Source organism: Ipomoea nil, unplaced genomic scaffold (assembly GCF_001879475.1).
Source record: "Ipomoea nil cultivar Tokyo-kokei standard unplaced genomic scaffold, Asagao_1.1 scaffold1576, whole genome shotgun sequence".
Taxonomy (NCBI): domain Eukaryota; kingdom Viridiplantae; phylum Streptophyta; class Magnoliopsida; order Solanales; family Convolvulaceae; genus Ipomoea; species Ipomoea nil.
Genome location: NW_017618004.1, coordinates 5,643,496 through 5,695,846, shown reverse-complemented (window position 1 = coordinate 5,695,846; position 52,351 = coordinate 5,643,496). Strand labels below are relative to the sequence as shown.

General features: G+C 39.4%; 5 protein-coding genes and 1 long non-coding RNA gene across 12 annotated transcripts; 2 read left to right on the top strand and 4 right to left on the bottom strand.

Moving 5' to 3' along the window:
- Positions 1 to 6,762: 6,762 nt before the first annotated feature.
- On the bottom strand, positions 6,763 to 9,829 carry LOC109190471 (leukotriene A-4 hydrolase homolog). 2 transcript variants are annotated; one of them, XM_019340951.1, is made up of 5 exons: positions 8,615 to 9,829; positions 7,703 to 7,936; positions 7,308 to 7,634; positions 6,890 to 7,224; positions 6,763 to 6,859 (listed from the first exon to the last, which is right to left on the bottom strand). In XM_019340951.1, the coding sequence occupies exons 1-4, from the start codon at positions 9,596 to 9,598 to the stop codon at positions 6,928 to 6,930; spliced, it is 1,842 nt and encodes a 613-aa protein (XP_019196496.1). In that variant the 5' UTR covers positions 9,599 to 9,829; the 3' UTR covers positions 6,763 to 6,859; positions 6,890 to 6,927. The 2 variants fall into 2 exon arrangements, with proteins under 2 accessions (XP_019196496.1, XP_019196495.1); XM_019340950.1 differs by having other exon boundaries at positions 6,763 to 7,224.
- Positions 9,830 to 10,633: 804 nt separating this feature from the next.
- Positions 10,634 to 14,417, top strand: LOC109190690 (protein TONNEAU 1a-like). 3 transcript variants are annotated; one of them, XM_019341256.1, is made up of 9 exons: positions 10,636 to 10,839; positions 11,693 to 11,825; positions 12,214 to 12,302; positions 12,423 to 12,545; positions 13,363 to 13,389; positions 13,441 to 13,496; positions 13,583 to 13,611; positions 13,691 to 13,847; positions 14,208 to 14,417. In XM_019341256.1, exons 1-9 carry the CDS (start codon positions 10,753 to 10,755, stop codon positions 14,251 to 14,253), a joined length of 747 nt encoding a protein of 248 aa, XP_019196801.1. In that variant the 5' UTR covers positions 10,636 to 10,752; the 3' UTR covers positions 14,254 to 14,417. The 3 variants fall into 3 exon arrangements, 2 of the variants coding, with proteins under 2 accessions (XP_019196801.1, XP_019196800.1); XR_002055759.1 differs by having other exon boundaries at positions 10,634 to 10,839; positions 13,363 to 13,496; positions 13,695 to 13,847; XM_019341255.1 differs by having other exon boundaries at positions 13,363 to 13,496.
- Positions 14,418 to 14,889: 472 nt separating this feature from the next.
- LOC109190691 (elongator complex protein 6) lies at positions 14,890 to 17,425 on the bottom strand. The gene is made up of 5 exons (XM_019341257.1): positions 17,071 to 17,425; positions 16,863 to 16,935; positions 16,257 to 16,459; positions 16,017 to 16,163; positions 14,890 to 15,237 (listed from the first exon to the last, which is right to left on the bottom strand). Exons 1-5 carry the CDS (start codon positions 17,302 to 17,304, stop codon positions 15,115 to 15,117), a joined length of 780 nt encoding a protein of 259 aa, XP_019196802.1. The 5' UTR covers positions 17,305 to 17,425; the 3' UTR covers positions 14,890 to 15,114.
- A 963-nt stretch (positions 17,426 to 18,388) lies between these two features.
- Positions 18,389 to 19,305, bottom strand: LOC109190692. The gene is made up of 2 exons (XR_002055760.1): positions 19,182 to 19,305; positions 18,389 to 19,024 (listed from the first exon to the last, which is right to left on the bottom strand). It is a non-coding gene; the product is annotated as an uncharacterized LOC109190692 (long non-coding RNA).
- A 14,646-nt stretch (positions 19,306 to 33,951) lies between these two features.
- On the top strand, positions 33,952 to 37,804 carry LOC109190617 (serine/threonine-protein kinase CDL1-like). Of its 2 annotated transcripts, none has more exons than XM_019341146.1 (5): positions 33,952 to 34,273; positions 35,389 to 35,582; positions 36,203 to 36,392; positions 36,603 to 37,030; positions 37,206 to 37,232. In XM_019341146.1, exons 1-5 carry the CDS (start codon positions 34,192 to 34,194, stop codon positions 37,215 to 37,217), a joined length of 906 nt encoding a protein of 301 aa, XP_019196691.1. In that variant the 5' UTR covers positions 33,952 to 34,191; the 3' UTR covers positions 37,218 to 37,232. The 2 variants fall into 2 exon arrangements, with proteins under 2 accessions (XP_019196691.1, XP_019196690.1); XM_019341145.1 differs by lacking the exon at positions 37,206 to 37,232 and adding an exon at positions 37,252 to 37,804 and having other exon boundaries at positions 33,964 to 34,273; positions 36,603 to 36,994.
- A 450-nt stretch (positions 37,805 to 38,254) lies between these two features.
- On the bottom strand, positions 38,255 to 46,082 carry LOC109190616 (rab GTPase-activating protein 1). Of its 3 annotated transcripts, none has more exons than XM_019341143.1 (18): positions 45,806 to 46,082; positions 45,213 to 45,282; positions 44,495 to 45,070; positions 44,209 to 44,397; positions 43,997 to 44,110; positions 43,553 to 43,611; positions 43,015 to 43,081; positions 42,823 to 42,874; positions 42,626 to 42,718; positions 42,339 to 42,422; positions 41,806 to 42,218; positions 41,298 to 41,359; positions 40,464 to 40,533; positions 39,574 to 39,654; positions 39,399 to 39,500; positions 39,125 to 39,249; positions 38,785 to 38,890; positions 38,255 to 38,691 (listed from the first exon to the last, which is right to left on the bottom strand). In XM_019341143.1, exons 1-18 carry the CDS (start codon positions 45,886 to 45,888, stop codon positions 38,581 to 38,583), a joined length of 2,457 nt encoding a protein of 818 aa, XP_019196688.1. In that variant the 5' UTR covers positions 45,889 to 46,082; the 3' UTR covers positions 38,255 to 38,580. The 3 variants fall into 3 exon arrangements, with proteins under 3 accessions (XP_019196688.1, XP_019196689.1, XP_019196687.1); XM_019341144.1 differs by having other exon boundaries at positions 38,300 to 38,673; positions 45,806 to 46,062; XM_019341142.1 differs by having other exon boundaries at positions 38,300 to 38,694; positions 45,806 to 45,953.
- Between the last annotated feature and the right edge of the window lie 6,269 nt (positions 46,083 to 52,351).

The window sequence follows — 52,351 nt, the reverse complement described above, 5'->3', positions numbered from 1 at the left end:
CCAGAGTACACAATGTATATGGTGGATCATGATCCACGATATAACGAGGGTAATTAGATTAGAGATTCTAAACATACATAATATGCGTCTTGATACCTAAAATGCAGCTGAATTGCTCTAGTGACATTAATATATTTTTTTTAAGTTATGAAATAACCACCAATATACATACTTAAATTTTTTTTAAAAAAAAAGAAAATTTGGATATGAGGTTATCCAATATTTGCATATTTGAATCATAAAAAAAAGAAAGTATTTTATTATCTAATAGCATTAAAATAATAGGTATTTATATATGAGACAATATTGAAAAAAAAAAATGGGTGAGAGATGTAGATAATGATGGAATGATATATACAGAAATGTGTCGCCTTGTCGGCAGGGGTACGAGGTTTACAATTTAAATTGCTGTGGAGAGACGTGGCCCTTTCTTCTCCAATCGTTTACAGTTTAAATTCCCATCCTACCCTTTTGTATATTACATTTCCAATTTTTAATTCCTAATAAATTTTCTGATCTGAATCAAGCACAAATAGATTATAGATATTACACATGAGAAATAATACTTGCATACACTTTCATCTAACTAATATTTTTTTAGTACTGATTTACGAGTTATTGTAATAAAATAGAGTTTATGTAATGCACATTCTTAAATAATAGTGACGGATTTCTTTTTTAACATAAATAGACAAAATAATGTTGATGTAACATTATAACGATTCAAGATTAATTACATTAATTGATTATATTTGTAGGGTTTAGTGTTAATGTGCAAAATAATCAATTATTATGGTTCACACAACCGTGTAAACTGTATCATAAATAAAAAGTATATATATATATTTTTACATAAAATATATTATTTGAGTATTAAAAATATATTATTTTGTATATTATCAAATAATGTACATTTAATATATTAAAATATATCTTATATTCAAAAAAAATATATTATTTTATATAATGTACATTTAATACAAAAATAATATATATTTTTCTTTCAATAATAGAGTTTATGGGCTTCTTGATAGGCCCAAGACAGATAAAGTCCAGTCCAGTGGAGGTCCTAGCCCATCATGAAAGTCCTGTTTTTGAGTACTATTAACTCTGTTACAATGTACTCCCTCTGTCCCATTTTATGTGTCTTACTTTCCTTTTTAGTTTGTCCCAAAATGTTGTCCACTTTCCAAAATTGAACATCACCATCATTCTACTTTTTTCAAATTACCCTTCTAGCTTTTGCTTTCTTTATTGTTTTTATTTCCAAAAGTGAAAAAGTGAGGGGTATAATTGGAAAGTGCATAACATTTACTTTAATTCATTAAAAAGCGTGCAAAAAGTAAATGAGACATCCAATTCGGGACGGAGGGAGTAGTATTTATTGACAACTAATTTCTCAACCTACTGAAACACAAAAGAGTCAATGCTGCCTCCACTGAAACTCAATCTATAAGGACCACAAGTCCACAACCTTCCATATGAAAGTCCTATTTTTAAGAAGGGCAATTGTTATACCATGGATCAGAGTTCATATTACATTATGAATCTTGATCTAAAAATTATATGTATATAATTAAGTACTTGTAAATAAATTGAATGAACATAACACAATAACAACATATACATATAAATTTGTTAACTGCAAATATAAAAGAAAACTATCGTAATAATAGTTATATCATGACAGATGGTGGGACAAGTCCATTATTAATCATCAAATTTAATTGATGTAATTTTAAGCACCATTATTTACCACCAAATTGTCAACGCCATATTCTAGAAACATGCATGCATAAGATTAGTCTACCTTCTACTTTTACAAAAATAATTAAGAAAACGAGAAAAAGGCATTTATAATAGTGGGACAATAATATAAATAAATAAATAATGACATTGTTTGATAAAATAGTTAGTATATAAGTCAATTTGATTACTATTAGCTGTTTGACTTGATTAAACAAAAGATAGTATGAATATGAAGATTGACTTGTAAGTGCGTTGACATTTTCATTAAAAAGATTGTGTTGACATTTGCGTTCCATTGAAAAAATAATAGGAAATATTATAACATCATAAGTAAAATGATGACATACTAAACTTAATAATTTTGAACCGTTAATAAGGAAATTACTAATGCAATTACGGACACATCCTAAAATAAATTACATCTTATAATGATATAGAAATATCGTCAAAGAAAAAAAAAATCTATTAAATATAGAAAGCAATAACACGCCCCACTTCTTTAATCAAACCTCTCAAATTATATGTTGTGACAGTCACTTTATAGTTTTAGTATACAACATTATTTTTACATGCTATTTTATAAAATTTTAAAATAATGATATAATATAATATTATTTGAAATCCACGTGGTGTTTTGACTTAATATATAAATCTTATATATTCACTAATTCTAAAATATAATAATTAATTAATAGTGAATTTCCTGGCTTGCATCTGAATTCCAATACCACACGTCTTTCCAATCTTGGTGATGCATGTGAATTATAAGTGTATTATTTCTTCTTCGCTTCTTCTTCATCTTCTTTTTTTAATAGAAAATGCATTGCCTTCATAAGAATGTGCATTTGAGCTGGAACTCCCCTTATAATTTAATGAGCAAATGAGCATAAGAAGTAAATCAACTTAGTTTATATATAGTTGACCAACTCAAACTGAAAAAATCAATAAATAACTTTCTCTCAGAGTTAAATTTAAAATATTATAATTATAAAGCAACTCAACTAAGTTGTTTTATTATCTAATTCAGGGGGATAGGAGAACTTCTTTTTTGTGCTAAAAAAAAGTACATCTTTACTTATATGTTTCAGGAGTTAATAATGTTGAAAATTGTGAGAGCTATTGGCAGCTGGTCCAGCCAATTTGGTTGGACATTATTAATTAATTAACATCAATCTTAGTTCAAAGTTTAGTTTATAGTCAAACATGTAACCTCCCATTTGAAAGAATTACAATTATATGTTGCTCGACCACAAAGTCTTTGACACTCTATAGTTTTCTTTGTTTGAATTGTCTAGCTATAAACGATTTAAATTGATAAAGCATATTTTATTTAGTTCACGTTTTCATATAACAGTTGCTTGATTTCTTGTAAATTTATAATAATAATAAAAAAAAAGAGTTATACTACATTGATTATTGGACTCTTAAATTTTACTTGCTAAATTTTACTCACTCGTGTGCCCGACACTAATAAGCTATTTTTTTCATGTGAGTCTCAAATACAATTGTGTACATCAAATTTTGTGTTTGGCAGTACACATAGTATTTTCCTTAAAAATAAAATAAAATTGTGAGAGTAGCAAGAGTCAATGTTGGGACTTAGAAGGGCGTTTACTTTGGAACTTAGCTAGTTAGCTTCTAGCTGTATGCCTATATGGCTGTATATATATATATATATATATATATATATATATATATATATATATATATATATATATATATATATATATATATATGAATCCCTTTGACTTTCTTCGCTCTTTTTATTTTCTTCATTTGGTCAGCATTTTTATGTGGAATTTTAGATACACATATAGCAGCCACCCAACTATATATATATATAGCAACGCAACATCCTGGGCAGATCATATCGCTAAGCAAAGCTCATCACTTTGCTCTGCAATTCTCTTCTCAGCTCATTTCACTACTTTTCAACATTATTTATTTGACTTTTTGTTGCCTCACATTTTAGTTATGTGCCGCTTTAATATGGAAAATGTTGCAGAGGCGCCGGCGAAGAATCCAACGAAACACCACTTCGCCGCCGCCGCCTCCTGCCAGCTTCCGCCGCAGAGAGGTCGGATCACAGCCATGATATTCGCCCAGTTGTTTAAGAAAGTAATGGGCGCCGCCGGGTCGCCGGAACCCGGCCTGAAAACCCGCCGGGGTTAATCCTTCAATTCGTGTTCAGATATGCATGCAGATATGTACGGAGTATTTATATCTTTTATTTGCTGTAAATGTTACTAATAAATGTTTTACGGAGTATTATTATTTAATTTTTCACAATATTTGTGTGTGTTTTTTCTTTAATTTTAAGATATTGTTTATTATAGTATTAAATATTAATGTGACTTTATAATTAAAAAAAGTAATATTACATGCATTTTTTTTTTACTTCGCTTTTACTCTAACAAGCTGATTGATCCAACAAAAAAGGCCTACTACAATTTGTGTAATATTCTTCTTTTTCTCCCTCTAATAGGCGGAGTTTAATTTCTTTGGACGAAAGTATACATATAATTATATAAATGCAAAAGAAAGCAAATTATATTTATATTACTCCCTGTTGATGGGATGGGCGAATTTGGTCTAGAAAGAAAGTGGACTACAATTTTTAGCATTATTCTTCTTTAATTTTGTCCCTCCAATATATGTAGTCGGGTGCTTTCTTTCATCGAAAGTATATTATATAAAATTATAAATGCAGAAGAAAAGCAAGTTCTATATATAAATTTTAGGGTTTAATTTATTCAAGCCACGAATGATTAAATTTTATTGTAAATATAGTTGGGAGATGGGCATTACACATGTTTCATGCTCAACAAAATTAATTAATTAATTAAAGATATATGCATGTAAAAAGTAGTGGAATAAAGAATAAAGTTTTGTGGTGAATTTAATAACCATTTTCAGGATAAATATCTTGCAACTTAATTAATTGCTAAGCACTTTAGATTTAGATGACATATTTACAGCTCTCATTGAGAGAAGGTCATATAATTAACTCTGATAATGAGGTATTGACCTTTTGAACTGCAACAGCTACCACCAATTATATTATGTAGTAGGATGTCATGGTGGTGGCTAGAGTGTTTCTCTCTCTAGAGAGAAGTCTCTCTGACTTCTCTCTAGAGTGCCACCGCCAACATGAGTGCTCTTCGGTGATTCCAGTTCGTGAACAAAGGATTTCCCAATTACTTTGGATTATCTCTTTCGTTTATTCACTGGTTTCTTTAATGATTTGTTGATTTTTATTTACAATCCAAGATTTTATTACTTGTCCCAGTTTTGTCCTTTTATGATTTGCACTTTGCAAGCTACAGTACTGTTCATGGATTTGGCTTTTTCGATAAAGGCAGAAGGTTTCCGGCGGTATGTTTTGTCCATTCGTACAAGACAACGTTCTCCGGTGGGATTTTACGAATTCGTCAGCAATGATAATTTCCGGTGGTCTCCTTCTTGGTCAACCATCGGTGATTTCCGATTTCCGTCTAGCGGTGCGTTCTGGTTAATGACCGTGGGTCTAGCTTTCTTCTCTGATAGTCCATGACCGGTGTTAAGAGCCTTTTCCGGCGACTGTATCACGCCCGGTGAGTTCGCTTCTTCTTGCTTGACCCTTTTATGTGGATTTTGATACTCTGACTTGGTGACTGGAGGTAGACTGTATTGGAGATGGTTTGGATGAATCCAGCCTCGGTCCAATGGTCTTAGATTTTTCCGGCCATGTTGAGGTGTTGCCGTCCGTGGTTGGGTGAGGGAAGGGGTGGTGGAATCGAAATGGGTGGGATTTGTCGTCGGAGAGGGCTCTGTGGTTCTTGCCGGCGCTGTATGAAGGTTTTCCGGTGGCTCCGGAAGAATGGGGGTCCCTGGTTTTCCGGCGAGTACATGTGGTTCGATGGAGGGGTTTGTGCTCTAAGTTTTGGTTCGGTTTGTTTTCCGGCAAATACAGAGCTGCTGGAGGTCTTTCGCTGCTGGCATTTGTTTGTTGTTGGCGTGGGAGCTCTGTGGTGGTGTCCGGTGGGTTTTCCGGCGATGGACTCAGAGAGAAATCTTTGCAGTGGTTTGGTCGCTTTTCCGGCGGAAACTCTGTCACCGACGTCTCTCTTCGATGGATGGCAACGGAGCTCCGGGGACTTGTCCGGCGTTGACCGTGGGTGGTCTCCGGATGGTAACGCGTCATTGCCATATTGGGAGGTGCCTAGATATGGTGTTTGTCGGATTTTGTGGTGATTGGAAGCAAGACCGCGTTCCTGATTGTCGTTGATGAAGGAAGGTGCACGTGCATGGATTTTGGACGCATAGACCGGATCGACCCGCTTAATGGTGGGAAGACCCGTTGCTTGGCGATATGGTTTAAGGTTGTTCCTGGTGCATGATTTGAACAAGGTAGACTTCGCGGCTAGACGGGATGAGAGTTCGGATATGAGCCGATTGGTGCGGGTTTGAGCCTCTCATTGTCGGAGGATTTTTAACAAGTCTCTCTCCTGTTTGTAGACATGTTGCTACTAAGCATCATATTCAATTTTTTGAGCTAAAGTTCTAAAAGACTGGTGTGGTTCAGTGGTAGGGTGGGCGTGCATTGGGACGTTTAGCCAGGGTTTGAGTCTACTTGTAGCATTGCTTTTGATTTCAGTGCATTTCTTTGGAGATTGCTGTGCATGGAGCGTACTAGTTAGGCTTGGCTTATTTTAATTAATTTTGCTTAGTCTAATTTGTATTAGCCGATGTTATTCCAGATTTCATTTCTTGTGTCTAATTAATTTTTATGTTTTTGGTGTAATCAGGGGTATGCCCCGTGTCATATGTATTTGGACTTTTGATTTATATTTACATCTCCCGATTTAATGTAATAGGATGTCACATCTGTTACCATTTGAAGGATTGAGAAAATTTCATAATTACCATATTAATTGTGTGATCAACTTTTTCTTTAAAAAAAATTATTTATTTATACAATACACACACATACAATCAATCAATCAAACACCAGATAAGGTTTCTCCGACCATGAATATTATTTTATCATGATTGATGAAGCTAAGGATCAGAAAAAGACTTCCTTCTGGGAACATTAATGTACTGAGAGAGTGACAGGTGAAGCTAGTTAGAAGAAATCCACATTCTGAAAAGGCAATTAAGGTTAGACACTAACTAACAACTGCCTTTGATGAAATATCATCCAAATTTGGCAAAAATGGCCTCAACAACTCCCTTAGCTATGGGGTGGTAACAATCACAGGCTTCCGAAAACACCCTTCTCGCAAAAACCTTGTCTTCTTCCTTCCCGTCGCCTTGCACGAGGGCAGTGTAAAGCGGGCGAAGGTACAGCATCCTCCCCACCTCCTTCAGAGTCTTTTCCACCTCGTTGTAGTACTCTCTGCACCCCGCTGAGATCCCGAGCTTCAGAAACCCGACCCTCACCTCATAGTTTTTCGACTCCGAAAGCCTGTACCGAGCATCTAATGCCCTCACCTGAGGACAACACGTTAAGATGACACAAACCGTTATGGCTAGGAGTTCAAAAAAGCACAAAATTATTTGAAAAACGGTGCAACCTGTGAAGCTTCAACAGATTTCGGTAGGTTCTCTAGGTAAAGCTCCCATTCTTGTCCATGCCAGTCCGCGACTTCATCCTCTCGTGGCATCCTACCTAGCTTGAATTCTTCGGCCAGAGAAACGATCTTTGAGTAGAGGTCGGAAACTGGCTCCATGGCATCTGGAGGTATGCCAGTACCCTCGGTCCATAGCTTCAAATCAACTTCATCCCCTATTCCCGGGATGTTTGCTTTGAGGAAATCAAGAAACGTATCAGTATCAATCGACTGAAACTTGAAGGTCTCAATGTACTTCTTCAGAAATTCATCAAAGGCGGGTCTTCCAACCTGAGCATCAAAATAGACCGCAAGTTATTCATTTCCAAAACGTCTCAAGAAAATACAAACTTTCTTACTTGTCTCTCAATCCGCCACAAAAACTGGAACCCTTTTTCATACGGGACCGAAGAATATACATCATCCGGGTCAACCCCTGCCTGGTTGGTTTTAAGCTTCGTGAACTCCAACTTATCCTTGAATCTTTCCGTATCCTCAACCAGTCCCCTCCAGCCAATACCGATATTCATCGCAGCTCTTTCCTCTCCTTGCACCACCTCAACAATCCTCCGCTCTGCATATGTCGTGAAACCCTAGGAACCCAACACAACAAATCATTCTAAGCTATGCGAACTCATCTTCTAAGCAAAACGAAAGAATTCAAATTAGCATTCTTGTAGCTGTATAATGATTATATGCTCAATATGGATCACTCAAAATGCATCATTGAAACACAAGATCAGCTATTGCACCAGAAGGAGGAATCTCGAACATAGGAACTAATGAATTGAGGTATATGAATCATGAAAATACCAAAACAAACATAGTTGAATGCTAAAGACTGCCCTATCACATTCTAACTCCGCTATATATGCCTAGATTGAGACAACTCCAGCCAAGTTGATCAGACTATTTTCTTGATAACTACAAGATCACAAGTTCTACTCTCAACGGGAACAGCCTATTGACCTTCTTGGTTTGAGCTGGTCAACTATGAGCAATCTAAACTGATTTACCTCTGGGGTCTAGTGGTTAGGGGTTACTGCAGATTTCTCTCGTCACCAATGCAAAATGCGAGGAGTATGGAAACAATACATTTGTAAATAGATATCTATAATATATTACCCCAACCAAGTTGGTCGGACTGTTGCTTTGGTAACCACAAGGTTAACTCTCAGAGGGACTGGCCTATTGGCCTTCGTGATTTGAGCACGTCAACCTAGACTCGTCTAGTCGACCAGTCCACTCTCGGATAGTATCTGCGGGTTTACCTCGTTTAGCCAAAAGTGATCATTGTTCTTGTTAGTGATCAAATTTCCAGTCCAGCTATGAGCAAGTTCATGAGCCACCACCTGAGCTCCGGTGGCATCTCCCTTGATTACGGTGGGTGTCAAGAACACCATTCTCGGATTCTCCATTCCTCCATACGGAAAGCTTGGAGGCAGCACCAATAAATCAAACCTCTCCCATTCGTAAGCCCCGAAAAGCTTCTCTCCAACCCTGATAATCTCCTCAGTACCGGCAAACTCCTGGGCGGCGGCGTCCAACACGGCGGGGGTCGCCTCGGAATAAACCCTAGTCCGTGGCCCGACCTCCCGGAACCCTAATTCCCCAACCGCAAACGCGAATAGATACGGCGGAATCGGCTGCTCCATCACGAATTCCTCCACAATCCGATCATCCGCACACCAAATTGAATCCTCGCATGCTCCTCCGGCCTCCGCCGGCGCCGGCGGCCGCCTCTCCACGTGCTTGGCGGACATCACCGCCGAGAGCTGCCGCGGGACGTTGAGCTTCGCGGAGTATTTGGTCCTCGCGGCGGGCGTGTCCTGGCAAGGGAAGATGGACCTGGCGTGAATGGACTGGCACTGAGTGTACACGAAAGGATGCGTCTTGTTAAACGTCTGCGGCGGAGAAAGCCACTGCAGGGCGGAGCTGGCGGGGCTGGTTTTCGAGAGAATCAAGACTTGCGCTTTGTCGGAGACCGATACGGTGAGCGATTGGCCGAGGACGGGGTCCGGCGGGGAAGGGGAGAGCGAATAGGGGAGCGGAGAAAGCGAGAGCGGGTCGAGAACGGCGGAGATGGAGAGCGAACGGGTGTCGAGAGTGAGTTCGCCGGAATAAGGCGCGGCGAGCGTGAGGAGCGTGGCGGCGGAAATGGTGGACGAGGGGAAGTCGAAGTAGAGAATGAGGGAGACGTGGGTGGTTAAAGGGTGGTCGGAATCGGTGAAGGAGTGTGGGTCAACGGGCGCCATGGCTGAGAAAGAGAGAAGCTTTTGTTGCAGGTGGAGACTGTAATGGATTGATTAATGGATGATTATCAGAATAATTTGATTCCAAACAAAAGCAGTGGGAAAGATAAATGCAAGATTTAATATTTATTATTTTGTATTGTAAACCTAAAGGTAAAGACTGGAATTCTGGGTGATATTTTAAAGATAAAAGAGCTCTGCAACTTTGGGTTTCTGATGGTCAATTTTTTCACGGGAAGAAGATGATGAACATTTATTGATTTCCTAAAAAAAAAACATTTATTGATGAAAACATGTTTTTTTTTATTTATATTTTAATTTTAATTAAAAGGTATTTAGTTTTATGTGTAATTTGTTTTGTAAGTTATTGCACATGAGTCATATACTATTATATAATATAATAACTTTGAGTTCATCAATCCTTAATTAAAAGTTAAGAGTTTGATTATTGGTGCTGGCTATGGAGCTAAACCCTTAATTTTAGGTATATAGTAATTTTAAATCTTCAGGTCAATTGTCATACTAAAATATATGTATAATTCAGTTTAAGTGATTAGTCACAGTATTAAAACTCATGGGTACATCAACAAAAAGAAAAGGATAATAACTATGAGTATGTGCTAATAATATATATCACATTTTAACAAATATATTATGATCTCACTTAAAACTTACTCTAACAAAAAGTAGTTGAATAGATGGTAATTCTAACTAAGTTAGTCAGACAGTTGAATTAATAATCACAATGTTGAGAGAAGAAGAATAAGAAAAGTAATTACAATGTTACAAATTTGACTCTTAATAGGAGCATCTTATTGATATTATTGGTTACTTAAACTAGTATATCTTATTTATAATTTTTCAATTATCACAAAGTAAAATTTATCTAGTGCACCCCATTAAATAGTTAGTGTGATTTAAAAAAAAAAAAAATTAGTTGAACAAATAAGTAAATAAAATATTAAGAGATATTTTTAAATTAATAATTATTAAAGGACCCACCAACCACTAACAAAAAAGATAAAAACTCAAATCAAACAGTCGGCAAAAAAAATAGAAAAAGAAAAAAAGTAGTAATCTTTGCAGAATAGCGATAGCCTCTGTTTCAGAAGGGACTCATCTGCTCTGGAGCTAAGAAGAAGAAGAGCTGATAGAAAATGGACGATTATACCAGGGAGATGATGGACCTCAAAACCCTCGTCACTCGAACCCTCGAGAAGAAAGGCGTTCTCGCCAAGATCCGAGTAATCTCCCCTCTTTTTTCTCCGCATTTCTGTCGTCTTACATGCGCAGATACCTATATTCTCTCTCGCTGTATTTCGCTTCATTCTGTATGTGTACATATTTTAAAATGTGATATGAATGATTGGTGGATCGGATCGGGTCATTGCATAGGTTTGTACAGTGTATTTGAGAGCATAAGTCCCTCCGAAAGCTGTAATTTTTGTTGTTTTTGATGGACTATAGGAGAGATCAACGAAAGTGAGAATTTTTATGAAATTAGGGTTCTTTTCCTCTCGGGTGGGGTGGGATGCGGTGGTAATTCACTAATTCCTTTTGCTAGAATTCCCAGAAAGCCTTAGAAGCTGAAATTATAGTTTTTTTCTATAATGGTTTTTAGGATGTTTTATGCCGTGATGTCTTTTAATTATGTTATGATACTTGAAGGATGAAGCATTGTAGCATCATCATGCATTATGTTGATAACTAAGTGTTTTTCTTTTTTGAGCTTTTTGTCTTTTACTATATTTGATTTTGTGAATTTAAGATTCTTCTCACCAAATAGAACATCTTGGCTGCTTGTTTTACACTTTTACTATTACGCCCTGTATTTGTTCTTAATTTATCTCATGACATCGGTGAATGTTAGTTCAATGTTACAACAAACGTTGCGATGTTGAGAGTGATACGTTAGATTGGAAGAATATAAAAAGAAATGTTGGCAAGTTTCACCATTGATGGATGGACTTTTATGTTTTCTATGGTGCTTGTAAATCACCTAAAAGCAATGGTCTCTCCTTTTGTCTCTCACAACTAATTTGGCTGGTGAACCTGGTTGAACAAAATGTGTTGCACTTACATGGGCATATTTTTCAGGCTGAACTTAGGGCAAATGTCTTTGAGGCAATTGAGGAGGAGGATAGAGCAATTGAAAAGGATGAAGGCTTGCCTCCAGCTCTATTAGGCAGCTGCAATGATCGTGCTAAACATCTTCATAATTCTCCATCAGGTTTAGTTAAATATGTTATGTTTTGGACTTATCAACTTTTTCAACAACTACTTCTATAAAGAATATGATTTGCAAGCGTTTTCTCTGGATTGAGTTTGCTCAATATATTCACCATTTCTAACCATTGTGTACCAGTCATAAGTATTACTCGTAGTTCATTGTTTGTCCCCATCAAGAAGTTTCTATGTAGATGCACAAATTTTTCTATCATGATATCGTCCTCCTACATAAATATTGAGCAATAAACTCATTAGGATGTGTTAGTACCCCAAACCTTCCATCCTTGTTTTCCTGGACTGCTATGTGTATAGTAAGATCCTGTGGTCAAGAATCTTACTTTACTACCTTCTAATCTGCTCTTGCTTGTTTTTCTCTGTGCCAAATGCAGGAAGGCTACTAACTGCACTTGTATGTGAATATTTGGATTGGGCTCAATTAAACCATACATTGAAAGTTTATTTGCCAGAGTGTAATTTGGTAATCATGTATAGTTCCCTCTGGAATTAATTCTACTTTATCAATGTCTGCAGCTCTTTGATCTATTTCTAATAGCTAATTTCTTTTGGTGCAAATATTTTAAACAATGGTGCATTGCAGCAAAAGGATTTCTGGAAATCTGAGTTAAAAGAATTTAGTAGCAAGAATGGATATGATCTTAACATGAATGGAGACAGTGGACCGTTACTTTTGGATGTTCTTGAAGGATTCTTGAAGTATGAGGTGCGGTATAATACTCTGTAGAATATTTTAACCACGTAATAATCATTTCAATGGACTTAAAAAAAAAAAAAAAAAAAAAAACTTTTGTTAGCAGTATATCATTGTTTCAATTCACATTTGGCATGGTTCAGCAATCAACATAATCTATTTGGCAGTGTGTCACCACAAATTGCTTTTCTGGCACTTCTTTATAACTATCTTATAAGACAAAAACCTTTTCTTTTGTCCAACGACACTGAATATAGATTTGAGCACCAGTTACTAACTTTGCATGAAATCTGGTATCGGTCTGATTTTGATAATAGAAAGTGAAAATGTCTGACTGGTAAAGCTTTAGCTGTCTGAGCTTGACCCTGAAATCCCTGTTGATTATGATTCTTTTCCCAAAGGAAGAAAGTATACTCCAGTATTAAGCAAACCATATTAGGGTCAACTCTAGATTTTTATTTTTATTTTTATTTTTATTTTTTTTCCACACAAGAACTACTGGAAACTTGATGTATAAGCAATTGACTCATCAGCTATCAAACACGTAGTGAGTGCTCTGTAATATACTTGTATGTATCTGTTGGTTCATTTTTGTTCTACTAAGCATAGTGGGATATCTCAGTCTCTAAGACGTTACATCTCACATTGTTTCTTTTTCTAGGGATTTGGAGGCTTGAAAATGTGATTGGTTCTACTGATTAGAGAAAATAGATATCAGTTACATCCTACAATTATACTGCTATAAGTGCTATGTGTACTGTCATTCTGTGAATGAGTGTATATGCTTAAGATTCATCACTCATTTGTTTTCTAATGTCAAATATTGTAGAATTTATCTCAAGCAAGGGGTGCTGGAAGGAGATTGACCACGCCAGAGGCTGAATCATTGCCCAACTTAGAAATGCGGGACAGTAGGAGACCTCCATCTTCATCAGTTGCCGGGGGCTTACCTCCATTGGGAAGGTATATACAACACTACTACTTCTTTCTCTTAGAATTCTGTTTTCTGCTTTTGAAGCTTTTGACTCGGGATTATTTGACTTGTGCAGGCCAGTTCCTGTTTCTCAGGCATCTAGTAGTAAGTAGCCTGGCTTCTTTACGTTCGTTTGCTATTCTATGATATCTGCATATTTTGGCTGATAAAATTTAGTTGTTAGATAGACGAGCAGGGTCATCTGTGTCTGGATACAGGAAAGATGAATACAACTGGAGATATGAGAGCGATGAGGTTGAAGAAGATGTAGTCCGTGCTTCAACTGCCTTGGAAAACCTTCAGTTGGATAGAAAAGCTCGGAACCTTTCCACCTCTTGGCGGTATGTTTTTTTTTTTTTTTTTGAGATTTTCGTCAGATAGTAACTCACAAGCATAACAAATGCTTCTAAGTTGTATATTTTTACCAGAAGCATCTCATATCACTATATCAGATGGCTACACATGAACTTGTGAGCTCAAAACGGAAAAAATTTGGGCACGAACCTTACCTCTGTTTCCAGAGTAGTTCCCAACTCCCGAGAAAATGAACAAATAACCAACTCTGAACAATTGGCCACCTTACCAAGCCTAACCTCGATAATATGATTGTCTGTAGAGGGGAGATAATTGATGCTACATTTTACGTTGGTAATTAACTCATCCTAACCGTTTATTTGTTACTGGAATTGATTTGATTGCAGATATGCAGGGAATGGCGTTTCTGAGCATAATGACAGGGTAGAGTAGAGGTAGGTAGAAGGGGTATTATTTCTAAATGATAAAATGGTGGATCTGTTCCCTTATCATGTGTTATATAATATGCTTTGTAATGAGCATTGATGATATGTATCTTGTATGATTAAAACATTTCTGTATTTTACTAATTTTAAATGGGCTTCCTTGACGTTAAAGTTCCTCCCGTTCAATCCCATTTCCCCCTTGGTTCTTGACATTATAATGTATTATAGCAATGCCTTTGAGATAGCGACTTCTGAATAGAGTCCAATCTCGAGACTGGATTGAATTAATCTCTATTATCTCATAAAGTATATGTATCAATGTAATATGAAAAAATCAAAAAGAACTTTTTAATGTACCGAGTATCTGACTAGGGAATTCCTCAAGGCAAGTAAGAGATGAGGCAAATTTCGTTCCATTTAATCACAACATGAAATGACATTTTTTTTTTCCAACAAATTCTTAAAAGTAACTGATTATGAAGACATATAGTGGCCAAAGTAAGCCTAGTTAACTTTTTTTTCTTTACCAATAGAAACTTACTGTTACTATTTAAGAATATATACTGAGTAAATTCTGTTTTAATAGCTCATATATCATGCAAGAAAGGTAAATTGCACTAAGGAAATCATGTACAACAGGCTCTGAAAAAGTATTAACAATAATCAAATTCATAACATTCTTTATATTGTAATATGATACCACTCAATCACTCCTATCGGTCCTAGTTAGCGCACTAATAATTGTAATGGAGAAATACTGTTTTGACATTGAACATCTCCAATAAGAAAAAGATGTTTTCACTGCAGTCTGCAGTGTACAAAACAACACATTACTTTCTCAAACTCAATTGCCAAAATTTGCATCTCTTCAATTCCGACTCCCTGGATAGAAGTACTCCACGTTACTTTCCTTGATTTGGTAATGGAAATTACGGGCCTTGGTCCCAGAGCTTCCTGAGCCGTAACCAACTCCCCTATTGATAACAGTCAACTGCAGAAAATAACAAAGAAAGAGAAACCGTCGTGTCTGAAGTCATGAAAACAGTATCAAGATCTCATATGTGAAACAGTGAAAGTAAAGGACTTGAGTTGCTGTTGTGCATATTGATGATAATAATATACATCACGGTATAAAGAATCATAGGGTACAACATTTTTCTGTCATGTGTGATTCCAAGCAGATTTCTCAAAATGACACTACAGACTTCTATTGAAAACATGGAATTATGCTTCATCTTCCAATTTTTATCACAGTTGAATCTATAGCAACTAAGAGTGGTGCCGGAAGTGTGTCATGAGAATGTTCGTAGAAACATATCAAATACCGGGTTTTACAAATAGTGCACATTTCTTTTCTTGAAAACCCAGGTTTCCCAGATTCGCCAGACTACATCCTGGATCTCATGAACCCACCCTCTAGGCCCATGAGGAGGTAAATCGAGTCAATCTTGCTTCGAGACTCAACACAAAAATGTACACTTATGAACCAAACTGTATAGCTTTGCCAGACTAATAGTGCACATTTCTGGTTTGAGGATAAAGGGAAGGATACACAGATCCAAGTTGCAAGATACTAGAGCGTCTGGAGTCTGACTTGTTTTGCACAATTTTCAAATTGCCTTCAGGAAAATCTTTTTGAGCTTCAAGTATATAAAAATTGAAGAATGGTTGGACTAGGAGACCAACAGATAAATTACCAACCTTGACAAACTAATACAATCACCTCATTAATATTCAGCAGTTGCGGGGCAGTATTGAATTAAAGTGTACCTGTCCATGCACATCAGTTGCTAACCCAGTGCTCAAAGGTTCCGTCTTTATCACCACATCTGCAAGGTATTCCATTTGCAAAATCATTCCTGGCTTATCCATGCTCAAATAGATGTCCTCGTGATTAAGGGTCACAAGTGAACAACCCTACACGAACAAACTCTCAAAATGTCGGTTTGGCTTTAAGAAAAATAGGTCAAAAAATAAGCCAAGCATAAAGTAGTGAATGCAGTTCCATACAAATTCCGTTGTCAAAGTGTAGCAATAATGCAGAAAATCTAAAACGTGGCTCGATGACCCATTGGCAGCCACTTCAATCTGGGATACATCATCAATCATCACTGTTATGTTTCTCAAGCCCTCCGACACAAAAGAAGCCTCCACTGTTTTTTGAAGTTTTCCATACAAAGCAAGCAGTCCATTTTCTATAGTTTCCCCTCCATCTGTCTAACAATGTCAAAGATGACTTATAATGAATTTTTTTTTTTTAATAAAGATATTTCTCCTGAGAAAAGATTATTCAAAAGAAACCATTAAATTCCTTCATTATAATACTTCTCTATGCACTCATAAAAATAATTATATTTTTAACAAAAAAGTATTTTAGTGATACATTCTCACACAATATTTATTCAATAGTAATTGGGCAGTCTAGAAATGATAATCATGACATAAAATAGCCAATGCAAACTTCATTTTCTTCAGAGATTATTAAGTTTCTTCGCTGGTTTAATTTTTCATTAATAATATTATTTTTTTTATCCAAGGAATATAAATATAAAATGAAATAACAACAGCAAAACATTCAAGTTTAACCAAAGCAATCGATTTTCTTAACAAATTCACCTGGAAATTCCATCATGAGCATGTCCAGAAACAAGAATCTTTGATTGTCTCTATGCACAGCTAAGTTGCAACCCTGTTACGCCAAAATAATTAATTCAGAAAAAGATAGCTATTATTTCCCTCCTAATTTAGGAAACACGAATAGTTTAGCAACGAACAGGAGTCAAATTGAGCATTGAAATGAAAAGAGTAAAAGGTGAGGGGCAACCATTTTGCGGAGGATGCGATCGTAGTGAGAAAAAGGCTGCGCGAAAGCAAGGAAGACGACGACGTCGGAGGATTGGGAAGAGAGAGAGCGCTTGATGAAATGGTGGAGCAGGAATCCGCCGCTGGTCTCCACGCAGTCCTCAATCACCACCACTCGACCGCGCCTTTTAGGACCGGAAACAGTGTCGCCGGCGGCGAGGGCTTCCTCTAGCAGGTTTGGAGACGAAGTGTTCATGGTGGACTAGGTTTGAGCTACTGGTTGTGGTTTGGTTATGGAGGTTTAGCTAGGGTTTTCAGTTGAATCAATCATCCATTAATCCAGTATTCCAGTTTTTCTCCAAAGGCTTTTTTTTTTTTTTTTTTTAAATGAGGTAGCTTTGCAACAGTTACATGGATCCGGATCCAAAATATATAATTTACATACTGATTTTTACATTTTACATATTGAATATTCACAATTTCATATAGTAGCTAATGTGATCATTCATAATTTACAAATCAAACATTTTAAACTTGTGACATTTGGTATCCTCAAATTATATTTTATTTTTTTAATTTTACATTACATCAAACATTTTATGATGTCATTATTATATAATTATTATTCAAAAAATTAAATACAAGGTGTATACTTCTGCACCGTGATTCACAATACATTGTAGTTCAGGTATTAGATATGCACTGCAGTTTCATTTTGATATAACGACAATATATACTCAAATATGTGAAATTGTTATTCAATTTTATTTTGTAACACAACACAACTACAGTTTTATTTCAATTCAATTACAATTTCATTTGATAATATAATAAATATAATACATGACAATGTCAATTTAAATAGATTATAATGTCTATCATTTCAAAACATGATCTACAAAGTTTTGTGGACCGCTGTCCACAGTATAATTGCTGATACTTTAGATCTCCCAACCTTAGAACCGCAATAGTCTTAACCATTTACAATATTATTATATTGTTTATTTTTTATTATTTAATTAAGCAAACGAAAAAAAAAAATTAATATAACTGAACTGGCTCCAGAAATATTTATCATATAAATAAAGACCAAGACCCAGAATTATTATTTCAATACAACTTACTCTTTTATTATTTTAAATTCCAAGACACATTGATACTACTTTTTAAAATAACACTTCTCAATTATAAAAAGTATGTCATACCCTAATATATTAACAAAATTATCACTAAAATAAATATTAAATGCAAACATTTAATCACTGAAATCTTAAATGCATTAAGATTTCATAAATGCAACAATATGTCATGAGTTGCATTTTCATAGATCATAGATATTAAAAAGCTCAAATCACTAAAATACATTTACAATTTTCCATTAGAAATTATTAAACACTCTTTTGTATACAACATTTGTAGTTGAAGAGCATTAACAGCCAAGAGCTAAAGGGACAACATATACAGCAAGTGCAAAGAAGATGCAAATATCTGGATGACAGCAGCACGTGTTACTGGTCTGTGTAACCATGGCAACCAACAAGAAGCATCATCCCAAACAGAAATACGGGAAGCACGTAATATGTTTCATAAACGCACAAATTTACTTCCACCATTCTAACTGGCTATGGCAAGCATTTATACAGTTGCAAATTGCAATGGGGTATATCTCAATTGAAGTCAATTGATACCAAGGTGCCTTCAATACCCCCCTTTAGATGGATGCTAATTTGATCTGAATTCTGATCCAATAGATCGTTGATCTGAAAACTGAAAGATCATTAGGATTTCCGGCTCCTCTTTTGTTCAATGCCTGACTGTGAAAACCCGTGTCTAAGTATCTGGAGAACCTCTCAACTTTTACTCCTCTATTGGCAAGCAAAACCAAGGCATGGTATAACAAATATGCTGCTTCTGATGAAGTGCGTAACTTATCATCATTTTCCTCCAAAGTTCGGGATAATTCATCTGCCTCCTCCCTGTGGAATCCAGGTTCAATTAAGCAACAAGAGATGATTGATTCACACATATGAATGAAATATCACATTTCCAAACATTTAAAATTGTTTTGTCGTCAATCAATATCAATTTATAAGCAAGAAATATGATAGCACAATGAACACATTCATTAGGCACCGAATTTTTTAGCAAAGCAGCTTCTCATCAAGCAACAATCGCTTTGTCCATGATGGCTTTCCATTTGGAGATTGTGAAATTTCTTTTTTTCTTTGGGAGATTGTATATGTAAGGTTATTAAGTTTCCTATCCAAACTTGACCAACTCATAGATGTAGCCCAACTAACTACAGAAAAAATTATTGAGCAACAATGTACACATCAAGAGACATCAAAATGATAGATGAGAAGCCCATCCATCACCTTTATTTCTCTATCCTCTGTTTACCAGACATGTAACGGTATCTACCAAAATGGACATGGTAGACATCTGACTTATGTCTCACTTCAGAGCAAATCTTTTCCTATCCAGGATTGGCTAACTCATGAACTGAGGGGTTCAGATGTCACTAAGGGACATCAAAATGATAGATGAGAAGCCCATCCATCACCTTTATTTCTCTATCCTCTGTTTACCAGACATGTAACGGTATCTACCAAAATGGACATGGTAGACGTCTGACTTATGTCTGACTTCAGAGCAAATCTTTTCCTATCCAGGATTGGCTAACTCATGAACTGAGGGGTTCAGATGTCACTAAGGGACAGCTATAGGGCAATGATTAACTTCATCAAGAGATGACAAACTTAAATATAGGAACCCATCCATGGAGTAGTTGATCTTATTTTACATTCCAAGGATTCTACAATCTGCAAAAGAATTTTTTTATGGCCATGTCGTGTACAGATGTAGCCCAAATAACGTGAGAAAACATTACTGAGCAACGATGTACACTTCAAGAGACATCAAAATGATAGATGGGGAACCCATGCATCACCTTCACTTCTCTATCCTTTGTTTACCAGACATGTAACGGCATCTACCAAAATGGAGATGGTAGAATCCTGACTTATGTCTGGCTTCAGAGCAATTTTTTTCCTATCCAGGCTTGTCTAACTCATAAACTGTGGGGTTCAGATATCACTAAGGGATAGCTAACAATCTGCACAAGAATTTTTGTAAGGCCATGTCGTGTACAGATGTAGCCCAAATAACTTGACAAAACATTACTGAGCAACGATGTACACCTCAAGAGACATCAAAATGATAGATGGGGAGCCCATGCATCACCTTCACTTCTCTATCCTTTGTTTACCAGACATGTAACGGCATCCACCAAAAGGGAGATGGTAGACACCTGACTAATGTCTGAATTCAGAGTAATTTTTTTCCTATCCAGGCTTGTCTAACTCATAAACTGTGGGGTTCAGATATCACTAAGGGATAGCTATTGGGCAATGATTAATTTCACCAAGAGAAGACAAACTTAAAGATAGGAACCCATCCATGGAGTAGTTGATCTACTTTTCCATTTCAAGGATTCTACAGTCTGCACAAGAATTGTTGTATGGCCATGTGGGGTACAGATGTAGCCCAAATAACTAGAGAAAACATTATTGAGCAACGATGTACACTTCAAGAGATATCAAAATGATAGATGGGGAGCCCATCCATCACCTTTACTTCTCTATCCTTTGTTTACCAGACATGTAACGGCATCTACCAAAATGGACAAGGTAGACACCTGACTTATGTCTGACTTCTGAGCAAATCTTTTCCACATTCAAAAAATCAAAACATAAATTATACAGAGTAATTCAAATATGTGAAATAAACCAAAAAATGAACAATCTTTGACTGAAAATGTTAAGGAAAATACCTTTTCTTCAAGGTTTACTTGTCCATCAGATCTTTTAATGCAGCAAACCACATATGACAACCATTGTTCTGCGCATAGCTAGATTTAAAGAGCGTGCGTCTAGATATAACTTTAGGAGGTCGGAAGCAATAAGAATATGAAACAGCCATTGTTGGTTCTGGGTCACCCCTTATGTCCAAGCTAGTCCTATGTACAGAACAACACCATTAGTCAACATTAAAACGGAAACACCAAAAAAAAAAAAAAAAAAAAAAAAAAAAAAAAAAAAAAAAAACGAATAGAAAGAGAACAGGGTTACAGCTTATACACTCTCTCCATGATTCAGGGATACTACAATTTCCAGGAAAAACAAATAATCTAAAGCTTAAGCTGTAATGACCTATCCCAGTAATCTCATTTTACAACTGTTTACAGAAAAGCAAGCCAAAATTGAAATCGCTACTATCCGTTCCGATTAAAATAATGAAATATACCATCAATACAAATATATAAATAGAATAAATGCACCAAAACACAATAAAATGCATCAAAACACATTGAGCTGAAATCCGATCTTACAAATCCGAAGAAATCCGGGGGGCGCGTTGTGTTGGCGCCGTAAAAGCATAAAACCCTAGACGAATACAACCAGGTAGCCGAACCGGGATATATATAAGGAAGGCATTCTCCGGTGATTTACTTAAATGACCCCCTTTCTGTTACAAACCCTCCAATATTGCATTTATCTTTTGGAGAATTTTTCTTAAGATATGATAGAATTAATTAATGAGATTTTATTTGATAATTAGTATAATTTTTTAGTTTAAGCTATATTTGAATAAATTTATAATTAATTTATTATGAATACCTTATTATAATTAAATAAATAATATTTGTGCACTACAAAATTTTAATTAATAGCTAATAACATTGTAATTATATTATGCAAAAATTTACATTGCGTCCTTTTCTTTTCGTTACAAAATAAATTCATAAACTGCAAAACACATCATATAAATAAAATATTAAGTAATATTTATTGCAAATATCTTAAAATTTATGAGGGAGAGTTTGAATTTCTTTTGTGGAGTGCAGTGAGATGGCGTGAGTTTTTTTCAACTTAATTTAAATGTATTTGAGTATTTCTACATTAAAATTCGGGTGAGTCTTCTGTAATACCGTCTCACATATTATTATTCGCTAGTCATGTCGGCCCAAGCTATAATCCTAAAAGCATACCATTAGTAGTTTTATGTGATTTTTTGTGAAGGCAAATGTGAGGTTGACGACAGAAGGGAAAATGGTATTGGAGGAGAACTTTTTTTTTTTTTTAATCTCATATTCTCCTAATGTGGTTCGCCAAAAGAATTTAAAAAAAAAAAAAAAAAGTAATAGAGAGGACGAGATCAACGTGAGAGTCAAATACTGACATTTAGTATACCCATTTTACTTTAAAAAAAAAAAAAAAACAAACAAAACAAAGGCTTGTGCCCGATTTGTTTTTATTTTTTATTTTTTGGTTTTGTTTTGGTTTTTATTTTTCTTGTTTTTTTTATCTTACTTTAATTTGCTCATAAAAAAATTGTGAAAAATTATATTAATGGGGTTGCTCTAATATTTATGTTGAAAATGTAATATTAATTAGAAATATATCGTTTGTTATTATAAAGTGTAATACGTTTTGATGAAAAATATAATACTTTTAAATTAAAATCTAGTATTGATGGGTTGATCAATTACTTAGAAGAGAATTGTAATATTAATCGATGATAAATTGATTGATTGTTACTTATAAAATAAATTGTATTACTTATGAGAAAAAATGTGAAATTCAAAAAGCGTCAAATAACTTTTCGAATTATATTATATATGAAAAGCCAAATTGATACTGCTAATTCTACGTAAGCAATATAAATCACACAAGACCAAGTAAAGCAAGTAACGTCTTTATTGATCAAGGTAGAGTTCCTAAGTACAATCTACTTGGTTGCTCTGAGTACCGACTGAGTGCGGTCGGGATTCTCTAATAACAACCTATCGATCGTCCAAAAGTCCCCTACACTGCAGCTACTGTGGGTACTTATAGCCGCGATGCCGGAGACAAGCTTCCGGCCGTTCGGCATGCTCTCCACGTAGCCTCCACGCGTCCCCCTCCTGGGTGCCCTGCCTGTCGTCGTAGAAAGCCGCCACGTGTCTTTAGCCAGCTCTCTCGCCTAAGGACCACCGCTCGGGGTTCATAGCATCGCTCGGGCAACTCCCGGTCGGGTTCTCCTCAAGGAGCCCGACCTGTTACCTGCAAAGACATAGACAAAAGGACAAAGGCATCTCGGTCGTGGTGAAGCTGTGTCGGTCGGGATATTCCCTACCAAGAGCCCCCCAGCCCGGGCCTTTTTGATCAGTCGGGAAAAAACGGGACGGGATGAAGAAGCCCAACCGTCAGCCACCAAGCCGACCTGCCAGCTGTAATTCCATTCTACGCCACGTGTCGGCCTCTGCCGGCCTTGGCGATCCCATCCGTCGTCTCGGATTCAGCGCGGGTCGTGTCAGGCAAGTTGGCCCATTTCCCGCCTAAATGTCCTCCTATAAATAGGCCCTGGAGGCCCTCATTTGAACTTTCCTCACTCTTTCGCATCGGTCGGTACCCTCAGAGAGTCCCGAGCAGAGCAGCTTAGCAAGGCAGTCGAGCAAGCAAACTTCAACTTTCAAGCTTCAAACTTCAATCTTCCTTCAATCGGTAAGCCCTCAACCCCCCTCTTTACTTTAGGCTCTTATTTATAGGTAGAACTACTAGGGCAACTAACTGTCCCGGACGTCTCAAGTCCTTACTAACTCCGACCGACCTTTAGGTAGATCGATATGACGGACTCCGACAGTCAAAACGCCTCGATTGCTGATTACGACGAGGAAGTCGAGCGCATCAGCGACGAGGAGGTGGACATAATGTCCTACACCCCGGACGCCAGTCCCCGAGCGACGCCAGCCCCCGAGCAAGCCGCCGAGCGAGACAATGCATCGAGCTCCTCAGGATCGTCAAGCTCGAGTTCGAGCGGATCGGGGAGCTCCAGCGAGGAAGAAGAAGAGAGAGCCACGTCAAGCGGGCGGGGTTCTCCAACCGAGGGCGTTAGGGAAACGCCTACCCGGGTGGTTGGGGACCACCCGGAAGCTGCTCCTCGAGGGGGCGATCGAGAAAATACCCCCGAGCAGACCGAAGAAGACCCGACCGGGCCGGCCAGACCAGCCGTCGAGCTCGAGTTCCTGAACAGCGAGAGCGTCGAGCAAGAAATGAGCCTGCTGTCCAAAGGCGAGGCGGCTCGGATTGCTGAAATACTCAGGGGTCGGGCAGAATTCGACACGAGCCGGCAGCTGGGAAATGTAATTGACAGGCATCGGGGCAAGTGGATCGGGATGCACTATGACTCCCTGACAGCCCCGATCGCCATTCCCTTCACCCCCCTCCTAAACGCCTTCTTGGCCTATTACCGATCGTCCCGGCCCAGATCTGCCCGAACGCACATCGGATCTTGGCCTGCTTCCCACAGATATGCGCTCGGCACGGGGCCGAGTGCACGATGGAGTTATTTAACTTCATCTACCAGATCAAGGTTCTCCCGGGCCGCTACGGGGGTGGGTTCCTGATGCTGCAGTCCCGAACGGATATGTGCTCGATCAGAGGCTTGCCCGGGAACAACAAGGGGTGGAAAAACAGGATTTTCTCCCTCAAGTACGAGCCCTGGATCTTCCCGGTCGATCGCGTCTGGAGCACACATTTCCGGAAACAAGTGGTGCCGGCCGAGACGCAGGCGCTGAGGGACGCGGTCAGCCGGATCTCGAGCGAGGTGCACGAATACACAATCTACCGGACGGCTGAAAGTCTCGCAGCTGCCATGCTCCCGCCCCCCACGTACGAGCTGCCGGAGAAGTATCTGCCCGTTCCGATGGGCGTGACGGTCGCCAAGCCGTCCAAACGAAAGAAGAAAGGTTTGGCACGAGCTACTTTTCCCGACCGGACCTATTACCTCGATCTAACTAACTTTCTTGTTTTGCAGCTATGGCCGAGTTCGGCGATGAAGACACCGCCCTTCCCCACCCGTCAAGATCTCGCTCGGCGGGAAGAAGAAGGCCAAGACTAAGGCGGCCGGGGAGAAGGAGATCCCATCTGCCCGACCTCTGAGCGCCTCGACCGTGACGACGGGCGAGGGCTTCATCGTGGAGCAGCCGGACGTCCTGGTCACTCGGGTGGAGGTCGCCCGGGGCAAGGAGAAGGTCGCCGACCAGGGCGCGACCGAGGTGGGCGGCCTGAAGCGCCGCCGTGAGCAGCACAGCCCGACCCCTTCGGCCGGGCGGGAGAGGGAGCCGGCATCCGTGCTGGCACGGATCGGCAATGCCGCGCCAGCCCGAGCGGACCTGGGGAAGATGACCCCGACCCAGGTTGCTGAGCGGATCGGCTACGATCTTGCTGAGGTAAGTCCCGACTTATAATCTTCCTTTGCCCAAGTATCGTTGATCGGGCTAACCTTGAATGCCCTTCTTTGTACTGCAGATCTCCCGGGCGACCCAACTTCTTCAGGGTCAAGCTCTGCTGGCCGAGGAGGCTGATCACCACAAGAAGACGGCCGCTCGCCGTCTGAAGGAGATCAAGGAGCTTCAGGCCGAGCTAGAGAAGACACAGAAGGCCCTGAAGAAGGGTGATGAGGAGCGGGTGCTGGCCGAGAAGGTCGCCAGCCGGGCGATTGGGGAGGCCCGGGAGCTGAAGGCTCAGCTCGAGAACCCGAGCGAGCTGGTGCGGGCGGCCTTCAAGGACAAGGAGCTGGGCACGGCCTTCCTAACAGCGGCCCGAGGAGACGAGGTCGGGAACGAGTTGATCGTCTCGTTCGGGAAGTGGGCCTTTACGGCCGGGAAGCAGAAAATGCTTGAACGCATCCGCAAGCGGTTGGAGGAGGCCCTCGACGCCGATGATCTCCAACTGGTCTTGTCGGCCTTACCCCCGGACGTGGCAGATCCCGGTCCCTCCCCCTTTACCCCGACCCCGAAAGCCAAGGTACCCGAGCCTGGGGCTTCGTCGGCGGCTGCCCCGAGCGGGAAAGAGGCGACCGCCGGCGCTCAGGAGGCGAGGAAGTAGATTTAGGCCTCTTTCCTCCTTTTTGTAAGAGACCTTAGTCGGGAGCCCGGTCCCGATTTGTACCGGGCAACTTTTGTTTGTTAATAAAGTTCTATTTTTGCTCCATCTCGTGCTGCTCGTCTTTCATTTCCTTGCCTTTCAATTTGCACACACTGATCTTAATCACTCGACCACTTGGCCTTTAGGCCCGGTCTCGCGATACGCGATCCACTCAACGCCCGACCTCACGACCTCACGGCCTGGTCGTGCGTTCGATGTTTTGACTTCAAAACTGGCCAAACGATCGGGTTTATCCGATCTCCAGGCCTTTGCCGAAAAAATTTTCAAGCCTCTACGGTCGGAATGCAACCGAGCGACGGGCCGAGAACAAGCAAGCCTCTATGGTCGGAATGTAACCGAGCGACGGGCCTTGTACCATACTTCCTTATCCCAGCCCCCACACTATTGTGCGCTCGAGGCACGAGTGGGTGCGATAGTGGACAGAAGTTGGACGGATCGGGGAACAATGCCGAGAGCTCCTGGCTTCCCCGATCGGTGGCGTGACTTGAGTGTCCGCCTATGTGGAGCGCGTTTTGACCGGTCGACAGACTTCGCCCGATCGATTGAACGTTGAACTGATCTGCTGATAACAAAGGTGAAAGAAAATAACCGATCGTGCCGCCGCATACAAACGGTCGAGCAATCATTGATCGTATATACATTAAACTTTCCCGCTCGCAGGCGGTTGAATTAATTTTACAACCATAAAATTTACATAGAAATGACGACCGGGACTAACTCGCAGGTCCAGCCCCCACTTCGTCTAAAAATACAAAAAATATAGGCTAATGCCTAAAAAGAACGAGGTGCTCGGAATTCCAAGTCCCCTTTATTAACCGACCCGTCGTTGTCTCTAGTCGGTATGTTCCCGGCCGGATGACAGCGTTGATGATGTACGGCCCTTCCCAATTCTGAGCTAGCTTTCCCCCTTCTAAAGGTTGACTGGCCTCCCTTCGTCGTAAGACGTAATCTCCGACTTGAAAATAACGAGGGTTGACCCGGACGTTCTTCGAGCTCTTGACGCGCTTCTGGTACTCGGCCATACGCCGAGCGGCTAGCTCCCTTTTTTCTTCGACCGCATCGAGGTCCACGGCCATGGCATGTTCATTGTCCTCCGCGTTGTAGGTTCTCTCTCGATCGGTCGGGATCCAAGCCTCGATCGGGAGCCGGGCTTCAGCTCCGTAAACCAGAGCGAAAGGGGTCTCCGAAGTAGCTTCCCTCGGGGTCGTCCGATAAGTCCATAAGACATATGGTAACTCATCGGCCCAACTACGACCGGCCGAGTGTAACTTCTTTTTCAGACCTTCCAGAATCGTCCGGTTAGCATTTTCCACTTGCCCATTTCCCTGCGGGTAAGCGACAGATGACCGGACATGAGTTGTCCCGATCGTGGCCAAGAAATTCTGAAAATATTGGCTCACAAATTGGCGACCGTTATCGCTGATGAGATGTACGGGCACGCCAAAACGGGAAACGACATTGCGCCAAAGGAACCGAGCACACTGCTGAGATGTGATCGTGGCTAAGGGCTCGGCTTCTATCCACTTGGAGAAGTAGTCCACGGCGACGATCACGAACCTTCTCCGACCGGACAGCTGGGGAAAGGGGCCCAAGATGTCTACCCCCCACCTAGCGAAAGGAATTGCGGTCGTGACCGGCTGGTAGAACGTTGCCGGTCGTCCAGGCATCCGGGCGTACAGTTGGCACGTCTCACATTCCCGAGCTAACTTTTCACAGTCTAGCTGGAGGGACGGCCAATAGTACCCGATCAGCATGATACGACGGGCCAGGGATCGACCTCCCTGATGCGAGGAGCAGATTCCCGAGTGCAGTTCCTTCATGACTAACTCGGCCTCGAATGCGGTCAAGCAACGCATAAGGGGGCCTCCATACGATCGCCGAAAGAGACGACCGTTCACGACTTGGAACCTCGGGGCTCTCAGCTTGGCTTTTCGAGCACGTTGCGGGTCGTCTGGGAGTCGACCGTGCTCGAGGTATTCCTTCAGATCGGTGATCCAGCTATCTTCCACCGGTTGGATTGGATTGACCGGCAAGCGATGGATACTGTGTTTGGGGATCACCAAGATCCGGGCTATCTTCGACATGTGCTCCGGGGCATCTTGGGCCAATTTGGACAAGATATCCGCATCGGCGTTATCCAATCGGGGTATATGTCGGACGGTGTACCCCCGGAACTGTGCAAGCTTCTCCATGGCGAGGTCTCGGTATAATTGTAGGCGTTCCCCGTTAACCTCATAATCTCCGAGAACTTGCCCGACCACGAGCGCAGAATCTGTTTGGGCTCGGATGTATTCAGCCCCCAAGTCCCGAGCGCATTGCAAGCCATTCACAAATGCTTCATACTCGGCTTCGTTGTTGGTCGGGTGGAACTGATACATCAGAGCGAAATACACCTTGAAACCTTCTGGGCTCGTGACCACTACTCCTCCACCCGCTCCTTTTTTGCTACTTGACCCGTCAGTAGCTAGCGACCACCACTCGGCCTCGGGATCCTCAACCACGGGGGGTCGGGTATCCCGGGCGGTGCACTCGACCAAGAAATCTGCCAGAGCCTGACCCTTGATTGCTGGCCTCGGTCGGTATTCGATCGCGTACTGGGTCAGCATTAACGCCCACTTGACTAGGCGACCGGATGAAGAGGCGGTGCGAAGGACTGGTCCGATCGGCTGATCGGTCAACACGCGAATCGCTCGACCCTGGAAGTAGGGGGCCAACTTCTTCGCGGCGGTATAGAGGGCGTAGACGACCTTCTCTAACCGGGAGTACCGGAGCTCGGGACCATGTAGCGCGTGGCTTACATAGTACACCGGTCGCTGGACCCCTTCCGGGTCGGTTCGGCACAGTACTGCGCTTACTGCACGATCGGAGACGGCGAGGTACACGTCTAGCTCTTCTCCGAGCTCGGGCTTTGAGAGCACAATAGGTGACATGAGGTACTCCTTCAACTCGTCAAAAGCCGCTCGGCACTCTTCGTCCCAGACGAACCCATTAACTTTTCTCAATACCTTGAAGAAAGGTAAAGCGCGCTCGGCTAACTTGGAGAGGAACCGGCTGAGGGCTGCCAACCGACCGGTCAATTGCTGGACCTCCCGAACGGTAGACGGTGGTTGCATGTCCAGAATCGCTTTAACTTTGGCCGGGTTGGGCTCAATTCCTCTCTTGGTCATCATGTAGCCGAGGAACTTGCCGGTCTGAACCGCGAATGTACACTTGGTCGGGTTCAGCCGCAACTGGTACTTCCTCATGATCTGGAAGCACTCCCGGAGGTCCCGAGTATGGTCGGACCGGTCCCGACTCTTGACCAGCATATCATCAATATAAGCCTCCATCGTTCGGCCTAACAGATCGGCGAAGAGCATATTGACCATTCTCTGATAGGTCGCTCCTGCATTCCGGAGGCCGAACGGCATCACTCGGTAACAATACAGCCCGTCCGGGGTCACGAAGGCTGTCTTGCTTTCATCTTCATGGTGCATCATAATCTGGTGATACCCCTTAAAGGCATCCATGAAGCTCATCAACTCGGCCCCGGCCGTCTCGTCGACCATTTGATGAATGCTCGGTAGAGGATAAGGGTCGAGCGGACAGGCCTTGTTGAGGTCCGTGAAGTCTATGCACATCCTCCAAGCTGGGGGCTTTGGAACTAGGACAATGTTTGCCACCCATTCGGGGTAGATAACCGGGCGGATGTGCTCGATCGCCGCCATTTTCTTGACCTCCTCTCTAACAAACTCGCGGCGATCGGAGGATAGGTGTCGTGTCTTCTGCACGACCGGCTTCGCTGCGGGATCGACGGCTAGCTTATGGCAAATGACCGATCGATCGATCCCGGGCATGTCCTCGGGTCCCCACGCAAAAATATCAGCATACTCCCTGAGTATGCTCAGAACCTCCGCTCGGAGCTCGGGGGTGAGGGCCCGGCCAATTTTAATCTTCCTATCCGGTCGGTCCTCGGATAGGGGAACTTCTTCTATCTCTTCGGAAGGTTCGGGTTGCTCCTTCCGTTCTTTGGCCTCCTCTTTGGCTATAGTGTTCACCCGGGAAGACGGACCGGAATCGCGTCTGTTGACCGCTCGGGTGTAGCACTTCCGGGCGGATTGGACATCGCCACGGACCACACCGACCCCATTTGGGGTGGGGAATTTCATGCAGAGATGGGGCATGGAAATTATCCCACCGATCTTCATGATGGCGGGTCGGCCTAGGATGATGTTGTGGACGCAATGGAGGTTGACCACAACGAACTCAAGCTCTGTCTTGATCGACTTCGGGGGGGTGCCGATCTCGACCGGGAGAGTGATTTTGCCTTCGGGGTAAATGAGGGCCCCGGTAAATCCCGACAGTGGTACACCGACCAGAGTCAGCTCCTTCCTGTCAAGGCCAAGCTTCTCGAATACGTCCAAGTATAGGACGTTCACACTGCTACCCGTGTCCACCATAACCCTCTGGACGTCCGTTCCCTTGACGTCGATTGTGACCACGAGCGCCTCCATGCCGTGGTCACTGCTGCTAGGTTGGTCCTCAAGGGTGAAGGTTATGGGCTCCATTTTTTGTCTTTTCCCGGTCTCTCGGGAATCCACGATCGCAACCGGGCAATTCGTCCTCGGCTGGGAAGCGTCTTCTAAGCCACCAAATATGACATGGATGGTGGGCTTGCCGACCGGGCGACTGCTGGTCGGGGGATCAGGGTCCCGTCGGTCTTCATGACGATCGTCCCTTCGATCGTCTCTTCGGTCCTGACCCGACCGATCGGAGCGGTGATGAGATCGCCTGTGATCCCTCCGATCGGTATTCCTTTTGCTTTCTTCTCTCTTCCCCACGCACTTGTCCAATTTTCCCAAATTGAGCAGATCTTCCAGCAATTGGCGCAGGTGGGTGCACTCCTCGGTATCATGCCCGGCGCATCGGTGGTAAGCACAGTGCTTACTCTTATCAGGGCCGTCTCGATCGGGATGGGGGAGTTTGATGAGGTTGCAAGATTGAGCATACTGCATGGCCTCCGCTGCAGATCGGTTTAAGGCCGTAAACTCACCAGGCCTGGTGCGGGATCGGGGATGATCATCTCCCGACCGATGCTCCGCCCGGCCGGCCGGTTTACGGGACGAAGAACCGACCTCTTGTGAACGTTTCACGGCATTCGCCTCACCAGCATTGGCGTAATCCGTGACCCTTCGGAGGGCCTCCTCATACGTGGTCGGGGGGTGGAGGATAAAATCCTGGTACAGGTACCCCGCCCGAAGGGAGATATGGAGCATGTGGGTGGCGGTCGCATCATCCATGGGTTCGACCTCCCCGACCGCTGCTTTCCACTTGATGAGGAAGTCGGTCAAGCTTTCCCCTTCGAGCTGCTTGGCCTTCTCGAGGTACATGTAAGACTTCCTCACCACTTTGGAAGTAATGAACTTCCGTACAAACTTGATCGCCAGGGTCTCAAATTTGTCGATCGACCCCGGGGCAGGGTGCGGAACCACTCTGCTGCCCGACCGGTGAGGGTTGAGTAGAAGGCCCTGCACATCACGGCGTCTGAAACGCCCTTCAGCATCATGTTGCTGAAAAAATCGTTCACGTGAGCCTCAGGATCTGTCCGACCGTCGTAGCTCTTCTCTCCGAGACCTTTAAGTCGAGCGGGTAAGGCTGAGCCATTACCGCTGCTGTGAAAGGCGTCTGGTGGAGGGTCGATCGGTCGGTCGGGGGTGCTGTAGGATACGCACTCCTGAGCTGCGCAACTTCAGCCTGGAGGTTGTAGAGCAATCCTCGGGTTTCGTTGAGCTCGGCGTTCTGGGCGGCTTGGGCTGTATCCCGAGCGCGTCGGCGTCGATGTGATCTCGACCCGCTGTACCCGGATGAGGCCTCGTGGCTAGCTTCCCGCATTTGTTCGTCCTCTTGCCTGGGGTTCGGGTCCTGGGGTCCCAGACGCTGGCGCATCTCTGGTCGGAGACGATCGAAAGCTACCGCTCGGGCAACCTCCTCGGGGTCCTCCGCTTGAACGGCCTGAACTGGTGCCTCCATCGCATCAGCACCCCCGACCCCAACCGCGAATGAGCCGAGCGTCGAGCCCGGGAAGTGGACTGACGCTGCGGCTCTACCTGTGCGATTGGTTGTACTGGAGGGGCGGCGGCTGGAGCTGTATAGGCAGGCGTATATGGTGGATAGCCAACCGGGGAAGTGTAGCACATCGGTTGGCCTGGCCAAAACCCGTATGGTGGAGGTGGAACCGGATACGGGTACTGGGCGGGATACATCATCGGCTGCTGCTGGTATGGCAGACCGGGTGGTGGGTATCCCGGTTGTATATAATTCACCGGCTGCTGGGCGGCCGGGTACGTATTTGACGGATGTGGTGGTGAGAGATTGAGGTTGAGGTCCATCGTCTGACCCTGCTGTTGGGTAGCATAGTGGTCGGAGGAGCTCGCCGCATCCGCCTGGTCGTCGGCGAAGTTGTTATGTGCCCACGGATACATGTTGGAAAAGAGACCGGGTGCTCGTCAAGACGTTGGCTTGTTGCACGGGTCCCCACGGACGGCGCCAAAATGATACTGCTAATTCTACGTAAGCAATATAAATCACACAAGACCAAGTAAAGCAAGTAACGTCTTTATTGATCAAGGTAGAGTTCCTAAGTACAATCTACTTGGTTGCTCTGAGTACCGACTGAGTGCGGTCGGGATTCTCTAATAACAACCTATCGATCGTCCAAAAGTCCCCTACACTGCAGCTACTGTGGGTACTTATAGCCGCGATGCCGGAGACAAGCTTCCGGCCGTTCGGCATGCTCTCCACGTAGCCTCCACGCGTCCCCCTCCCGGGTGCCCTGCCTGTCGTCGTAGAAAGCCGCCACGTGTCTTTAGCCAGCTCTCTCGCCTAAGGACCACCGCTCGGGGTTCATAGCATCGCTCGGGCAACTCCCGGTCGGTACCCGACCGGGTTCTCCTCAAGGAGCCCGACCTGTTACCTGCAAAGACATAGACAAAAGGACAAAGGCATCTCGGTCGTGGTGAAGCTGTGTCGGTCGGGATATTCCCTACCACAAATAAACCTATAATTAAAAAAAAAAATACATTTAAACACATCAATCTGTTGATTTTCTAGAGAAACGTTGGAAAATGGAGTAATTGGTTGCATATCTTTTAATTGTAACTTTTTAAAATTTTATAGGCTTACTTATTTTTTTCTATATAGTTCGATGTCTTATTTGACATTTTTTTTTTTTGTAAAAAAATTACAAATATTTACTATAGGTACATAAAAAATATATTTTGTCATCATTCTATAAATTATAATATATATTGATCTTATTGATTTGAGTTTATCATTTATGAGTAATCTAAGGGTGTGATTGGTTCGCACATGGAAATTGGAATCGAAATACTTAGTAATGGTAATGGTAATGGATTTTAGTGAAAGTATTTTGCATGTTTGATATAAGGGTGGAATGAGAATGATTATCAATAATGCCCGTTTGGTTATATATGATCCTATAATGAGAATAAAAAATTTTAAAATGCAAGAACACAAAATCAAGACAATTGATTATGATATAAAGACATCCAAAATATCAATATGAACAAAAAAAAATCTAAAAGTACTAATCAAATGGTATGAGAAGGAATAAGAGAATGAAAGACGGTGATATCCTCATTTTATTTGGGTATGAATTTTTAATTAAGCGGTATTTAAAACTTAATAATATTTAAAAAACATATCAACCAAACAATACCGATTACTTTAATACTCATTGCTTAAAGTTGAACCTGTCAACCAAACATATCCTAAATTAATTTATTTTATTGTAATTTTTTATCGATTAGAGTACCAAGATTTTATCTTATTACATATATTCGAATAGCGACCGTGGGAATTTTCCGTTTTACTGTAATACTCCGTATTTAGTATGAAATTAATGTCGCAGTTGTAAAATGTGTCTGGGCACGGATCTAATCAATGGTTTTTATGACCTGGATCATAACAATCCACCGTTAAATGTGAAGTGAAAGAGAAAAAGGTATATACCCCAGAAGAGAACTTTAGCGAATTTTTATAGTTTTTTTTTTTTTCTTCTTCTTTTCTCTTCCTCAACGGAAGGGAAGGAGACCAAACAGAATTCCAGGCACCACGCAGAGAGAGAGAGAGAGAGAGACTGAGGGAGGGTAGTCATGGGCTGTTTCAGGAAATCAAAGAAGAAGGCGGGGCAGCAGCAAAACAAGAAGTCTGATGATCAGATCCCATCAACACTAGGTTTTGTTTATCAGTTTATATACAATAAGAGAAATACTCCTTTTGATCATTTATGAGTGCATTTTCAGCAATAAAGTTGAATTCTTTATCTCAAATCGTTTCTGGGTCGTTTGTTTGCTGTGACAATTCTATGCAATTTCGCGTTCTTAATCTCTGGGAAAAGTTTTGTCTTCATTTCTGTGCGTGAATCAGTTTCTTTGGCATTCGTAATTTTTTGGGTGATCTGCTTCAGTTCTGGATTGTTGCAATGTTTGAACAATGATTTTGTTGGGAATTGTTTTTGGTTTGATTCTGCTGCTATCATAGCATTATTTGATTTTAATTTTAATTCTGAAATCTGAATGAGTTTCTCTTAATTTCATAATTCTCCAGAAAGTTTGAATTTTTAACTATTTCATTTGCCCGGGTAACCCTATTACAGCTGGCAGGCAATTTCAATATGGATTATACTGTGACAGGAGTGGAATTTTAAACTGACTTTCATATGAAGCTTAGCATAGATTTTTTTTTTTTTTTTTTGGGATCAATTAAAATGCTTGCCCTCTACTAGTTAATAAGCTTAGGTTAGTTGGGATTAGCTGGTTCCAGATAATTTTTAAATTTAGGGGATTTGTGATTGTTCCATAACAGCTAATAGTAACTGCCAACATATACTTAAGTGCCGGAACAAGGTTTTTGAATTTTCTCCATGATTGGAAGATCTAAATGTTTAACCATTGTTAATGATGGCTTTGATGCTGAATGACCTGGAGACAATTGTCATTGTAGATTGTTTACGTTAAGAAATAAAGATGGCTTTTCTTTTTTGCGGTATACAGTATTAGGTGATTCTCCTGGTTTACACGGCATTACTGTTGAACAATGGCGACATATCCTAGATGGATGAATATCAATGTACTTAGTGTTGAAATGCCTTGCTCTTTTTCTTTATTAATTTTGGTTCTTTTATTACGTCAACCTTACATGTGTATATCTCATTAGTCATTTTTGTCTGCTCTGGTAAGTTGGTGTTAGTATTTACCTGTATCACTTCTGTGATTCGGTTTTTGTTTTTGTTTTGTTTTTCTTTGCATACCGTTTGCTGCTTTTACACTTGTTTTGCCTTTGAATTCCAGATAAACAAAAGGTAAGTCTATCTCTGGATGAAAAGAAGGAAGCTTCCAAAAATGGAGATCCTGGCCATATTGCAGCCCATACATTCACATTTCGTGAATTAGCTGCTGCAACCAAGAATTTTAGGGTCGACTGTCTGTTAGGTGAAGGGGGCTTCGGCAGAGTATACAAAGGGCAATTACAGAGTACGAGTCAGGTTTGTTGAGTCCATAACTTCTCAACCATTTGAAATTGAAAACAGATATGGAGCACATCATTATTCAAATTTTCAATTGAAATCCTCCCCCTCCCTATCTTTCCTTCCTTTCTTTATATGTTCTTCTGGTGATGTTTGGGAAGTATGAATGATGATTTTCTTTAAAGGAGGGCAATATGATGAATGCACTAGTTATGAATATAGCCCTCCAAAATTTGTAATAGTCATTATTATGTCTTTGTTTTTTTTTTTTTGGTGTAAACCACGAGGTGGTCTGGGGTCTTTCTTTGTCCGTTTAACGGTCCAGGTCCACCCGACTAATCCCCTCCGGGAGGCACGGGAGCTGGTCCAAGGGGAATCGTAGACTTGTGGGAATCGAATCCGGGTTATCCCAGAATTCTCCCCACAAAGAGAGCTCATTTGCCACTTGAGCTACCCCGTTGGGTTCATTATTATGTCTTTGTGGCTGCTGATATTTCATGAGTTATTGCTAGACTAGATCTTCTTGGTGACCGTTAAGTGCTAGAAGCCCTGACTTCTTTTGTATCTTAGTACTGTAAACATAATGTTGGCTATTACTCTGACGACATTATTTGTGGGATCTATCCCTTTTTGGATAGATTGTGGCTATCAAGCAACTGGATCGAGATGGATTACAAGGAAACAGGGAATTTCTTGTCGAGGTATTGATGCTAAGCCTGCTTCACCACCCAAATTTAGTCAACTTGATCGGATATTGTGCTGATGGAGACCAAAGACTTTTGGTTTATGAATACATGCCATTGGGGTCATTGGAGGACCATCTACATGGTATGTAGTTATGTACTATTAAACGTCAAACATTTCATATGCTGATATTATCTATACCCTTTTTTTTAGTACTACTGACTCTGTTACAATGCAGTATCTATACCCTAATACTGAGTATATCTTCAAATTCATGAACGAGATAATTAGTCTCAGTTCTCGAATTCTTTGATCCCCCTAGCCTCATTATAACTAAATGAATCCTTCATCCAGAACCTTCGCCTGACAAAAAGATACTCGAATGGAATACAAGAATGAGAATAGCTGCTGGTGCTGCAAAGGGCTTGGAGTATCTGCACGATAAAGCGAATCCTCCTGTAATATATCGAGATTTGAAATGTTCGAATATTTTACTTGATGAAGATTACAACCCCAAGTTATCTGATTTTGGGCTGGCCAAATTGGGCCCAATTGGCGATAACACCCATGTTTCGACCCGAGTAATGGGAACTTACGGTTATTGCGCTCCAGAATATGCAATGACTGGGCAGCTTACACTGAAGTCTGATGTTTACAGTTTCGGGGTCGTTCTTCTAGAGATTATTACTGGCAGAAAGGCAATTGACCCTTTAAGAGTCCCGGAAGAACAGAATCTGGTTGCATGGGTAAGAAACTATTTTTTACCATCCGTATCCATTTTGACCTTTCTAAAAGCTTGTCTGGCTCTGATATCAAATTGAAGCATGTGCTCCATTTCAACTAAAAGCCTAAGCTGATAGTTGGATTGCACGTTAATGGCTATATGCTCAATAGCGTTTACATTGAATCTCTCCATGCCATGCATTTTTTCACGGAGTAATTTTTAGTCAATCAATTACCTTCATGTAAGTTTGTTAAATGAGTGAATGGGTTAATTTCTCAGGCTCGGCCATTGTTCAAAGACCGAAGGAAATTCTCCCACATGGCGGACCCTATGCTTCAAGGTCAGTACCCTATGAGGGGCATGTATCAAGCGCTCGCTGTTGCTGCAATGTGTGTCCACGAGCAACCCAACATGCGACCTCTTATAGCCGATGTAGTTACAGCGCTAAATTATCTTGCTTCCCAGAAGTATGGCCCCGATACCCACCCGGTCCAAAAGCCTTGGTTCAGCTCTTCCACCCCGAGATAGAGAGGAGGGAGAAGCGATGATAGCAACATTTGAGGTACACAAAACAAACTTAGTTTGAGCGGTGGTGCTTGAGGATTATGTATGAGCGTATAGTAGGTGGAACTCTAGTTGTCCTGAGGTCTTGAGGATGACTTCTCTATAATTTTCTGTGCATAGATTATGATTATGGTGTGCTTAAATTTTTGAACTTTTAAATTCTTTTTCTTCTCTTAAGAAGAAAACTGAAAAGAAAAGAAAGAAAGAAAAAAGTTGTTTCATTCATACCTTTGCTATCAATTATGTAATTATAGTGATGATGAAGCTAGGCCATGTTTACTTCAATTTTCCATTCTCTATTTTGTTGTGAAATGTGTAGCCTACAAGAGTTGCCAATTCAAGCCTCCATGCTTTAAGCCACCCATTAAACTACACTTTGATTAACTTCTAACTCATCGACTATAACTTTCGACTCGATCAGTTATAGACAACCTAGAATGGTTTACCTCTTGATGGTTCATTATTGCTTAGAGTCATAATGTGAGAGCTTCACTTAGAGTGTAGTGACTATATGTTTTTTTCCTTAAATCAAAGAATAAATTATTTTTACGCATCGAAATCAACCTTTAAATCAAAGTATAGATTATTCTCATTTCAATTGTCATTTTTCTTTGTTTTCTCATTTTTGTGGTACATATACTGCAAACCAAACGACCCCTCATAGACTTGGATTAGTGCAAATCAATTTAGGATTTGGATGGATATTGACAATTGTAGGAAGTTTGTAAACACCAAATATTATTACTTCATCATTCTACACGTCTATCCAACAAGAATTATACATTCTGGGAAAAAGAATTACAATTAAACCAATGCTTATACAATTGCGTAACCAAACAGTACCTATTCATTTGTCCATTTTATACTATGCCATATATTATATATTATATATGTGTATCCTCTCTCCAACTATTACTCACCACTATAGAACGAACAAACAAATTGATTTTTGATTTATAGCAAGCGGGGAACGAGGGGAAGACTGCTGAGAATCAATTTTGAGTTTCGAGGATATCTCATTTGACGAAGGACCAACTCTTACTCTTACGCTTTCTCTTCCACAGGATGGCCATTCGTCTCCTGCTGTTCTTTACTTGGACTTTGAACCTCATTCACGGGCTTATCTTCACCAGCCTCCTCTGAGCTCGGCTTCCCCTGTTGAGTTTGATTTATTTAAAACCAACGAGGAAGGGCATGGATGATAGATATATATAGCGCTTTCTTAATTAAGAGAATGAATTAACAGACCTTATTCCTGTCCCGCCATCTAGATAGCAGGCTGATTTTTCTTGTTGGTATCTCTTGTGGGGAATCTTGATTAGATTGCCCGTGGGAAGAATCTTGCTGTGCAGATCTGTCAAGTGCAAACACACGCCTTCTGAGTTAGAAACTAGATATTATGTACAAACAACATTAGCATTCCTCCAAATCATATTGGTCTAACACAGTATATTCTTGGAAGCAGATGAAGAAATTTTGCACTAATTTTATACCCCTTTTGATAGCAGATTATAACTTTTTAGAAACTAGATATTATGTACTCTTTTCTCGTTTTGTTATGCCTCAATAATGGGTGGCAAATGCTTACCGTGGGGATGGTTGTGTTTTGTTTTGACCAGATTGGTACTGCAAGGTTGCTTCCAACATTGATTCAGCCATAACCACCCTTCTTTCCATCTCTGAGAGGGAAGCCATAGCAGCTTCATACTTTTCCTGAAAAATACAACGTAGTAATACACTCATATTTTTCTGTACTCGGTAATGCTCAGGTTGCGTCACAACAAGATGCAGTTAAAAGAGGAACTAAAATTATCAGCAGAAAGAAACTCTAGTAATTGTCAATTTGAAAAAGGAAATAAAACCTGAAGCACTTGTGTAGCATATCTTTGAGCAGCTGCATCTTGTTCAGCAAATCTGCGAGCATCTTCAGTTACCCTTTGTTCTTGCTCTACTCGCATCAAAACCTATAAAAAGAAAATCATGAAGATGCCAAAAACGCAAGTACACACAAGGAATAATCATCAGTTAAATTGTCACCTGAAGCATGGCATTCTCTTGTTCTTGTTTATCAGCAAGAGCCTGCCTGAGCTCTGCAATGTCTTGCTCTAATTGCTCAACCTAACCACAGAAGAAAATTTCATGTAAATTTACTTTAAATAAATAATTATAATTATAATATTAAAATTTAAAAGTATGAACAGTAATTGTAGACAATCAATAAGTCAAACCAAACATGGCCGTTCACCAAAAAGTTTACAAGCTGTCTTCAATCCAAGTATGACATAGAAGTTTATGAGCAGTTCTAGGAGTAATGTTGCAGATTTCTCTATCCTTAGATTCAATTTTCCAAGCACAAATACCAAACTGCAATACTCGAGCACTATTTTATTTGGCTATTGATTGATTGATTTTGGCTAGTGACATAAGACTTTGTCTCTGGGTAGAAGATCACAAGTTAAATCCCCATTCCCCTCGGATATATCCAAAAAAAAGACTACTGAAAGTCTGAAACTTCAAGCGGGCATTAGTTCATCAACACCCTGAATGGTCCATAAAATCTTTTCTGGTTTCTGTTTTCAAAGTCACCAACCCATTCCCAATCCCTCTTGGCCAGAGTACGGAGTACCTACTATAATCTCACTATCTCAGTAAAAAACCTTCAATTAGATACTCCATAAAGCATTTAGGGTCTGCTCAGGTCAAAATTGCAGTGGCAAGTGGTCTACTTTTAATTATCTAACTGTTAATAGATTGCTTCATCCAAGGCCATGCACTAACATTTTTTAAAAGCTCGGATTGAGGGATGCAAGGCCATAAACTGAGGCACTAACACCAGAACACCAGAAAACACATAATTTGCAAGAATAAGTAATCAACCCTGCTTAATTAACAAGAGATGATGATGCATAAAGGAGCATCCAACGTACCTTTGCACTCAATTGTCGCCGGTTATCCTGCTTGACCATCTCCATTAGTGCTGTCTCTAATTCCTCAGCTCTGCACTCATATATAAACACAAATTAAGCATCCATGCTCAGTAAATTTGCATGTGTCACACTAGGCAAACCAAACAGAGAAAAAGATGCCATCCTTAAAGTTTTCTGGGAGGGAGATGCATCACTTGAAGCTGGAAGCTGGAAGTACTCAAGTACAATTTGCAGTGGGAAATTAGCAACATTTAAATTTTATAGGAAAAAGTTTAAATGGAACAACCTGTGTCCACTAATTTTTATACATCAACCCCAGAGGGGTGGGGAGTTATGTTGTTTCCAATATAGTGAAATTTTTCTTTAATTACTGACTGTAGGCATGCACAAAATTAGAAACAAAAATTGATTCAGTGTCAATAATATTGGACTGACTGTAGGCATGCAGCAAAAGAATGAGCTTGCCATCCAATGGTTTCACTTCTTTCTCAAGAAAGTAGAAAATTAGATTTACCATGCACCACCAGAGTACCCATCTTTTTGGTTTTGTATCTCCTATCACCGCAGTCTAAGGCATAAATGAAGCAGAAGAAGAGGGTTTATAGCAGCAGCAACAGAGTAGTGGGTAGAGGAAATTATCTTTATGAAGGAATTTTCGAAGCCTTTTTAGTGTTACTTTGAATTTCTCCAAGATCACCAATAAAATATCACAGTCATAAACTCTGACTCATAGGAATTAGGGACAGGAAAGGTGTAAACAAATAGTCAGCCGCATATACCTCTTCGACAAGAATCACAAATCAGAAGAGATAGACTGCCCTATGATTACTTTACCTGAGCTCAGCAGATCTTTTTTCCTCAAGCAATTTGCACATCTCAACCTTTAGCCATACCACCTGCACACAGCTCAAACGTTTATAAATAATTATTTTAAAGATAAAAAAGAAGAAGAAGAAGAAGAAGAAGAAGAGGGAGGAGCCAGAGTTACAGCTTATTCCCTCAAAATTTATCATGTGTGCATGTCTGAAAATAATAATAATAATAACTGCATTGCATCCTATACATTCTTGCCTGCTTGGCATAAAACTTCCTAAAGAAATTTAACTAAAGATTATAGTACTATCCATCCATTCACTGCAATTCTAAGTTTCTGATAGACAAAATTCTGCATGAATATGTGTTTTTTCACATCATGCGTTACAATTGAAAGAAAGATGTGCAATAAGGTTCTTATGAAGTGGCTATATGAAGCAGTTTATGACAGGAACCAAAACTGGAATTCCTTGTAAAGAAGTTAGTGAGGACCATGTTAAGTAGAAAGAACATAGAAGTTAGAAATAACCTGTTCTTGAAGATCTGTACCAGAATCAGTTTCCATGTTCTTGTTCACGCTCTCGTATAGCCCATCTACATTAGCTGATGAAGGACCCATGTTACCATTGGAGTCTCTATTAAATGCTTGATCTGTTTTATTGGTTCCAGCCACAGATGCAGGATCTTGATTAAAACCGTATAGTTTAGATGCTAGACCTTGGGAATCCCTCCAAACTTTTAAACCGTTAGATCTCTCTTCGAGTGCAGCCTTAACAGATGGCCGATGCTTGTTTCTCAATTCTTGTAATCTGGATTCAGTAACATTTTGGTAGCCCATGCACGCTGTCAAAACAAGTTGACTACTATCAAATGTAGACCCAGCAAGTGATTGCAGCAGAGTGACTGCATCTCCTGCATCCTTTGTTGTCACCAATGCAGGTCCTGAATAAGACTCAAAAAAATAATAGTGGACAAATAATTAACATGGAGAATTGAATAAAGTGGACAAATAGTTAACATTATATTTTCAAATCAATAAATGCTTACTAACAGAAATATTACCATATAGATCAATCAAAGCCAGCGCTGTCCGAAATAACATTACACGATTTCCTTCAAACAGAAGCACATCCCAGACTCTAAGAACTAAATCCAATAAAAAATTAAAAAAAAAAGATGGCATTGTTAGTAAGATAAACAAACTGCTAATGAACAGAATCAGAGAAATGATATCACATGCAAAAATCATATAAATATGCAGACTATTTTAGAGGTTCCTCAACCAACATCTGTAGGTATATATAAATGAATTAAAATTATATCAAATATAACAAGAAAAAGAAGCAGACCACTTTCCCAAGGAAGCATATTCATGAATATGGAGAGGAACCATGGTCCTGCGACCCATGCTACCTGTACTCCCAGGTAATCCAGATGATTAACTGCAATAAAAGCATAGATGAAATAAACAATGATACATTACTAAATCAGAATTTAGATAGATACATGAAGAGGATTATAGAAACGAGGACAACAAAAAACACACCTAATTTTGGGAACTTTTCCCGCACCAATTCCTCAAGAACAAGTTGATCAACCTGACAGTAAAAAGCGGTGTGAAAAATCATGGATTGTTGTCTGTTTATATTTTTATAATTACACACTTGATCATTGAATGATATGCGAAAGGGTTCAGTCAAGATTAATAAGCTAGCATGTATGCAACTTCACCACATACCTGAGACTCTATCATCTCTTCCGAGTAATAGCCCTCAAAATAGTCATCCAAAATGCCCACCAAAGTCCTGAAAGTTAATTCTTTTCCATTGACTCTATCACAATTCACAACAACTAAACTCCAGAAGTATGAGATGCAGATTATATATATATATATATATATATATATATATATATATATATATATATATATATATATATATTGCAGAGAACAGAAACTTGATCCATCCTTCGCAGAATTGCAAGACAGAGGCTTCTTGTCACTCTACTTGATTGATTAAGTAGGTGTATTGTACATTCTCCTTCCATCTACTGATCTACACACATTTTTTTATGTTGTAGAAATTTTGAAAAGATAAAACATGGGATAGATTAATTGAGAAAATAATATTCTGGCTCTGTATTTCCTGTTATTTTGTTTAAGTGAGAAAGTTATTGTATTTATGCCCTAGCACACTATTGCAAAATACCAGCTTTCTACAAGAAATTTAAACAAAAATGTCCAATAGAAAAATGCACCAAACAAACTTGCTACTCACCAAAACGCAGTTTCCTCTGGCATTAAGAGCAATAAAAGAGCAGCAAAGAAATTCATGGCCTGCATTTTTAAAGGGCAGATTTTAGACTCTTGCGTACTGAAATATATAGTTTGATTGAATTAAGGATTCAATGTTTCATCAGATTATTGGCCTCTGAACTTACCGGAGAAGAAGAGAGGCTATTATAGATGTCCAAACAGACAGACATCAGAGTGTGAGAAACTACAACTCACTTGGTTGCAACTATACTATATCTAAACATAATACCTTATCTTCCAAAGCATCATTTCCAGTGTATAAAAAGGGAGAAATACAATTCATACAACATCTAAAGCAAATGATGCAGATCAATACTATTCACAGTACTGAAGTATGAAACTGTAATGCTACTTGAGCAAACAAAATAGGGAAGGCTAGCAGAAAAGCATTTCTGTGCACGCATACCTGACAGTAACCGACAGAAGGATTATGGCGAGCATATGCAGTAAGTAAACGCCTCAAAGCATTTCTTCCATCCTCATCCAGAGCAGGATGTCCAGGAAATGTTCGGGGCAAATCCTGCTTGTGAAAAGCAATCATATTGGGCCACGGTGGCATCAATGCAGCAGTAAGAAGAAAACCAGAAGGTGCTTAAGATATGTAGATTGTTTTCTGACCTTTTCAATCTGACCTTTCCATTTCTCAGCACATACAGAGTCTGCCCTTGACTCCAGACTACTTTTATTATCCAATGATACATTACTTTTAAGCTCTATGTTATTGACAGATTTAGTTTCTGGAGCAAGCAGATCTTGATAATATTTCTCCACTCGACGAGCCTTTGCACCAACAAAGGCTTGCCAAAGCTGTAATTGCAAATTCAAAGATTCCATTCATGAATCTTAATATCGTATGCATGATGAAAGAACAGTAATGAGAACTAAACTAGGCGATTTATCTAACCTCTCCCCTGAGAGCCATTGGCACTCCTCCTTGAACAAGGCACTCCAGTTCTTCTTTCCAAGGAGGTAAAGACTCTAGAGACAAAGCAGCCTGAGTAATACTCTCAGTCAGAGGAACATCTTGTAGAGAATCTGAGTCTGATCTGTCCAAAGATTCTGACCTATCCATATCATAGAACTCATCCTCTGAGTCCTCTTCAAGAGCTCCTTTCGTGGGTTTAGCCTCTTCTATGGTAGAAGAATGCTCCACCATTCCAGAGTCTTGCTCACTTTTGACTTTATTTACCCTTTTAACACGCACGCTCATCATATCCTCAATGGCTCTAAGTGATGATCTAACTTCAGACCATACTTGGATCTGGTGGGTTTTTTTCTCAGTTGATGTTGGTATCTCTTTTATCTCCATTTGATTTTCAATACCATTCTGAGAATGAGAATCTGGTTCCTTCTTGATTGGCTCATCAGACAGCTCTTCACAAGTGTTGCCTGAAGATGTTCCATTTATGGGCAACTGAGCAAAATCCGATTGCCGTTCCAGAAAGTCTGTCCACCTGTCAGATCTCTCCTCCTCTTCTTCCTAACAACATTGTTTAAAAATGGGGAAAAAAAATGTCTCCTGTCATTGTTTAGTTCTGCCAGTTGTTCATCATACATTCTCAGAAAATAAACCCAAAATGTTCATAAAAATAAAAAAAGAAAAGGAAAAGATTGTTTGAAACCTTGTAGATATTAGCATATTCACGATATCTTTGTACATGCTGGGGCCTCACTGCAAACCCATAAGCATCCCTGTATACATAAACCATTAAAGGAAACCCAATTCACAAAATAACATTATTTTTGTTTTGCTGCTACCTATTAATGTTAAGCAGCAACTCTCAGTTTTGCTGTACTTAATAATTACTTGTCAGCAACTCACCCTTACCTTCACTGTTCTGAGTAGTAGCCATTGCAATTGAGTAGCAACCATTTACATTGAACTTCAAACAAACATACAAATCCTAATCCTAATATAGTAATATCTCACTAGAATTATGACAACCAGGAAGACAACAAAAAAAATGATCGTAAAACCAAGAATCACAAGAAAATTCGTGTCGGCGGATTCCACATTCTACTATTCATCACCAGTTCGACCATTAATTTTAGGAACTTTAGTGAATCAAATTATAGTACGTCTACTGATACGTTAGAACCCTATGAAAATCAAGACATCGGATCCGAATCGATGGAGACGAATAACATAACGGAGAACAAAATGCGCGGAGTGACACGCGGAGGCAGTTCAAAGAGATAGAGAAGCAGAAGCTACCTCTTGTGATCGGCAGAGATGCGCGGAGGATTAAGCACCGCCACCGCCGTTCCTGCTGATACTGAATTCGCTTTCGCCTTCATTATCGGGCAACAAATTCGCGGACTATTCCCAGATTTTAATGGAATTCCCCTCCCCCCCTAGATTTTCTGCAACTAAAATGAAGAAAAAATTGGGAATTTTCAAAATGGGCGAACGATTTTGGACTCAAACAGAGAAAAAGAAAGAAAAATATGCAATAATAGATTCATTTCTTGCATTTTCTTGCCATGGTCACTCTCAGGGGCCGTTTGGTTCACGGAATGTCAGATTACCTTAGGGAATGTTGGATTGCTGGGAATGTTAGATTACTCGGAATGTTAGATTCCTGTGTTTGGTAAAAACTGAGATATATAATATAAACATGTTTGGTTGAAGTATTGTTATTTATGTTATAATGATTATTTTACTTTAATACCCTCAATATATTTTAATGCATTTCAATATTCCAATGCATGTAACCATGCAAAATTTGATATATATATATATATATATATATATATATATATATAATTAATTAATTAATTAATTTTCATTCCTTCATCCGAAAAGTTGACTCGTGGCTTCATACATACAGATTCTTTAATTTCTACAAATTCAAATGTGGCTTCCACAAAGTTGATTTTTCATGTTAAGCAAAGTGAACTTAGCTTGCTTGCTTTAACCGAAAGGTTAATTTTGATTTTTTTATTTTTTTTTTAATTTTTCGGTAAAAAAACAAAGCAATGTGATGGAAAGTGAAGGGCAAAGTTAGTAAAATGCCAAGGGAATCTTTTAATACCTAAGAATTCTAAGGGAATCACATTCCCTTCAAAAGAGATAAAAAGATGATGTGGAGGGTAAATTTTATTCCATGGGAATGTTGCATAACTCCAACCAAACATAGGAATCTTATATAACCAACCAAATATAACCTTGGTTATCTTAGATAACCCGAACCAAACGCCCCCTCAGAGAGTATGAACCCACTGCTAAAATGCGAGTAGAAGAGTGGGGTGGTGGAGGGGATGGGGGTGGGGTGGGGTGGTGGAGCCACATGGGAAGAGCGAGATTACCGTCACGCTAGGTTGACATGTGAGAAGATAGCTTCACACGGATTTCGAGCGCGTTAATTGAAGTGATACTGTGCAGAAAAGTTAGGGCAAAATTCCCTGCGATTTCTGGGAGACCAAGAAAATATGCATATTTAAGTCGCTGCTATTTTTGGTGTTGTTTTTCATAAAACGTTTGATATAATGAAATTGTAATTTTATTCTCATCAAATTTTATAAATTTTATAATTTCATTATTTGATGGCAGGAATCAACCATGAAATTGTAATTTCTAATATCCCCGGTAATTAAGATTCCACCCACACTCCATGAAATTGAAATTCTCTACAAAAAAAAAAAATGATAATTTTTCTTTATTATTATTACACAAGAATATTTTAATATTTATTTACCTCGTATTTCTTTTATTTCAATTTGTCTACTAAATAATAAAATTTAAATTCTTACTATATTCTTTTTTTCACAAAATTACAATTCATTTCTTCCATAATCCCTCCTTCTAACCAAACACCCCGTAAATGTCCAAGTTTTGTGTGAATTATTGGTCGAATGAGTGAATCATAATTTTTGTACTAGATGATCACGCGTTTAAATTTTATCAACACCTTCTCAATCACCTCTTTTATTTTATTTGTGATTTGCCATTATTATACATAAATGAGTTTAGTCTATGCACACTCTTGAGCAATAAAAGTATTATTTTGAAATTTTTTATTAAATTTAGTCTGTGCACACTCTGTCACTCAAACACGTTTGAAATTTTTGATTAAATTTATGAAGAAAATCCCAAAATAATGACTGATTTTTTTAGTGTAAAGTTCAATTTTCTTTCAATACTCCGTAACATTTTGATTATAGTTTTATTATAAGTACACAAATAATAGGTATTAAAATAATTATCTTGTCCCCTAAAAAAAAAATATCTTGAATGCTATAAAAGTTAGGTTCAGTTTTGAAAATTTGTTGTTAGAAATTGAAATTTTATTATTATTATTATTATTATTATTATTATTATTATTATTATTATTATTATTATTATTGTTGTTGTTGTTGTTGTTGTTGTTGTTATTTGACTTAGTTGATCCCAGTGATAGGATGATTAGACAAGATACTAGATCCGATCGGGTGTACTCTTAGTATAACCCGTCAAAGCAGTGATGACAGTCAAAAAGTAACGGTCAAGAGCAAAGAGCATGTGAAACTATTGCCCCACACACTTATTAAGTGCATTGCCGGGTCAAAGAGAAGAGTTATGAAAGGTCGTCGCACTTATGGAGGATAACGTCTCAATTAACTTGAAGCAATGTCACTTATTATGAGACTGTTACTATCATTGTAACCGTTACCGTTGTATTGTATAAAAGTCAATACACATGTGATAGTAGGGGGACACACTCTAATTATTGTATGCAATACAACACTTTAAATATTTCTTTTCAAATATATGTCGGTAACTTATTTACCATTACCCAGCTTCGACGGACTAATATTAAGTCCATGGATCCTGTCCCAATGTCACTGATGAGGTAAATCGCGACTCACACAATCAACCCACCGGTCATATCATAGTCTTCATGTACATACAAGGATTCTAAATTATTGAGTTTATAAGAGTGTGTTGAACTCGTTGGTGGTAAATAAGTTGATTTACCATATATATATATATATATATATATATATATATATATATATATATATATATATATATATATATATATATAACGAAAAAGGATTTTATAATATTTAGAATAAACCCGACCATAAACGAGAATAATCATAAGAGAATTCGAGTCGTGTGTAACACACACTTTACTTAAAATCAATTTGCTATCTGTTCATGGTGTTAGGAGCGTTGTAGCATCAGTCTCTCATAATATTTATTTTAGTAATACTGACTCTGTTACAATGTAGTATATTTTCATAACTACTTTCTCAATCTTCTCATGATAAAAACGGGTTACGACTATAGTGTTTGAGCACTCAAACATATAATTCATCAAACTATAACAACATGTGAGCACTTCGACCTTATATGGACGTGTTGGCGAAGTTTTTATAGGAAATGATTTTGAGAGAGCAAGGGCATGTTTGGTTCATGAAAAATGTTTTTCAATGAAATGTTTTTCAAGAAAAATGTTTTCCTTGAATTTGAGGAAAACTAGATTTTTCTTTGTTTAGTTCATGGAAAACATTATCCATGGCCCCCCCTTGGTATTTTGTTTTCCATGAAAAACAAGTAGGACAATTATGCCCTCACTAACTTTTCTTAATTACCATTATTATTATTGTTGTTGTTATTATTATGTAGGGGTATAGTTGTCTTTATACTCATTATTTCTTACAATTATTCCCAACTCAACCAAACAATGTAATCGATATTCGCAATAATTTATTTTGCACCAACCAAACAATGTAATTAATCTTCCCGGTAATTTTTTTCATGTAATTTCAATTCCATTTCCCATCAAATATTTTCCGCGAACTAAACGAGGAAGAGAGAAAAATCAAGAGCCCGTTTACTAACAGAAAAATCTCTCTGTTTTCGAAAACTGTTTTCAATTCTCTGTTTTGATTTTTTTAAGAATGAACAGATAAACCAGAACAATTTTATTCTTGAATAATCTCTAAACTATTAGAATATGATATAAACTTTCTAATAATGAATATATCTATAATAATTCCTTATTAAAAAAAATATCTATAATAATTCCAAACAACTAATTAATTAAATAACATATTGAAATCAATTACGGAGTATTTCTCAACCTTTTCTTTAATCTCCTTTTTCAATTGCAATAATTCCAAACTACAGTGCTGTGATTTTCCTGAGTTCTTTCAACATTTTCTACTGAACAACACAAAACCAGAGATCTGTGCATTATAAGTTCACAATCCAATTGAAAATGCCCTCCAGCCGGTAAACAAAGTCCACCCGGTTGAGAGCCCTCGAGTCGGCAACTCACTAGTCAACGACAATAGCGGATCCGGCGAATGATGTTGGATGAGATCACTCCCGCTGTCATGATCCTTCGCGCTCCTCTCGTCGAGGAATCCTGCGAGGTGGCACGGTGCAGCTGGATGTTTGCAAGCCGACAGTAAGCTCCGGTGATCTCTTTCGTTTTCGGCAGACTGCAATGGCGTCGGGCAGAGCTTGGATGGTGGGCGTGGGTTTTCCGGCGTGGTAGCGAGAGGATGTGGATCGGGAGGTGGGCAGCGACGTCGGTGAACAAGGAAAGCAGATACAATGGGTAGCAGCAGCAAAGCATAGAAAAGAAAGAAGAAAGTAATGAAGAAATAAGAAGAAAAAAAGTTTGCGGATGGATTCGATGGGTAGACTACTATTCACGCGTGTATTCTCATATTTGAAAACAAGTTTTTATTGTGTTCCAAATTTCTTAAGAAAATGAAGAATAGTTCTCAATTTTGGAAATGAAAAAAGAGTATAGTAAACACCTAGACTGTTTTCAATTTTCTGTTTCCGGAAATTCTTGAAAATTTCCTGTTAGTAAACGCCCCGCAAAGTTTCAGAGTTCAAAACCAGCAGCTTTAAAACAATGTTGCCCAACACCTTGTTTTTATAACAAGCGAACATTTCGACATTTTATGGAAGTGTTAGGCGGAGTTTGTGTAGGAAACGATTTTGAAAGAGCAAGAGAGAAAACCCAGGAGCTTTGAGAGTTCAAAACCAGTAGCTTTAAACCAATTATGCCAGACACATTCTTATTTACTCATTATCCATTTTGAGCATACAATATTTCAATTTTTTTGGCTCACTATAAAAAATGCAAATCTATGTTAACCCGACTTAAACTTAAAGTGGACCATACGTATATTTATACCACAAAATATTCACTTACATGCCATTTTATGCTTAAAAAATTATAACAAAACTTAGTCATCAAATAAGCATTTTAGGTTATTTGTATTCTAAAATACTCTATCGTCAGTCGTGATCATATGTTATATCATTGCATTTGAAATTCATCAATATTTTATTGTTATTTAATTACGTACAATACAATCTCAAAATATAATATAATATAATACCAAAAATTAAAATTTAACTTTATTTTAAAAATAGATTGGACGTACTAAAAAAAAAAAGAATATATATACACACACACATACATTCAAATATTACGTTTTCAATTTTTAATTTGTAAATCGGCTCATTAGTTGGTACTTAATTTTAAAACCTTGTCATTTTTAACATTTCGATAACATCTTCTTTTTTTTTTAGAAGAAATTTCATTGTTACTATTTAGTATAATAATTCATTAAAAAAAAAAACAAAAACAAAAACTCATGAACAAAGGGGGAAAAGTTGGGGGATAAAACATAAAAGGGACATAAAGTTAGGAAAATGGATTATGCAATGGACCCTCACAATCCTTTTTAGCTTTTCGCTAAAAAAGGAAGTAAAAAAGGCAACTTCCATCATCATTACTCAAAAGGTGAAGTTTTTATTGTAAACAAAAAAAGAAAGTATTTTTGTAAAGTAAAATTCTAATTATAAATTTGAATGCGAAAGTAACTTATAATGTTAAAGTGATGTTTGGAAATTCATAAAATGACTTCTGAAAGTTATTTTTTAGATTTTTCAGTAGGTATTCAAGAAAATGAAATTAAAGGAAAATATTCATTATGATCAATGAAAAAATGCCAATTTGACCGTATGTGTCTTCCTAAGTTTTTAGTATGAAGATATTTTTTGAATTTTTTATTTTTCCTATATATGTTCCTCTTTTTTTTTTTTTTTTTCCAACACCGCCACCAACGCCACCATCACCACTACCACCAAAATCACAACCACCACCAAACCACACCATCATCACTACTGATGGACAATTTAGTTATATATGTCCTCGCAAGTGCACGAGTCATGTAGTTATAGTGTGCAATAGCAAGGGTCGATCCCTCAAGGAATTGATACGATGCAATTTAATAACCTGAAAAATAAATAACTTAATAATTTAAAGTGCTATAAACAAATGCCAAAGATAACGATCAATAAAACTCAGGTAGGCAATAAAATTAAACCATAAAGCATATTAACAAATAGATTAAACTAAACGACAATCAACATGGATTAACTAAATGAAATTGCAAAGCAGGAAAAACACTTCAATAACTACGGAACAAAATAACAAGAAATTAAAGACTAGACCCTTAGGGTTGGGGTTCAGTCTTTTGGAAGAAGAAATTAAAGACTAGAACATAAATCAATTATCATTGATCATTGCAATTAACAAAATACTTAATCTTTAAGCATTATAATTAGCAAAATAATTAGCATTAACCACTGTGATTAAGATTTGTCATTAAATCTGCAATTAAGCTCTACTGAAACAATCTTTTCACAAGTAAACAAATTGAAATTGAAATTGAGGAATTAACAATTAAATAAAGTGAATTGAGAAATTAAAGAATTAAATTAAACAAAGTGCATGAAGAA

Coding starts and splice junctions, on each gene's coding strand:
- LOC109190471 (XM_019340950.1), bottom strand. CDS start 9,598: ATGGCGCCCGTTGACCCACACTCCTTCACCGATTCCGACCACCCTTTA. Junction 7,937..8,614: donor ATCACTTTTGGCTAAACGAG/GTAAACCCGCAG, acceptor TTGGGTTCCTAG/GGTTTCACGACATATGCAGA. Junction 7,225..7,307: donor AATCTGTTGAAGCTTCACAG/GTTGCACCGTTT, acceptor TGTTGTCCTCAG/GTGAGGGCATTAGATGCTCG.
- LOC109190690 (XM_019341255.1), top strand. CDS start 10,753: ATGGACGATTATACCAGGGAGATGATGGACCTCAAAACCCTCGTCACT. Junction 13,497..13,582: donor GGCTTACCTCCATTGGGAAG/GTATATACAACA, acceptor TGACTTGTGCAG/GCCAGTTCCTGTTTCTCAGG. Junction 13,848..14,207: donor AACCTTTCCACCTCTTGGCG/GTATGTTTTTTT, acceptor ATTTGATTGCAG/ATATGCAGGGAATGGCGTTT.
- LOC109190691 (XM_019341257.1), bottom strand. CDS start 17,304: ATGAACACTTCGTCTCCAAACCTGCTAGAGGAAGCCCTCGCCGCCGGC. Junction 16,936..17,070: donor ATCGCATCCTCCGCAAAATG/GTTGCCCCTCAC, acceptor TTGGCGTAACAG/GGTTGCAACTTAGCTGTGCA. Junction 15,238..16,016: donor CAACTGATGTGCATGGACAG/GTACACTTTAAT, acceptor TATTTTCTGCAG/TTGACTGTTATCAATAGGGG.
- LOC109190617 (XM_019341145.1), top strand. CDS start 34,192: ATGGGCTGTTTCAGGAAATCAAAGAAGAAGGCGGGGCAGCAGCAAAAC. Junction 35,583..36,202: donor AATTACAGAGTACGAGTCAG/GTTTGTTGAGTC, acceptor CTTTTTGGATAG/ATTGTGGCTATCAAGCAACT. Junction 36,393..36,602: donor ATTGGAGGACCATCTACATG/GTATGTAGTTAT, acceptor TCCTTCATCCAG/AACCTTCGCCTGACAAAAAG.
- LOC109190616 (XM_019341142.1), bottom strand. CDS start 45,888: ATGAAGGCGAAAGCGAATTCAGTATCAGCAGGAACGGCGGTGGCGGTG. Junction 42,219..42,338: donor GGCTTTGATTGATCTATATG/GTAATATTTCTG, acceptor AGTCTTATTCAG/GACCTGCATTGGTGACAACA. Junction 39,655..40,463: donor GGCGACAATTGAGTGCAAAG/GTACGTTGGATG, acceptor TTCTGTGGTTAG/GTTGAGCAATTAGAGCAAGA.